The sequence below is a fragment of the Chenopodium quinoa genome, unplaced genomic scaffold (genome assembly GCF_001683475.1).
Source record: "Chenopodium quinoa cultivar QQ74 unplaced genomic scaffold, ASM168347v1, whole genome shotgun sequence".
Classification (NCBI taxonomy): domain Eukaryota; kingdom Viridiplantae; phylum Streptophyta; class Magnoliopsida; order Caryophyllales; family Amaranthaceae; genus Chenopodium; species Chenopodium quinoa.
In genome coordinates, this window is record NW_018742418.1 from 271,600 (window position 1) to 335,672 (window position 64,073).

The 64,073-nt window shown below is 37.1% G+C and overlaps 4 protein-coding genes, 4 long non-coding RNA genes, 1 other non-coding gene and 1 pseudogene across 11 annotated transcripts; 4 read left to right on the forward strand and 6 right to left on the reverse strand.

Annotated features, from left to right (window-relative positions):
- The first annotated feature begins 3,161 nt into the window (after positions 1 to 3,161).
- On the forward strand, positions 3,162 to 8,222 carry LOC110708143. 2 transcript variants are annotated; one of them, XR_002508647.1, is made up of 3 exons: positions 3,162 to 4,591; positions 4,695 to 4,804; positions 5,198 to 8,222. It is a non-coding gene; the product is annotated as an uncharacterized LOC110708143 (long non-coding RNA). The 2 variants fall into 2 exon arrangements; XR_002508646.1 differs by having other exon boundaries at positions 3,175 to 4,591; positions 4,695 to 8,222.
- Positions 8,223 to 25,516: 17,294 nt separating this feature from the next.
- LOC110707531 lies at positions 25,517 to 26,590 on the reverse strand. The gene has a single exon (XM_021885555.1). It carries the CDS (start codon positions 26,588 to 26,590, stop codon positions 25,517 to 25,519), a length of 1,074 nt encoding a protein of 357 aa, XP_021741247.1.
- A 4,400-nt stretch (positions 26,591 to 30,990) lies between these two features.
- On the reverse strand, positions 30,991 to 31,072 carry TRNAS-AGA. Its single transcript has one exon. It is a non-coding gene; the product is annotated as a tRNA-Ser (tRNA).
- Positions 31,073 to 33,299: 2,227 nt separating this feature from the next.
- On the reverse strand, positions 33,300 to 34,221 carry LOC110706992 (blue copper protein-like). The gene is made up of 2 exons (XM_021885010.1): positions 33,996 to 34,221; positions 33,300 to 33,644 (listed from the first exon to the last, which is right to left on the reverse strand). Exons 1-2 carry the CDS (start codon positions 34,156 to 34,158, stop codon positions 33,445 to 33,447), a joined length of 363 nt encoding a protein of 120 aa, XP_021740702.1. The 5' UTR covers positions 34,159 to 34,221; the 3' UTR covers positions 33,300 to 33,444.
- Positions 34,222 to 38,306: 4,085 nt separating this feature from the next.
- LOC110707002 lies at positions 38,307 to 39,887 on the forward strand. The gene is made up of 3 exons (XR_002508417.1): positions 38,307 to 38,613; positions 38,770 to 38,866; positions 39,709 to 39,887. It is a non-coding gene; the product is annotated as an uncharacterized LOC110707002 (long non-coding RNA).
- Positions 39,888 to 40,353: 466 nt separating this feature from the next.
- Positions 40,354 to 42,869, reverse strand: LOC110708149. Its single transcript, XR_002508648.1, has 2 exons — positions 41,524 to 42,869; positions 40,354 to 40,714 (listed from the first exon to the last, which is right to left on the reverse strand). It is a non-coding gene; the product is annotated as an uncharacterized LOC110708149 (long non-coding RNA).
- Positions 42,870 to 47,020: 4,151 nt separating this feature from the next.
- LOC110708169 lies at positions 47,021 to 52,828 on the forward strand. The gene is made up of 4 exons (XM_021886263.1): positions 47,021 to 47,914; positions 49,274 to 49,583; positions 50,335 to 50,380; positions 52,695 to 52,828. Exons 1-3 carry the CDS (start codon positions 47,229 to 47,231, stop codon positions 50,365 to 50,367), a joined length of 1,029 nt encoding a protein of 342 aa, XP_021741955.1. The 5' UTR covers positions 47,021 to 47,228; the 3' UTR covers positions 50,368 to 50,380; positions 52,695 to 52,828.
- LOC110708155 (probable serine/threonine-protein kinase PBL28) lies at positions 50,541 to 53,525 on the reverse strand. Its single transcript, XM_021886261.1, has 7 exons — positions 53,401 to 53,525; positions 53,087 to 53,271; positions 52,676 to 52,874; positions 52,421 to 52,578; positions 52,244 to 52,348; positions 51,174 to 51,296; positions 50,541 to 51,081 (listed from the first exon to the last, which is right to left on the reverse strand). The coding sequence occupies exons 1-7, from the start codon at positions 53,468 to 53,470 to the stop codon at positions 50,845 to 50,847; spliced, it is 1,077 nt and encodes a 358-aa protein (XP_021741953.1). The 5' UTR covers positions 53,471 to 53,525; the 3' UTR covers positions 50,541 to 50,844.
- Positions 52,831 to 53,940, forward strand: LOC110708178. Of its 2 annotated transcripts, XR_002508650.1 has the most exons (3): positions 52,831 to 52,921; positions 53,224 to 53,259; positions 53,351 to 53,940. It is a non-coding gene; the product is annotated as an uncharacterized LOC110708178 (long non-coding RNA). The 2 variants fall into 2 exon arrangements; XR_002508649.1 differs by lacking the exon at positions 52,831 to 52,921 and having other exon boundaries at positions 53,182 to 53,259.
- A 557-nt stretch (positions 53,941 to 54,497) lies between these two features.
- LOC110708185 lies at positions 54,498 to 60,122 on the reverse strand (annotated as a pseudogene).
- Positions 60,123 to 64,073: the final 3,951 nt, after the last annotated feature.

The window sequence follows — 64,073 nt, forward strand, 5'->3', positions numbered from 1 at the left end:
CCCCCTTCCCCCCCCCCCCCCCAAAAAAAAAAAAAAAAAAAAAAAAAAAACTATGTGCCTTATGAAATCTTTGGAAAATTAGATATAGATGACTGAAACGCATCGACGTGTATTTAAATCAGTTATCAATCTTATTCCCCTGCATTTATGTGAAGGCATGGCTTTAAGGATGAGGGGTAGTGTTAAATAGATGATTCCTTTATATCTATCTTGCTGGTGGGTAACTTTAATTTTATTTGAAGGGGAAGGTTAAATATTGCATTTGACCTCAGACCTGTTAATGGATATTAGGATCAAAAGACTTATACTGTCATAGCTAATGCATTTGATATCTACCTCATACCTTTGCACGCCAACCCTTGCTTGATCTTCTTTATACGAGTAACTAATAATGCTTGAATTCTTTTGTTGGTGAAAGGGTGCACCAAGCAGGATTGTGTCAACAAATTAAACCCAAAGCTCATGGTACGATGTTATGCTCTCTTACAAGAATATACGTATGCCACTTAATGATACTTTTCATTCTGAATGATAAAAAGACTTGATAAATTACAAGATTCCCATCATTTTTACTATTTCTCCCTGGAACACTAATTGATTCCTATCCTTGATTGCTTGAATAATCCACATCACATATTTAATGTGCTATGTCAACTATTCCAAAGGTTTGTACTTCACTCAAGTATATGTTCTGGCGGATATTTTAGACATTTAAGCATAATATTTGCCCTCCTCCCCCCCCCCCTCCTTACATTTACGAATTACTTGTTGATTTCAGTTCTTTACATTATGTTTTGGATCTTCTTGCTGCACTCATACTAAAGTGTAAAAACAAAAGGCTGATCATTCCCTTCTTGTCCCGGTGCTAGCTAATTTGAGTTGTACTGATTCTTGTAGATTCTTCTATCTGAATTGAAAGCCTTCACCGCTCTTGAAATGAGGAATTGAGGATGACCATGACGAAGATGTGAAAAAACTGAGTGAGATTGTGTTTAAATGGTAATTTTCTTTTTTATACTTTATTTTGACATTTTGTGTGAAACCTTTCTCTTGTTTTTCACCAAATTAACAATTTCATGACATAGAGTGTTGAGACTAAATACTGCCAGAGGTGGTGAAATATAGTTAAAGAGCTGTTGTCATGAAGCTAAAATTTGTGGAATCTAAAACTGAAAAGCTCAAGAAACTTGAATGTGAACGAGGGATTTTTATGAGTAAAACTTCCAAGGCCCAATAAAATCTTGATTCACTAGGGACTTTCATTAAAAACTCTTCACTAAATAGGGCGAAAACCTATTACAACCTACAGACCTTTTCTACTTGGGGGGGGTGTTGGTTTATACTTAGAATGGGTTTGCCATCAAGAATAAATGTCTTAAGTCATACAATCCCATACCCTGTGAGATTCACTCAAACCCTTTTGTGGAAGGTTCACAACACATGGAAGTTTTAGAGCAGACTTAGGGAATGTCCATTTTTGTTTGAATAAAACATTCTTCTTATGTAGCATTCCCAAAGATTCACTCAAACCCTCCGTGTTTAAATAAACAAAACGTTTTACTTTTCCGGCCATGTTTAAATAAATGACACGTTTTCTTTTTTAGTAACCTCTCTCTTCTTCTTCTTCCTCTTCTTCTGCTTGAACGTCTTAATCCCATAAGTGGAGTCGGCTACATAAACTAACATGAGGACTTCCCAGGAGATCATCCATCCTAGTACTACTCTCAATCATTGTGGCTCATATCAAGCGAAGTGACAAAGTTTTACACTGGCTGTCACTGACCTATCATAACCCTCCTTTATCCAGGCTTGGGACTGGCAGCAGGAAACCCAGTAGCGGAGTTTTTAGTAACCTCTCTCTATTTTTTAATAATATTCTCTCTATTTTTTAATACTCCCTCCGTCCCCGAATGTTTGTCACTTTTGCCATTTTGGGTGGCACTGTATGTTTGTCACATTTCAGATTTTCAAATTTACTAACACATAAATTTACAAAGCCTCATATTTTTTGTCTTTATTATATGGGCTTCCTATTTTACCCTTGTATTTGCAACTATACTTGTGCCCTTTTAGGGCGTGTTCTGCAGTAGCTTTTAGTGGTTTGACTTGGTCAAACCACCACTTAACAAAAAATAAGAGTGTTTGGTAATGTAGTGGTTGGGGTAGCTTTTAGTGGTGGAAATAGTTTTTATAAAAAGTTAGAAATATTAGCTTTTGAAGTTAAAGGTAGCCGTTGAAAATTTAATCTATAGTTTTAGGAAAAAAAATATTGATTTTTACATGTAACAGCTAGTCAAACGCTACGTTATCGAACATTCAATACCTAAATGATCTATTTTCCTAGCTAACAGCTTGTTGACTATTAACAGCTACCTACACAGCTAACCGCTATCTTTATAGCTGTATTTTACCGAACACACCCTTAATTGTTGGTCTCCTCTTTGAATTTGTTACTTTGACTCACTCCTTCAAACATTACTTTCTCTCTCTCTCTTTTTTTTTTTTTTTTGAAAAGCACTATCTCTCTCTCTTTTTTTTTTTTCAAAATGATTGGGTTTAACTTTCCAACTAGTGTTCAGCCCGGACATTGCTCCGGGTGTTACTTTGATTATTTTATTATTATCATTATTAAAGAGCTTGAAAGATTTTTTTTTATTGTCAGAGAATTATAATAATACAATGACAATAATAAATAGTTTTGAATAATTTTTGCTTTTATTTTTAATATGTATTTATATATTTATGTGCATAGATAGAACATGATTAGTTTATAGCTTAGATGGTAATAAGTTGGTCCTCATTCTATGAGATCTTGTGTTCAAACCTCATTTTATGCATTTTTGGTTAACCATGACATGAAACAAAATATGCTAGAGGTACACGTGGCATAATGAATGATGATGTGGCGTTAAGCCAGTGCAAGAATGAGATACACGTGGCACATTGACATTTTCGGGAACACTTTTTAATATGCAAAGTATAGATATATATAGATGTACTTCCTAAACTTTTCCTTAATTCCCGTGAATTTTCATCAAAAGTGACAAACATTCGGGAACAGAGGGAGTAACATGCTATTAACTAATGGTCCCAACAAAACCCCTTACTCTCTTCAGTCTCATCAATTTATACAGTTATACGACAGACTTGGCAAACGGGTCATTCGGGTCGAGTCATTTTGGGTCAGCAAATATTCGGGTCGGGTCAATTCGGGCTTCAGGTCAAATTCGAGTCAGCACTTCGGGTTAAGTTTGGGTCAGGTCAATTTCGGGTTGGGTCAGTTTGGGTCCAGTCAATTTTTAGGACCATTTTTCGAGTCAATTTCGGGTTGAGTCAATTCGGGTCATGTTAATTCGAGTCAGGTCAAGTTTGGGTTGGGTCACCAAAATAAATTCACTTAAAAAAATTGTTGGAAAAATAAAGTAAAATCGCTAAGAAAATAAAAAAATTGTGAGTAACTATTACTTAGGAAAGAAAGAAGCCCTAAAACAAGTAATTCACCAGTTCACCCTATTCACTTCAGGAATTGGGTCGGTCGATTCGGCTTTAAATCGGGTCGGGTTACTTCGGAGTTCGGGCCAATTTCGGGCATCAGGTCAACTCCATTTCGAGTCGGGTCAGGTTAGTTCGGGTTCGAGTCATTTTCGGGTCAATGGTTTCGGGTCACGGGTCAGGTCATTTGGGTCGGGTCAAGATTGCCAGGTTTTTATACTCCACTACCTATTATTTTTATAAATTCAACTAACCTTCCTAAAAATACGTAAAGGTCAAAACGTTTTATTTGTTTAAATACGGAGGGAGTATAAAACTAGGGTGCATTCAAATTAATGTAAATATAAGATTTTTAATCGAAAGATTTAATTTCGAAAAAGACTTTTAAGATGAATCAGAATAAATAAAAATAAAAATAAAAATAAAAGTTCATTTTAGAAAAAAGATATTAAAAACAAACAAACAAAAAAAATCCTAAGTTGAAATATACTTTTTCTTCACAAATCAACCTTTTATCTTTTTCAATCCTAATCATCCAAATAGTTAGTCATACTTTTTGACAACCTTAAACACATTTGGTACACTTATTTTATCTTATATGGAAATAAAGTGCATTGAATAGACCCTTAACTATACTAAATCTATTTGAATTTAGGCATTCAATTTTGACACTGCTACTAAGTTCCTTCATGTGCCATGCATCATTAAATTATCCACATAATTGGGCTATGTTATCCTCACCCGAAGGTTATAAGCTAATACGTCGTACAAAAATTCTTGGGTGAATCTGGTCCACAATTTATTGTGGACCTTATGGTCTCACGTGCAAATGTTAGAATCAAATAGCCCACACGAGTTTACCCCGTCCAATTCTAACAAAATCCACCCAGTTTACCTTCATTTACAAAAAAAAAAAAAAAAAAAAAAAAAATACAAAAAAAAAAAACAAAAAAAAACCTAACTACACTCTCTCTCCTCTGCGAAAACATCATCGACAAAATCACGATGCAAAATTCATCAATTGAAAAACGAAATTCTCATGCAATTGATCTCAACAAATCAATTTATGAATCAGAATCACACACAAATAACAATGAAGGTATCAATTATTACTCTTTATTTTGATTTAATTTTGAAAATTTGATTATGTTGATTTTGTTCTATTCATTATATTTTTGGATATGTGCAAATTCCAATTCAAGATCTCGAATATGAAGGAATGAACAACATGAGGATGATAATTGTAAAGGAGATGAACAACACGAGGATAACAATCATCTTCAATTGAGTGATATTTGTACTGTAATTGATGGTAATTTCTTCTCCATTGCATTTTGTTAGTTCAATTTGATTTAGGAAGATAACCTTCAACATATTGTTTTGTGGTTTTGTGACAAGCAGAGAACATTGAGTTCTCAAAGTCACGTAGGATTTGGGGAATCATATAGTTGAAAACTTTTTAAAACTATTCCAGCCTATTAGCTCAATTGGTCGAGCATTGTGTATTTTCATTGGCACAGAAGATGTAGATTCGAATCCTACATAGGCTAACATATAGACATAGAGTGACCCTTTTTAGCAAATAGTTACCATTTCACCGTTTTTTTTTTTCCACATATTGCGACCTCTATATACATATACTTACCTTTTTGTACATATAGTGACCTCTATAGACATAGGCTGACTGCAAGGCTGCTTTGGGCAGCTTGGAGATGTCGCAACATGGCTATTTTCATAGGTAAACAACCATGTGCTGTGCTGGTTGCTGCAGGCTTCACAAAGTATGTTGAAGAGTACTGTAAGTACTCAAAACGTGTTGCTGGTACTGCTATGGCTAGTTTCCTGCTGCTGCATCGTGGTCCATCCCACCTGACCCAAGCAAACGGTGAGCTGGTTGCTGCTGCTATCAAGGGAATCCACCTGACCCAAGCAGAGATTGCAAGATATGCTCTACAGCTAGCAAGGAGACTCGGGTATAGCCATATTTGGATAGAAAGTGATGTGTAAGAGGGTTGTTCGTGCTATTAAGTCCGGAAGCAATGGAGTCACGCCTTTTCACCTAGTTATTGAAGATATAAAGAATGATAGCTTAACTTCGATGATTGCGTTTTTTCTCATGTTAGACGGGTCTGTAACACTATGTCTCATACGATTACTTGTTGAGATACTAGTAGTAACGTTGAAAGAGTCTATATTGGTATATTTTTATTGACACAGAAGATGTAGGTTCAAGTCCTACATAGGCTAATAAGATTTTGACATTTAGTGACCCTTTTTAACAAATAGGTTACTTTTTCACAGATTTTTTTCCCCGCATGTTATTACCTTTATATGACTATAGTGACTTTTTGTTTTTTACATGTAGTAACCCTTATTTGAATATAGTGATCTTTTTTTGTTTTACATGTAGTAATCCCTATTTGAATATAGTGACTTTTTTTTTTTTTTTTTTTTTTTTTTTTTTTTATTTTTTATTAACATGTAGTAACCCCTATTTGAATGTAGTGACCTTTTTTTACATGTAATAACCCCTATTTGAATTTGGTGACCTTTTGTAGTTATACTATTTTCACGCATTGTGACTCCTATTTAAATATAATCAAAGCATATTTATACATATAATGACTTTTATTTAAATATGGTCATAGCTACCCTATTTTTACATATAGTGAATCTTTTTTAAACATAATAACCCATATTTACACATGTAGTGACCCCAATTTATACATAGTCACTATTGTTATGATTACCTTTTTTTATTTTTTATTTTTTATTTTTTTGCATATAGTGATCTTTATTTAAATGAAGTCACCCTCTAAAGATAATCAACTTTTCATAGCCTATGTAGGATTCGAACCTATATCAATGTGCACTTGTACAATGCTCTACCAATAGAGCTAACAGACTTTAAACAAAACTCATACAAGCATAAACATTAAAGTAAAAACTACAACTAATCAAACTAATTAAGTAGAAATTTAACGGAGTAAGCCAACCCAACAAACACTATTGCCACTTATCATGCCCATAAAGCTTTTTTTTAGGGGAAAACATGGAAGCAATATTATTATATCAACTAGAGTCCAAATCCACGAAAGCTAGAACGCCTTGGGGAAAGAGTTTACAAAGGATTGTTCTACACCATTAGCAGGAACTAATCTAGCAGACAAGTGGATAACACATTGCCATTTTGTCTAACATGATTAATAGAAAAATACTCACATTACTGTCATTACAAGTTAGGCCACCAACGACACCAAGTAAACTTTCTGGCAGCTTTACCAAAACAGCTTTCCCTTCCAAAGAACCTTGGTACCAGTTGCAATTATTATGCCAGAACTCCACATTCATGTTGTTGAGCTCATGAGCTGAGAAGTATCGGATAGTGTCATCTTTACCATGATTGAAACAAGGGCATGCTTTGTTTAAGTACAACAGAGGGTCCTACTCATCCCACAATTGAAATCTACTACTATAGTGATGTACAAAAATCCATTTCAACTCGATTACTTCCAAAAATCATTATACAACCCAAATCACCCAAATAACTCATCATCTGACTGCGATCCAACCCAAATCTGACCAAGACATAGTGCCACCTCCAGTGCTAAATTTGCAACTCTACAACAACATATGGACGATTTCAACCAGATATTTTTTATTCACTAGTAAAATGCTCAAGATCACAACAATACTGTTTATCAAATGCTACTGTACATAAATATAATAACACAACCATCCACCAAACGTCAGCAACAATTACTCTTATTCAACCAACTAAAAGGTCTATTATGATATAAAGAGAATAGAACATACTTCGTTTTATACAATAGTGACCTATATAATGCTACATCAACCAAATATGAGATCAACGATCACCAAACTACACTCTCCAAATTTGCAAATACAAATCAGAACCATAAATAAATTAATTAAATACCTAATTGTAGCTAAGAAATAAAAATTTAAGCTGTCTGAAATTGGTTGCCTCCTCCACATGCACGTGAGAGGTAGCTGGTCCACAATAAGTTTAGATAAGATAAGGGTTGATAAGTTTAGATAAGATAAGGAATAATAAGTTCTATGAGATTATATAATACCTTTTATAAAGTCTAATAAGATAAGGTAAGGGTTGATTAACTTAGATAAGGTAAGGGTTGATTAGCTCAGATTAGATAAGGACTAATAATTTCAAATAAGATAAGTGCAACTAAGGTAGAGAAAAATACTATTTTATATGATTCCTAAACAAAATCATTTTTAATCTTCATGTATAGTCTTTTGATGAAGCTTCTACTTTGGACCTTCATACTTCTTTAGTTCTCTTTTATGGTGCTCCTCCATGGAACTGAAAGCTGAGTTCCCATGCTGTTTGCTATATCAAGGCTTCTTCAAGTCTTTTATGATCCAATCCTTCTCTTAGCCGTGCTTTGGGCCTATAGTTAAGGAGTGCTGTACCACATCGAAAAGAAGCGACGAGGGCAAGACAACTTCAGGAAATAAAATGCAAGAGATTAGACTATACAAATCATACCTTTCTCGGCCTTTTGGCTAAGATCAAGTGTAGTATCTGTTCTTATCAGTTTAATATCTGATATGTGGGTCAATGACCCACAACGATATTAAATTTATTTTTTAAGGGGGAAGATCCACCACAGTGGCTTGCTACTGGGATCTTCAAGCGTCGCCCATGCGTTGCACTACTGCACGGGCCTGGCACACCCCACCAATATTTAATTCAAAAGTTACCCATCTGCCTTAATTATAACAAAGGGATATTGAATTCAAAATTCTTCCTCAATGCAGTAGCTTGCTAATGGGATACTTATGCGTTGCGCTACTGTATGAACATCGTGCACCCACCAGTTCAGTCTTCAAAATGTACTTTTTATGTAGGAAAAAAGTGATGGGATGTAATAAGCAATCAAGTCTAGTAGAAGGTAGACAGTTGAGCAAACTAAGTCCAGTAGAAGGATCATGTCCCTTGATTTAAGTTAGGATGATAATCTAAAGCACGTCTAGCTTTTTGGGAATTTTTGGGGCCTTTTTTCAGACAGTTTCCATTTGCCTGTTTCATGCATTGAAAACAATTATAAGCAATGTTTTGGTGTTTTTTGTTCATCATGAAGTACACTTTTTTTTGAGGGATCATGAAGTACACTTGATGCAAGCATGTGCCACATAAAATTTTAATGCTCTGCCTATAAACATGTCATGTGATGTCTATTTCAGTGGTTGAAGTGCTTAAATCATTTGATATTCTTTCTATTTTGATGGTTGAACAAAGAGTTCAATTGCATCTCTTGTTATATCTATCATGGATGATAAAAACTCATTCACAAATTATGAATAACATTAGATCTGGAACTACTGAAGGTGTGAGTTTTTAAGTGATAACCAACGATCTGGCTGGTGTTAGAACATGAACTATGATACCTACTTATGTTATGAGTAATATTGATTTGAGTACATTAGCATAGGTATACTTGAGCAATACATAACCAATGTAAAGAATAGATTGGTTTTTTCTACCTTGCATCTTAACTTCTACTTGAGCTACAGAGTAAACCATCAGTTGTGTGGAACACCTTGAATAGGCTTTCCTGGAAGTTTTAGTGAGTTATTAACTTGATATATTGGATTTGGTAGCTTGAAATCTTTTGAGCTTTGCAAATTATTAGGTAATTTGAGACTCATTTTGATTATGAAGCTCTGAATCATGATTCAGCATTCCAAGTCTAAAGATACAAATGTTCGTATCTTTGTATTTATCTTTTCTGAGTCATCTTATAAATCTGTAATGATGCAGAGAAGATTAGCATGGCCCTTGACCCACATAATTCGAGAAATGGTTCAAAAATTAGTCAGATTTTAGTTTTTTTTTTTTTTTTTTTCCTTCCTAAAAGCTTCCAGTTTCAGGTATCCATGTGAATATGTGATGCAATTTTCATAATAGAATGTAGATAGTGCTTGTTTATTACTATGTGTCCACTGTCTATTATACTCTTATTAATCTAAACTTTTTCCAATTAAGGACAGACATGCAGCCCATTTTTGCGCTCTTGCTCGTCTTTGTCAACTAATTAGATCTAGTTGTATGTACAGTATATAGAAGACTATTTGCCACATTAATTGGTTTCATTCACGCAGTGCTTAATACCCTAATTTATAGCGAGTACAGTCCCCTAATCAATCCTCTTTTGGGGAGTTTCTATTCCCTCTAAACAGCTTAAAATCTTTTTTTTGAAGCTTGCTTTTGTGACAAGTGATTAGGGGATTTTTTCCTACCAATCATCATCTGACAAGTGGACCAATCAGGTCCTGCCATGTGTCCGCCACATGGGCCAATAGGAGCCTGTCACGTGTCTGTCCACCATGGACCTAGTGTGTCACGCCGCGTGGCCTCCGTATGCTAAGTAGGCCACCTAGGCCCAATTTCCAAGGGAAGCCCAGTCAGCCCTAGGTTAACCTAAACCTAGGATTTAACACGTTTCCCAAGGTTATAAATACTCTAATTAATCCTCATTAAAGGGGATTAAGCAATTAATTACTCTCACCTAGAGAAGCCAAAGCATATTGATCACCTTTACTTTTCCGCATTAATTACTCCTAAATCAAGTACTAACTTGACCGTCGGAGGCGGAACTCCCACCACAAGGAGTCTCCGTTGTTTTGCAGGTACAGGCGCAAGGATCCAGTCCCGGAATTGTAACTCTCCCGCAGGACATCAGAAAACCCCGAAACATTTTGGCGCCGCCTGTGGGGAGAGTACTTTCGAGATGGCATCACAGAGGCGTCCAGTGGACGACCCTCAAGTCTACTCAGATCAAGATTCTGAAAATAAGGTCGAGGTTGAAACACACACGGCCTCAGATGGGACCCTAAGGGCCCAATGCACCCATCACACCGAAAGGAAAGAACGGGTAGATTCCCAAGCTGAACCCAGCAATCCAGCCGGCCCACCGGCTGATCAACAACAGGCGACTGAAGGATCCGCTCCTATTACAAGGAACGAACTCATGACTTTCATGAGAGGGTTCAAGGGAGAGATCCAAGAATTGATTAATAAGAAGACGCCTGCTCTCTCCAGGGAGCAGTCGGCAAGAAAACCTTCTCAGTCTGGAAGAAGGAAACCTGTACAGGGTCGAGAGGAGACTCCTCACCCTAATTTTAGGAAGTGGGAGCCGCCTGTGATTGACTTAACAAAGTACCGCTTTCCCTCACCAGGGAAGAGGAAGCCCATTCGTCATGTTCAAGTGGATGGGTCAAAGAAAACTTACTCAGATGCTCGACTGTTGTTAGAGTAGAAGAAGAATGACCGACTGTCAGAGTCGGCCTCTACTTCAGATTTTCAAGATAGTCTGCATAATACCTCCATGAGGTATACTCAATCAAATTATGAGAGTCAGACAGGCGGTACCTCCCGTCGGTCTGGATCTCATAAAGAACAGTCAGTAACGAATGTGCCGTTCGTACCGCAGTAACAATACTTCTTGCAGCCTCCTTTGTTTGGGGGGCAGGCGGCAAGAAACGTCCAACCATTGGACTGACAACTACGGTTGCTCAGACTTGAAGAACAACCGTCCGCCTTCTCCAAGGACATTACTGAGGCCGCCTAGCCGGCCAAAGTGAAGAATGTGTTAGTAGGCGCCTATGATGGCACTACTAACCCAGAAGATCACCTAATGACGTTCACTAACCTAATGTACCTCCAAGGGTTGGATGATCCTACTTGGTGCAAGTGTTTCCCAGCGACTCTTAAGGGAATCGCACAACAATGGTTCGGTAACCTGTCGACTGGTTGTGTTAATAATTTCAGGACACTTGCCTACTTGTTCACCTCCAATTTTGCTATGAACATTCCTGCTAAGAAGACGACTCTTGACTTGGGGACTATTCAGCAGGGTGAGAAGGAGGGCCTACGATCCTACATCAGGCGGTTTAACCTGATGAGGATTCAAATACAAGGGCTGCCTGATGAGGTAGCCTACACTGAGTTTTTCAGAGGTCTTAAGGATGGGTCGACCTTCAAGTTTGACTTGGTCCGAAAGAGGGTTGCGACTCTCCAAAAAGCATTGATTGAAGCTGAAGCCTATATATAGGTGACTGATCTCTGTAATACTGAAAAACAGTCGGACGGAAGGAGGTCTGACAAGAAAGAAAGCCGACCAAAGCAGTCGGCAAATAAAGATGAGAAAAAGAGAAAAGAAGTTTGGGCGGCAGACTCCTCTGCACAGCCGGCCCAAAAAAAGAAGAAATAATTCAAACCATACTCTCCCAAGTATGCGTTCAACAAGGATAGCCAAGCTATCCTCAAAGAAATCAAGAGTCGGATCTCAATCGAGAAGCCGACCCCCATGAAGGGTTCTGCAAGCAATCGGAACCAGGATAAATTCTGTCACTTTCATGAAGATATTGGTCATGAAACCAATGAATGTATTAGCCTCATGCGTTACCTGGACTGCCTAGCTGAAAAAGGCGACCTTGACTCTTATGTCAAGAAGTCCAAGGGGAATGCTCCCCCAAAGAACAAACAGTCGGCCAAGAAGAATCATCGGCCGACCGACAATTCTAATACTGATGATGCAGTCGTCTAAACTATAGTCGGCGACTTCTCAGGAGGCGGCCCCACTATTAGGGGCAACAAAGACAATATCAGACGGTTAGATGTTAATTCCGTTCACCAAGAACGGACCGCCAAGAGTTCATTCCCAGAGATTGTTACCACAGAAGAGGATCTGGGAGGTGTTAAGGGGCCGCATGATGACCCCATTGTCATTTAATGCAAGGTGGCCAACCAAATAGTTGGCCGCATCTTCATAGATACCGGTAGTTCTTCTGATCTCATCAGTAGCAAGTGCTTGGCAAAGCTCAAGTACAAAACTGACTGCATACATCCGGTATCTCACCCTTTAGTAGGGTTTGGAGGAGGTGTCGTACACCTAGTAGGACGAGTGGATCTACCCATCCGTCTGGGTGAGAAAGAGGAGGGCCGTCACATGGTGGTTCGGTTCTTAGTAGTTGAAGAACTATCGGCCTACAATATGATATTGGGACGACCCACCCTGAACAATTCTAAAGCTGTCATTATACCTTCTCTTATGCTGCTCAAATTTGAGAAGGATGATGGAACAATCGGCTCCCTAAGGGGAGATCAGAAGATGACACGAGAGTGTTACCTCTCGGATATCAAACCCACTGTGGTGGCTGCTGGCCCAAGTGGTGAAAGAACTGACCTTGAATTCATCAAGGAGGATGCGCCTGCTCAAAAGGCAGGCGGCAAGAAAAGAAAGGCTACCCATGCGGGGGCCGAGAGAAAAGAAAAAAGATAGCAATCACTGGCAGAGGAGCGGTCGGACGAATTCCGCCCTCAACCGGATGGCGAGCACACGGATGTTGTCCTGGACGACTCACGTCCTGACCGAACAGTCAAGGTTGGGACAACTGCTTTTGAAGTTTTGGGTGAAGATTTTCACCAACTTTTGAAGGAATTCAAAGATATCTTTGCATTCGAAGTTCATGAAATGTCAGGCATCAGTCCTGACCTGGCTGTACATAAATTGGCTGTGGATCCGAAAAAGAAGCCGGTTAGGTAAAAGAAGCGGAACCATGGTGAAGAAAGATGCCAGGCGGCCGCCGCCGAGGTTAAAAAGTTGCTTGATGCAGGGTTTATTCGACAATGTTATTTCCCAGACTGGGTTGCAAATGTTGTGTTAGTAAATAAGCCGAATGGTACCCGGCGAATGTGTGTGGACTACACTGATTTGAACAAGGCATGTCCCAAGGATAGCTATCCATTGCCTAAGATTGACAGCCTGGTCGACCCAACAGCCGACCATGCTTTAATGAGCTTCATGGACGCCTACTCTGGCTTCCATCAGATTCCTTTGTGGAAGAAAGATCAGGAGAAGACGGCCTTCGTCACTGATCAGGGGTTGTATTGTTACACGGTCATGCCGTTTGGTTTGAAAAACGCCCCGGCCACCTTTCAAAGAATGATAAACACGGTCTTCTTTGATCAAATTGGGAGGAATGTTGAGGCATACATAGATGATATGATTGTAAAGTCCAAGCTTCAGACGGACCATTTGGCTGACCTCCGAGAAACATTCACCACACTCAGGCGGCACCATGTCATGCTCAATCCCAAGAAATGTGTGTTTGGAGTTGAGTCTGGGAAGTTCCTCGGATTTCTCATCAATCAGAGAGGTATAGAGGCGAACCCTGAGAAAGTACAGGCGGTCATAGACATGCAGTCGCCTCGAACAGTTCGAGAGGTTCAGAAGTTAACAGGTTGTCTTGCGGCCCTGGGAAGATTTCTCAGCCGGTCAGGCGACAAGTGCCTTTACTTTTTCCAGGCAATAAAGAAGAAGGCAAGGTTTGAATGGGGGCCGGATGCTGAAGCGGCCTTCCAAAAGCTGAAAGTCCATCTACATTCTTTACCAAGGCTGGTCAGTCCTTTGTCCAAAGAAGTGCTCTACATGTATCTTGCAGTATCTGACCATGCTCTAAGCGCCGTCCTCCTTGCTGAAAGAGACGGCTGCCAGCTTCCGGTCTATTTTGTCAGCCATGTACTGAAAAATGCCGAGTTGAGGTACCCCCTAGTGGAAAAATTTGGTCTTGCTCTCTTCATGGTCGTTAGAAAATTGAAGCCTTATTTCTTGACACATTCAGTCATCGTATACACAAATCAGCCAATCAAGCGGCCACTGACAACCATGGAGTCGTCAGGTCGGATGATCAAATGGGCGATAGAGATTCAGAGCCTTGAAATCACATTCGAGCCAAGAAAAGCAGTAAAGGGGCAAGCATTTGCTGATTTTATTGTAGAAATGACTCGGCCCTCTGATTCTCAACTTAACTTCTAGACCAAGTCTGGAAGGTCTATGTGGACGGGAGCTCCACCTCAAATGGCTGTGGAGCAGGCGTCATATGTCTAAGTATAAGTATGCTCTACGTTTCAACTTCCAAGCCTCGAACAATGAGGCAGAATATGAAGCTTTACTGGCCGGTATCCGCATGTGCAAGGCGGCTGGGATAAGAAGAATAGACGCCTGCTCTGATTCACAATTGATAGTGAGTCAGTATAATGGCGAATACGAAGCAACCCATCCTGCCATGATTAAATATTTGCAGGCGGTGCGACAAGCAGTCGGGTCCCTTGAAGAGTTTCATCTGACTCAGGTGCCCAGGTCTGAAAATAACCAGGCGGATGCTCTCTCAAAGTTGGCCTCCTCGGCCTCCTGTGATACTCCAAGAACTGTCTTCTGGGAAGTTATGGAGAAGAGAAGTATTGAAGAAGATCCTATTGGAATTCTAGATCGAAATTCAACATGGATGGACCCAATCAGATCATACTTAACAGACGGCACCTTACCGGATGATCATTACCAGGCGGCTCTGCTGAAGAAGCGGGCGGCCAGCTTCGAAATATGCAGGGGTGAACTCTTTAAGAAGGGTTATCTTCTACCCCTCTTAAAGTGTGTGACTCCAGAAAAAGGACGAGAGGTCTTAGAAGATCTGCACTCTGGATACTGCGCCTCTCATGTAGGCGGCAGGTCGCTTGCTCAACGAGCAAGGCGGCAGGGTTACTTTTGGCCTACCTTAGAAGCAGACGCCATGGAAATGGTGAAAAAATGTGACAAGTGTATTATGAGGGGCATGCCGCCTGCTCCATGAGCAGCCAGCTACTCTCCGTTTTTTCTATCAATTGAGGGGCATGCCAACTGATAAAACAGTCGGCTACTCTCCATTTTACTCAAATGTGCATTCAATTAAGAGGGGCACGCCGCCTGTAGCTATACAGTCGGCTACTCTCCTATACTTAGTTCGCCATGAACTATCTAAGGCCTATGGCCGAATGATCAGACCAGGCGCCCAGCCAACTGATCCAATCTTTAAACTAATACGACCTGTCCCAACATCATAGCAGGCGTCCGGCGGCATCCCTCCGGATGAAATTCGTTGCAGAGAGCAGCTCCCTTTTGGGTGGAACATTGTTCTATAAACTAATTACACGGCACCCAGACGACTGTCCCCAAGGACAACCGCGTAGCCGTTTTTGAGACAAGGATAACTCTAACACTAAACCAAACAAGTGTTATCAGTTAACACCCGCGTCGGATAACCGTCTGTATTACTTGGGATAAGTACAGCCGGTACCTCTTGAGTTAATAACTAACAAACATTGGCGAATCAAGGGGATCAGCCGGCCGATACCTCTACTACTCAAGCATAAAAGATGACGAATGGGTAATTTTAAAGATTGCCCACAAGTCACTCTCTCAGACTTAGTAAGGATTCAAAAGGTATGATGAGTCCGCCTGTCTAAAGGCGAATCAGAGCTCTCGTACCCCGACCCTCCTAAGATGATTTCTTTTCAAACCAAACATTGTTGAAAATCTGGTTCGTAGGTCGACTGCTTTTTGGCAAGAAAAGACTAAAGAACTATTCCTATCTTAACAAACAGGCGAGCTAGTTATAAACGGCCTGTTCTTTTCTAACTTGAAAAAGATGACCAAACATAACGTATTTACTAAAATATGTTGGGGGTCCGACTGGAAAAATGGCAGACTGATCACCTAACCTGGAACCAAGACAACCAGTCGTCCAGGGGCATAGGCAGTCGTTACTTTGTACCTGTCCGTAATCTTTGGCTTACAAATTTTAAAGCTGTCCGAAAAACAATCGGCATGGCATGTAAGCGGATATCAAGGATCCTCGACACTTAGCAAAAATAAAAGCATGAAACAAATTTCAATAAGCAAAGCCGACCAAAGGATAGTCGCCGAATTCATATTAACAGCCGGCAATAAAGACCGGCTAAATATTCAAAACCCCGGCCCCCTGGCCGGGAAAAGTGATACAAGAATAAGTGGCGCGCAGGCCGAAGAAAAGTTAAAGATATAAAAGCTTTAAGATTGAGGCAGGGTTTCAGTATTGGCTGCCGCCTGATCAGCAAGGGATGCCTGGTTCTAGGAGGCATCCTTCTTACTTGTCTCGGCATCAGGGACAGCTTCCTTAGATGCATCCACCTTAATCGGCCGCAGGGCCACCTCCTCCACTTCCTCTTCTGAGCTGGACTCGGCCGCCTCGTCCTCCTCAGCCGCCTGCCTCATGATCTGTTGGTTGTACTTTTCAGTATAAGCGTTGAACTTTTTCTCCCAGGCGGCATAGTGAGCTTTTGGGAAGAGGGCTGTCCAGGTCATCTTCATAATTTGGGCCGAGTCATCCATCATAGCTTGAGTTAAAGCCATCTTTTCAGCCTCAGCCTTCGCATTGAGATCTTTTGAGATGGCCGCCTCCTGCTTCTCCAGGCGCTCCTTGAGTGTGTCAAGAGACGTCTACAGACCTTCAGCCTTGTGGGCAATGTGTTTAATGGGCCGCAGCTCATCGTTGAGGCTCTTGACCTTCGCCTCCAGCTCATTATTCTTCTTTTTGGCCGCCTCCGACTCAGTCCGGATAGTGGAAGTGGCCTGCGCCTGATAATAAAGAATATCAGTTGTCAAAATTTCATTTTGGGCAAGTTGAAACATTGCCTTATCAACGTCAGAGGCGGCCATAGCTTTAGCAGCCTTTACCTCTTTGTTCTTGGAGCTGATCGGCCTCCGGAGGCTGTGTACTCGCAGCATGGTCTGGAAAAAGGGAAAACAGGCGTCTGATTTAAGAATAACAGGCGCCACGAAAAGTCAGCACTTTAAAAATATTCTAAGTCTACCTCAGAAAGGAGATCCAGGATGCCGTCTAGGTCAAGGGTGCCGACTCCCTTGACCGCGTCCCTCTCCTCTAGAAGGACGGCCTTAATCATAGACTTGGCCACTTGGACCAAGTCTGGTTCTTGAGGGCCGCCTACATCAAAACAAAGAAAAACATCAGAAACGTGAAGAAAGCAATGAAGAAATAAGCTAAGTCTAGCAAGAGCAGTTTATATTTCTTGGTGGTCGTCTGAGGACTTGAGATGGGTTCCCCACACTTTGTGGGGTTATTGGCTGCTTGTCAGTCGACTGTTTCCTGGTAGAACCAGGCGTACTCCCACCAGTCGTCTTCCGAACCTTTGAGTCCGGCTGATGGGAGGAGGAGGGTTTGGAAGTGCCCGCCTGCGAAAAAGATGAGTGGTTAATACTGATATAAGCAGCTTTTCAAGACAAGCTATAAGGCTCGAAACTCACTATGGGCGTCTCCTTGGCAGGAGAATCAGAAGAGGTCCGCTTAAGGCCGCAAGCGGCCAGAAAAAACTCATCATAGAGCCATTTGAATTTGGGAACGCAGTGCAAGTGCACCTACTCTCGTTCCCCTGTAATAGAGTTGGCCCTAATCTCTACTTTGAACAGCCCTCGGTCCAGGATCTCTTCCCTATCCTTGAGGGGAACAAGCGGCATGCTGCGACCGCCTGCTAGAAGAGGTGGATCCCTGTTCCACCTATTGTAGCGCTTGTTCAGCAGCTTGTCAGGGCTGACAATGATGAGGAAGGTGTTTCTACAATCCTTCCATTTATTTTCTTTGCCCCTTGTCATCTGATAGCCTTTGTGGCTCGTTATTTGATACCAGCCGGTACCGCTTGCTTTGGGGGTTCGGCTGAGGTAATTCATATAGGTGAACGCCTCAAAATTTGGCTCCACCCCATGCATTTCACATCTGACTACATAGCCTAGGATGTTGAACCAGGAATTCGGGGCCATCTGCCATAGCCCCACCTCGTATCCATCGAGGATTTGTTGAACGGACGGATCCAAAGGAAATCGCAGTCCAGCCTTAATGGCCGCCTCGTAGCAGCCAAAGCAGGCATCCCCGTAGCTAGACCCCGCGGGCCAAACGACCGTATCCTCACCATCCGGCACAAATACTTGAAAATCCGGACCCATCGTATGGTCCGATAGAAAAGTGTCTATTCGGTCTTTTATGGCCTTGTTCCGGCCCTTTGGGACATGACAGTAATAAGGAGTGTTCAACTCCCTATGAGAGGCGGATGGTTCCGACCAACCGTCCCCCTTTTCAACTGCATTAGAAATTCTCGCCTCATGCAAACGAGCATGCCTTTCCTCTGAGTTTATAGAGAGGCGGCTTGAAGAGCTAGAGTCAAACTCACTATCAGACGAGTCCGACTCCTCCCCTCTCCCTGAGGGGGCCGACCCCTCTTCTTCTTCAGGGGCCGTTTGCTGACTCGCCAGGTCAACAAAGAAGTGGGAAGGGGCTACCTTAGCTCCCTCCTCAGAGCTCTCGGCAGAAGGGCCACCTTGGGTCCATGCGGTATCAGGCGGCTGGTCCTCGCTAATCTGAACCCGGAAAGAGGATCCATCAGAGTTTTCAATCCTCGTTGTTCTTTTTGTCCTTCCTATAATGTCCTGCATAGATAAAAAGACAGTTGGATTCCGGGACTTGCGCAAAGTTTGAAGTACCGCAGGGCAGTCGGCACCCCTAGTCCTAGATTCAGTCGTCCCGGTGACCGGCTGATTGCTAACCTAGGCCGTGCGGGATGCTTTTGAGGCCTCATTTTCAAAAAGAAAGAAAATAAAACACAAGAGAGCGGACAGTTACCTGAGTAATGAGTTCTGGAAGGAAGGAAAGAGCAGTCGTCCAATGAAAGCAGTCGTCCTGTCAGAAGTAGTCGGCAGGTCAAAAGTTGTAAAGTGTTAGAGCTCAAGTTCAGGGTTCCGAGAGTTCTTTTGAAAAGTTCTCAAATGTGAACAAAAGACTTGGTCAACATGCCCTTATATAGGGCAAAAGGAGAATGCGAAGGGTCGCTTCCAAATTCAAAAAATGAGCGGGAAAAATTCTCGGCCCGTCATAGGACGACACCTGTAGCAGGCCGTCGCCTGTTACAGGTCGACACCTGTCACAGGTGACATGTGAACAGTCACGTGCCACCTGTGAGGGACAAATGATTAGGGGATTTTTCCCTACCAATCATCATCTGACAAGTGGACCAATCAGGTCCTGCCATGTGTCCGCCACATGGGCCAATAGGAGCCTGTCACGTGTCAGGCGTTGATCTGTCCACCATGGACCTATTGTGTCACGCCGCGTGGCCTCCGTATGCCAAGTAGGCCACCTAGGCCCAATTTCCAAGGGAAGCCAGTCAGCCCTAGGTTAACCTAAACCTAGGATTTGACACGTTTCCCAAGGTTATAAATACTTTAATTAATCCTCATTAAAGGGGATTAAGCAATTAATTACTCTCACCTAGAGAAGCCAAAACACATTGATCACCTTTACTTTTCCGCATTAATTACTCCTAAATCAAGTACTAACTTGACCGTCGGAGGCGGAACTCCCACCACAAGGAGTCTCCGTTGTTTTGCAGGTACAGGCGCAAGGATCCAGTCCCGGAATTGTAACAAGTCTGCCACTTAACTACTTTATTTGTTCTTCAAACTCAGGTTTGATCGTATGAAGTGCTTAAATTGTCATGACATACAAAATTATACTGTATATGGTTTGCACAAGGATCTGTAGCCCTCTGAAATTTTCTAGAGTGATGCCTCAGACTGCTGCAAGGTATCAATAAAACTACTCCCTTCTGTTTGCTCCATATGGGTATGGTTATCTTCTTAATTTTTGGTCGAACGAAATTAATGAAAGAACAATGGGGGTATTAAATATAGTGGTTGTGAGAATAAAGTTGGGGTTCCCTAAACCAACAGTAGTATGGGACAAACAGAGTGTAGAGGTAGTAACATGTTCTATACAACAAAGCTACTTTGATTTGTAATTGAAACTCAAATTGGCATACATAACTTTTAGACAGTTAGCTGAAAATTTGACATAAACTTTCATTTTATTTATTGGAAGTTCCTAATAAGGAACACCCTCCAAAAATAAACGTATGCCACTGAAAGAAGCGAGCACACGGTATTCTTTAGTAAAAGGCGAAAGAATAGTTCGCTTTGTGCTCACTGCGTGGCTGCGTAATTTGAGATATGGTCAGGTTTTGTTATTTATATCCTGTAGTCCTAGATTGGAAATTCTTTCTTGACTAATGTGGGACTTTTTCACCTTTTTGTTGTATCTTGTTTGAAGTATGGAGTAGAATCCCACAAAACAAGAGATGCCTTTGCTTGCTATCTCAAGGCAGATGATTCTACTGTGACAATGTCATTTGTTGCATGTTCATATGTGTCTGAATTTCTTAATTGTACATTTGAAAATTTTCCGCTGAATATATGAATAATTTTACGGCATTAGTTATGATAGACTTCAACCATCCTTGAATGGCTGAGTTGTCCGATGTTTGTGTTGAAATAACTGAAACCAGAACCTAGAGCCTTTTATTTCAAAAAGAAAAGAAATAGTAGTTAACCTCCGACTACAGTACATGTGAGAAATGTATCGTTTACAATATTGCTATAACTTGATGAACCCTGATAAGTGAAAGTGAAGAGATAGAACAGTAAATGTATTGATTTCATGACTTCCATTCACTATATATATAATTCAAAATTGTATTCTTGTTATTTATTGTTTTCATGTTGCTTAATATTGACATCTGTTGGATTATTTAGAGTGTTAATGGTGATACGCTTGCGCACCAAAAGGAGCGACCGTGCTTGGAAGGCGCGGCCGCGCAGTGAGCGCGCTAAAACCGCGGACTTTACTGGAATTTGTCTATTTGGAAGTGTGAAGTTAGTGCGGTCGCGCGTCTGGTGGCGCGCCCGCGCATCATGGATGGCGCGCCCCGCGTGCCACTCTGCCTTCCTTTGTGAATTTCGCAAGTTCAGAAGAGGTGCGCCCGCTCCTAGTAAAGAGCGCCCGCTCCACATTGAGGCGCGCCCGCGCCTCCCTGTTTTTGCGGTTTTTCTGAAGGTTGAGTCTTTGTTAAAAGGCTTAATTTCCAGAAGAGAAAGGACGATATAATATATTCTTCTTCTCTCCCATGTATTTTTCTCAATTCCTCACAAACTTCTTGCAAACTTTTGTGAGAAAACTCTTGCAATCATTCCAATTTTTGTGAATTATTCATCTTTGTTTCGATTCTTTGTGCTAAGAACGAAAAGGGCTGTCAATTGTATCTCAAAGGGAATTTCCGGAATAACCCAAGCACCGTGTGGGGGAAATTAATCCCTTTAGGAAAGTATTCATACGCCTTTGAAAGTGTATCAAGGTCATAGTCTCAAGGGGCATTGCTATTCTCATGTTCATGTGTGCTTTGATCGGCTTCGAGTTAAGGCAAGTGTAATTAAACTTCACATTAGTGTTGTCTCTAGAAATTTTCTGTAATTTCTTAGACTTATTAATACTTGATTGTAACACATTGTGTTGTGTTTGAATTATTGCAATACATTATTGTTTTGTAATTATATAACTTAGGTTTTGTCCCACACAATTTTTAAGCGTTTTCTTGATTGAATTTGCTATAAAACCTAACAGCATCAGCTCAGGTTGTTTCTTGTGTTCCTCCATAATTTAATCGGTTTATGGTGTGGCACTGAATACAAATTTTAGGAATGGAATTGATTAGGGGTTGCGCGAACGCAGACCCCCACTCTCACAAATTATGACGTACACTCTTCCTCTTTGGGAAGATGTTAGGTAAGCATCCCTCACAAAGTGCAATGGAGGCTACCTTCCTAGGCTGTGGGGCTTTTTGATCGCCCATTCACCCTGTCCAGGTAAGTATGTTTCTCAATACTCCATGGTTTATTTATATATCTATGTTGTCCTTCTTAATTTTGGTATTCCAATGATGCGGGACAATAACTAAATATCCTATAATATCGCTGAAATTGGGATTGTGCTAGATATCAGGTGTAAAATTGTTGGAATTGATAGTGCGGAAGTGTAGTGGGTTTGAATAATTTTGGAGGAAATATTGATGTTGAAGATTTTGTGAAATGGAGACTTGTATTATATGAATGAGATTGTTGTGTTTTTATTATTCATCTCAACATGTTACATGTCATGGTATTTATAGATGTCTTACAACTCTCTAGATGTTTCTAGCTTTGGTTAATCTAGATTTTTCTAAGATATTTTCTCCTAGATTTTTTCTTAGGTAGCTTCTACACACTTTAGATATTTTTACATAGATATTTTTACGTAATACTTCCTAGATTTTTCTAGACTACTTTTAGATATTTATTTTACAAAATATTCTAGGTTTTTCTAGATTAATCTTTTTTTTAACACTCCCCCTTAATCTTGAAAAACTTGAACACCGAGTTCTCTTCGAAAATGGAGGAATTTATCTGTTGGAAGTGCCTTGGTAAAGATATCTGCGAGTTGCTCTCCTGTCTTGCAGAATTGTAGCCCGATCTCTTGTTTTTCGACCAACTCTCTGATGAAGTGGTGTCGTATCTCGATATGCTTCGTACGACTATGGAAGACTGGATTCTTTGTCATTGCTATGGCTGACATATTGTCACAGTAGATGGTGGTTGGACCTTCTGTGTCTTGTTGTAGATCTTTTAGAATCCTCCTTAGCCAAACTGCTTCACATGCCGCACTTGTTGCTGATATGTATTCTGCTTCTGCTGATGATAGTGCTACTGTTGCTTGTTTCCTTGATGACCATGAAACAGACTTGGATCCTAACTGGAACACGTACCCACTTGTGCTTCTTCGATCATCGATGCTTCCAGCCCAATCGCTGTCTGTGTAGCCTATGAGTTTGTAGTCGATTTCAGACTTGTACATGATTCCACGGCTTTTCGTTCCTTTGATATACCGGAGAATCCTTTTTGCTGCTGCTAAGTGAGCTTTGCTTGGCTCACTCATAAAACTTGATATGATGCTGACTGCATGAACAATGTCAGGTCTTGTGTTTGTAAGATAAATGAGATATCCGACCAAACTTCGGTAGAATGATGCATCCACTTTTTCCTTGCCATCATTCTTGGAGAGCTTCTCATTTGTAGCCATTGGTGTAGCCATTGGCTTACAATCTCTCATGTTGAATTTCTTAAGCATATTTTCTGCATATTTCTCTTGTGAGAGAAAAATCCTTCCTGGGCTTTGCTTCACTTGCATGCCTAGGAAGTACTTCATTTCTCCGAGGTCTGTCATTTCATATTCTGACATCATTGATTTCTTGAACTCTTCTATCATCCTCGGACTGGTGCCTGTGTAGATAAGATCATCTACATATAGGCATAAGATCAGAAAATCTGACCCTTGAGTCTTGATATAGAGTGATGGCTCACTTGGGCTTTTTGTATACCCATTTTGGAGAAGATAACCATCAATTTTACTATTCCATGCTCGAGGAGCCTGCTTGAGCCCATAGAGGGCCTTTTGAAGGCGATATACCTTATCTTCTTTGCCTTCGATTATATATCCTTGTGGTTGTTCAACATATACCTCTTCTTCTAGCTCCCCGTTGAGAAATGCTGACTTGACATCTAATTGATAGACTGGTAACTTGAATTGTGCAGCAAGGGCGAGAACTGACCTGATTGTCTCCATGCGAACAACTGGTGCATATGTCTCGTTGAAGTCGATGCCAGGCTGTTGTGAGTAGCCTTTTGCTACGAGACGTGCCTTGTGTTTTTGGATGGAGCCATCTTCATTGAACTTGATCTTATAGACCCACTTGAGGCCTATAACTTCCTTGTCTTGTGGCTTCTCCACGAGCTTCCATGTGTTATTCTTCTCTATCATGTTGATTTCCTCGTTCATGGCGTTGATCCATTTTTCTTCTCTGGCAGCTTCTTGAAAGTTTTGTGGTTCGCCTGCAAAGAGTGCCATGATTGCATAATTGCATTGATAGTCTTCTAAGTAGCCTGGGGGACGCCTTTCTCGATGTGATCGTCGTACTTCTGGTGTTGGACTTGATTCTGATGTTGGACTTGAGCTTGGTGGTGATCTTGGATTGCTTGATGGTGATGGACTTGCAGATGATTGTGTTGGTGACTGACTTGGGCCTTCACCTTGATCTGGACTTGTTGTTGGAATGCTTGCTACTGGGACTTCAGAATTATTCTCGTTCCATTGCCATTGTGCTCCTTCATCGAAGATGACATCTCTTGAGATGATCAACTTCTTGGATTCGGGCTGATAAAGACGATATCCTTTAGACTCGTCACTGTATCCAATAAAGATACATTTTTCTCCCTTTCCATCTAGCTTATCCCGATTCTCCTTCGGGATGTGGGCATATGCGATGCACCCGAAAACTTTGAGGTGCTCAACTCTTGGCTTTCGTTTGTGCCAAGCTTCATATGGTGTCATGCTTCGTATTGCTTTTGTGGGAGATCTGTTGAGGATGTAGACAGATGTGTAGACTGCTTCGGCCCAAAAATATTTAGGTAGATTTTTTCCTTGCATCATACTTCGGGCCATTTCAGCAATTGTTCTGTTTCTCCTTTCCGCAACACCATTTTGTTGTGGTGTGTGTCTGGTTGTGAGCTCCTTTTTACTTCCTTGTGCTTTACAAAATTTGTTGAATTCATTACTTGTAAATTCTCCCCCACGATCGGTTCGTAGAACCTTTATTGAATGCCCACTTTGTTTTTCTGTGAGGGCTTTAAATTGCATAAAGTGGGATAATGCTTCTGATTTTTTCTCCAAGAAATATACCCACATCATGCGTGAAAAGTCATCTACAATCAACAGAAAGTATCTTTTTCCACCAAGAGATGGATTCTTGGTAGGGCCCCAAATATTTGCATGGACAAGTTCTAATGGAGCTCTGGCCCTCCAAGATGAGGTTGGAAAAGGTAATCTATGCATTTTGCCATAGATACAACCCTCACAAATTTTCTTTTCATTAGTGATTGGTGGTAGTCCAATCACCATTTCTCTATTTTTTAACAGTTTTAAACTGTCAAAATTTAAATGCCCGAATCTCAAATGCCACAAGGTGGATTCATCCATTATTGAAATTAGGGCAGTATTAGATTCCAGTTTCATTTTGAGTGGAAATATTTTATTAGGAGCCATTTTGGTAGTAGTGATTAATTGCCCTTTTTTCTTATCATATATGTGGCATTGATTATTGTCAAATTTTACCATATAGCCCTTTTGGACTAATTGGCCCACGCTTAATAGATTTTGTGCAAGTCCAGGGACATAAAAGACATCGGGGATGAATTTAGAGGAGCCATTTTTTTGTTTTAACAACAATTGTCCCTTTTCCGACAACTTCTTGCTTACTCCCATCACCAAGTGTTATTTGTGATTTTATATTTTCATCAAGATTGACAAATGAATTTTTATTGCCGGTCATGTGGTTAGAACATCCACTATCTATGTACCATAGATCATTTTTCTCTTCTTGAGCATTTAAACATGTATAAAATATTTTATCATTATTTTCTGTGAAATTCGACTCTTCTTTTTGACGAAAATAACAATCTTTTTCAAAATGAGAGTGTCGTGTACATCTTTTGCATTTGTACCGACAATCTCTTGTATTATGGCCATCTTTCTTGCACAATGTGCAATAAGAATTATTATCTCGGCTCCCTTGATTTTTATATTTTCCTCTCCCTCTACCACGGTTGTTAAAAAATCCTCTTTTTGGTTGAAAATCCTTTCCGTGACCATTTTTATTTCCTCCATTATTAGAAAACTTTAATTTAGCTTGAAAAGCTTGTTCTAATGGCTGCTCATCAAATCTACGCATTCTTTCTTCATGAGCTATTAGAGAGCCCATTAGCTCAGTTATGGTGAGTGATTTTAAATCTTTATTAGATTCTTCTATAGCAGCCACTATGTGATCAAATTTTTTAATAAGAGTTCTTAATATTTTTCGAATTATTTTCACATCATCAATTGTGTCTCCATGAGATCGAATTTGATTAACAATGTTTGAGACTCGGTCAACATATGATTGAATTGTTTCATTTTCTAACATTTGTAAACTATCAAATTGACCCCATAAAGATTGAAGTTTAAAGAGTATTACCTTTTCCGAGCCTCTATATTTTGTCTCCAAGATACTCCATGCTTCTTTTGCCGTTGTAGCGGCCATGATCGTAGGTAGTATTGTTTCATCTACGCTACGATAAATTATGGAAAGGGCATAATGATCCCTTCTTTTGTTTTGTTTGTATTGGGATTTTTTAGTATCATCCCAAGAAGCCTCTTCATCAGCATCTTTGGGTTTCTCATATCCATCTTCAATAATTTCCCATACATCTTGGGTTATAAAGATGGATTTCATTTGCATACTCCATTGATCAAATTTCTCCCCCTTAAATGAAGGTACCCAATTAACTTGGGGATTAAAAAGGTTTGTGTTTGTGTTTGAATTTGGAGTAGGAGAGGCCATTTGAATTAATGTGGGGTTTGTATTGATATGGAGTTTGGATGTTGGATGAAAGTTGGAGGCTTTGGATTAACTTTGCTCTTGATACCAAATGTTGGAATTGATAGTGCGGAAGTGTAGTGGGTTTGAATAATTTTGGAGGAAATATTGATGTTGAAGATTTTGTGAAATGGAGACTTGTATTATATGAATGAGATTGTTGTGTTTTTATTATTCATCTCAACATGTTACATGTCATGGTATTTATAGATGTCTTACAACTCTCTAGATATTTTTAGCTTTGGTTAATCTAGATTTTTCTAAGATATTTTCTCCTAGATTTTTTCTTAGGTAACTTCTACACACTTTAGATATTTTTACATAGATATTTTTACATAATACTTCCTAGATTTTTCTAGACTACTTTTAGATATTTATTTTACAAAATATTCTAGGTTTTTCTAGATTAATCTTTTTTTTAACAAAAATAAGGTCAACATGTAATCAAAAGATTATTAGTCACATTTTTGTTTTTGTTGTCACTGCTAATGCATGGACTCTAATTTGCCAAAGTTAGTGATTTTCATGAATTTTCTTATTTTGAATCGTCGTGAATCACTGGAGCAGTGGAACATCTATTTATGCAAGTAAAGTGAAAGGCAACTGGTGTTGAGTGAACTAAGGAGGGTGTATTTTCTTTGTAATTTAACACTAATAGCGTTGAATGGATAAAGGAAATTAGTGTAGTTTTGGCTTTAATAGTGTTGAATGAATATCCGTTTGATTTTTTGAATTCATTGGAAGTGGGAAAACTGAAGAAAAAGGAAAGGAGAAAGAGGAAAAGGGGCCTTTTTCTTCTTTTGGAGGTGTGTGCTCAGTTAGTAGGGATTCCATTTAGCAACCATGTATAAAATAAGTTAGACAAATTATCTACTTATTGTGGAATATCTAGCAACTAGTGGAAGGTCATTTAGCTTTCTAATCCTAAATGATAATCCTAAATGATCTAGGATTTAGGTAGTAACGTAGTACTATCTTCGTTTCATATTTTTTTGCAACTCTGGGGTATTATTAGTGACATATAAAATATTCCAAAGTTGCAAAAAATATGAAACGGAGGTAGTATGTAGTTTTATAACTTATAAAGTTATAAGTAGGAGTTTATAGGGTCATTGTAAGGATTGTCCGTGGTTCTGTGCGCAACCAATTGTGTAGGAATTCCAATTTTTGTGAGTACCCCACTTGTGTGGCGTATTACTTTTAAGCAGTATTGTGTGGTTTTGAGCCCTTGCATCCATCACACTTGGGTCATAATACAGGGAACCTCAAAAACATGGTACATTAAAACCTTTTTTGCTTTGTTAGGGTTTTGAGATTATGTGTTTTGTTAACCTAGAAAGAACCTACTTTGGATGATATTTTGTTTATCCCTTGAAATGAAAGTCATCGTTATCATATTTGAAGGCATTTATAGAGTTTGTGCAATTAGTTAACAGATTTGAGCTAGCTCTTTGCATCTAATCTAAATGTAGATTTTGTACTTGGGTTTTTTAAGAGAGCACGGATCATTTTATTTATAACCTCATTGTTATTCATTGAGCCCAGCTCTTGCCTTCCATATTGTTGACCTTTCTGAGAATAGAAGTATTGGTGCATGTAAGGGAGAAAAGGTTGTGATTACATATTACACTTTGGGTTGCAGACTTGCATATCTAAGGACTGACGTACAGATTATTAAGTCTTCAATTCTTTGACATTTGTTAACTGGTGCTTATGCTACTGCTGAAGTAAAGGCATCATTTCTTACCACTGGCTGGGGCTAATACATAATGTCCAAGCTTTTTTAAAGAGAAGGAAGTTCTTTGGTTTATGCCTTGTAGGTTGTAGCCTTATGCTTAAGGACTCGTAAGGGCTAATCTGTTTGTAGTCGCGATGAGCTGAATGACTTCAGGGGTTGATATTGTTCTCATCTCTGCCTGTGGATGTAGCATATTGCAGTGGATCACGTAAAAATTGTTTGCCATTGTCACTCCTATCTCTTTATCACATCTGCTATAACAGTAACCCTTAGCTTTGTAATTATAGAATATAGTGGTTTTGAGTATTTTGCTCAAAGTAATGCTTGTCTACTTAAGTAGATCACGAGCAAGTGCTTGACTATAGATCTTTTATTTGGCTGGTGCTTAGTTTCAGTATACCTTTGCTTTTATCATTTTACTTCAAGAAAGTAAAGAACGTATCCTTACTTGGTTGAAGCTTCTGTATTGAAAGGCGCTAGCTTATGTTTATTTTAAATTTCTAGTTTTAGGGTCTTAGTGATTTATGCGTTTGAATGTTGTCTCCCTAAAAGTTGCTACTGCTTTCCTCAGCTGTAACTTGCTGCTTATGTTACTTCCAGGCTTTGGAACTTCTGTTGAAAGTATTTCTGTTTGAAATGATCATCTCACATTTCAAAACTTGACTCTCACATAGAGAAGCAACAATTAAGGCTGGATTTTGCTGGAATGGCCAGAAAAATAGATAGAGGTATGTAAATTTTGGGAAGCATACCTTTTGGTCTTCTAGTTATTTTGTCTATAAGATCAAGTATAGTATCTGTTTTCTGTTTTATTAGTTTAATATCTGAAACTTTTAAACTAAGTTGTTTTGCAGAATCATGAGATGCTTAATGTCCTAAGTTGGATTCCCCTACAACTTTTGCAGTTAAGCTTGAACTTTGAGGAATAAATTGATAATTGTTTCCCATTATGCAAGCATGACATGCAAACAAAACATAGTAATCAAGATTATCTTCTTTTCAAACTTTTGTTTCTCTGCTGGGCTGAAAAAGCCAAGTCAATCCTTTATGTTATTTAATAATGTGGGACAATTCAACTTGTCACCACTATACAGTAATTTAGCGATTCTTTAAGATATTCATCAATATATGTTTATATTGCATATTGGGTTTTAGTATTACAAGACACAGGACAGGTATAAGAATCATAAATTCATAATAGATCAGGCTATGAATAGAGAGGTACTAGTTTGAGTACACATAAATTCTGAATTTTCTTGTCTTGAAATTGATGGCAGGAACTCTGCAACTGTTACTAAAAAAAAAAGGGTATTACCAGACAAGTACCCAGCAAACAAAGATGAAATTCACAAAGTTCATTCGAAGCTCAGGAAAAGCCGAAAAAGGCTAAATTAAGCACAAGGTGATAATATGGTATGGGACTATAGGAGTTGTCTGCCTACCATTACGGCATTTTACCTAGGCCAATTTCAGCTTGTATAGCCATGATAGGCAGGCAGCCCAATAAGGTTTGACATGTTAAGTTATTTTTGCCAGTCAATAACAATGGACACCTTTGTTATGATATTTTCAGTCTGTTTTTTAAATACATTTACAAAATCTAACTTTAATTAACAAAGCAAGACATATCTACTAATTATTTTATGCTTGAAGCAGGTAAATAATTTTGTAAACAATGAGCATTAACGAAGGAGTTATAAACTAAAATTGTTCGACTAGACTTGTTGGAAGCTCGAATTAAAGAACTCCCTCCAAATATAAACGTATGCCACTAAATGCAACGAGCACATGGAATTCTTTAGTAAAAGGCGAAAGAATAGTTCGCTCTGTGCTCACTGCATGGCTGCGTGAATTGTATACAGTTTTCACTTACTGATATATAACGCATTCCTGGCTTGGATCTTGTTTTATTGACCGATGTGGGATACTTAATAATGTGTCTTTGCCTCAACAGTTTTCAGGAATATAGCAATATATGCTAGAGATATAGCTTGATACCAAAGAGCTGTTGGAATTCGTTGAGGGATGAATTGGATTTTTTGCATACGAGTAATTAGAATTATTGGTTTTGTTATTGTTGGTTAACATTGTGATTCTTTCATATATAGTTAAAAACTTAACATGCTCTCTACTGAAGATTGTTACATAATTGTTCAAATCCCTTCAGCTTTATTGCTGTGTTTCAGAATTCAGAATTTGAATGCTGATGATTAGCAGATATTTGCCAAAGACTAACATTTTTTGTGCACAGTAGGAGAAGCTGGCAGTTGGTGCCTTGGGTGGTACATGTCGCAGCCTTTTGGCTCAAATCAAGTATAGCAATTATTTTATATCGAAATTGGGTTATGAATTTATGAGGAATGCTACAAATTATACTACGGACGGAGCAAATATTGATTGAAAGAAGGTAATGCAGTGAGCTTCATTCATGTCTGTTTGTATTCAGAACTTAAAAAAGGTATGTTGTACATAGATTGACGCAAAATAAAAAAATTAAAAAAAAAAAAAAAAAAAAAACCGTGGACGGCAGGATTCGAACCTGCGCGGGCAAAGCCCACATGATTTCTAGTCATGCCCGATAACCACTCCGGCACGTCCACATTGATGTTAAAATGTGGAAAATAAATTACATCAATCTTATTTTAGTATCTTATTAAATATATATTACCTCCGTTTTTTATTATCTGCAACAACCGTACCGATTGCGGAGGCCAAGGTAAAAGTTCCTAAGCATGATTATTGAAATACAAGGTCATGTACTTAAGCACTAATCCAATTAAAAAAAAAACAAAAATTTATCAAACCACTAAAACCTAGAATCACCACCACCACCGAACCCACCGTAAACCACCACCATCGAGCCCACTGTAAACCACCACCCAGCCACCACCACCACCACAAACCCAGTCACCACCACCACCACGAACCCAGACCCACGCCACCCCACGAAACCAAACCCACAAACCAGACGAACCCACCCCAAAACCACCACCTCCAACGGGAAAAATCTAACACCATGAATCCCGCCCCTAAAAAAACCAACCCAAAGATACAAATGAAAAGCCATTACCTTCTCTATCATCAATTAAAGCTTTATTTGGTCAAATTTAACCATTAAAATTCTAGATTTAGAATTTTCATGGTTAAATTTGACCATAAAACCTTCAAATTTGAGCTTTATATTAGTGACAAGACTGAAACAAAAGGAGAAGGAAGAGAGAGAAAGCGGAGACGGCGACGACGACAAGCATGACACTTATAGGGCGACTTCCGGCGAAGGTAATGGTTGAATTTGAGGGGAGATGAACAAAGAGAGGGGGAATATATGGGTAGATGTAGATAGAGTGGAGATCGGTACGGTGGTAGTAGTGATAGTGGTGGTGGACTGGTGGTGGTGTTTGCCATTGAAGGTGATGGTTGAAGGAGATGGTGAGACATAAGTGAGAATGAAAATACAAGGGTTGATTGGGGTTTTGGGGTTATTAATCATAGTTAGATTGTAGGTTAGAACATAATCAGCTTTTTTTAAGGGTAATATGGTAATTTTATCATTACTAAACTTACTATAAAAGGAAGAAAAAAACTTGTTGCAAATAACATGAAACACCCACTTTTAGTAATTGTTGCAAATAATAAAAAACGGAAGAAGTATTATGATTGACAGTAAAGGAACTTTTGGTGTCTAAAGAATATATTTTGTGTTTACTCTGTATAAATTCAAGATCGTATTCCATATTTGTAATACACTAATACTATTTGAATTTTTTTTTTTTTTTTTAGCTACGATATATTAGTAAAAAGAATGCACCTAGAGATGGAATATGGCTGGCAAGTTAAGTACTTTAGAAAAGTTTTTACTCCGTTTTATAATGTTAGTCCTATTTATGTATATTAATGTAAATCTTTGGTCACAAATATCTTTAATTTCACACTAGCAAAAATCATAAAAATTTGATATTAATAAATTACTCATCGAGACGAATAAAAACTAGATATCATATGACTTTTGTTTGTTGTTATATATAAAGAGAAATTTAGAAGATTCTTCCTAATTTTTAATAGTCAAAAAATTCTAAATGAGACTAACATTATGAAACGGAGGGAGTATAAGATTAGAGTATAACACGATCTCATATTACAATAAAATTTGCTTAAAAAAAGACAAAAGTTTATGAACACCCCCAACGAGCGTTAGCAAGCTCCTTAAAATAAAATTCTCCCGTCATTGGTATTTGGTTAGGGTCCTCGTTTTAAAAATGAGTATGACAAGTCTACAACAAATTTCCAAAAACAACAATGTAAACAATAGATGAAAGATAATAATGATTCGAAAATAAAAACAGAACTTCAGGAACTCGGTAATTAAGGGCCAATTGTCATGGAATTTGCTGATTTTGTAAAATGTTGAAAAAGGCAAAGAGCCCATGGTCATTGAGATTACTGAAGTACAAGGATAAAAATTTTAAATTAGCCATTGAGCCAATGGTCATGATATTGCTGATTTTTTTTAACAACATAATTAAAGAGAGAGGTTTATCACACATTTACACATAATTGTATAGTATTTAGAGGTAAGGTCGTAAAACTACTCACATTTGGAACTTTTGATACTTTTACAAAAAAATTATAAACGTGTACTTAAATACATTCAAATCATGGATATTATCTTAATATGAATAATCTCTAGTTTCATCTCTTTGATATCAATATAAAAAAAACTACTACCTCCGTTTCAAATTATTTATAACGATTTGACATAAAGTGTGGGTAGAGAAGGTCCAATCATTGCAAATAATTTAAAACGAAGGTAGTATAATGGATGTGAAATTAGAGACTTTTAATCAGAAACCAATTTCATTTAACAAAAATAGGCAATTTGTTACATAAAATTGCTGGAAAGATATTACATTATGTACCATAATTACATCTCTAACTTGTAGGATTGGATAATCTTTCCTAATTACTATGCCTATCAAGTAACTGTTATGTTTAATTTCATGCCGTCCTTACAATAATTATACACACCACAAGTGAAGTAATGAGATCCTGTACAACGAAGAGGAATGAAGGTTTTTCCTGTATGGTCTTCAAATATGACATTGTCATTGTTACAAGCTTCAAAGTTCTTAGCCGTCACCTCTTGCACTTCTAAGCCTTCTTTATAGTTAAACTCTGCACCACGAAAGACCCAACATCATAAACACAACCATTCTATAGTTTTCAAACCACATGATCCATTATTGTTTGATAGTTGTTTAGGTATACAACTAAATTGCATCCATATATAAAATGTCGAAGATAAATACTAAATATACTATTAAAACATCCTATTGGTCAATTTTTTTTTTATATTTAGATGTTTAATGTCTTTATTTGTCTTGTTTATTACAAAAAAATGTCTTAGGATATTCCCATATTGTGAATTATTATCAAATTTCTACATAAAAAAGAAAAAAAATATCAAAGATGAGATGATACTATTGTACATGTTTCAATTCAAAAAAAAAAAAAAAGATACATTACCAAGAACATCACCCAAATGGAATGTCTTTCCAGCAGACCATGCCTTGTAGTCAGCATTTGGGTTCCAACCTTGTTCATCGCCCACTCTATAAACTCGATGCCCATAAATTGATTGAATCAACACCATAACAAGCAACATTCTATACACTAATGCCTTGCTCATTATGGTGTTGTTTTAATGGTAATGGGTAAAAATATTGTGAGTTTTTATCATTTGCAGCTTGCTCTTGGCAGAAATTATATTTATGCATGCATGCATATGATATAAATAGAAGCATTGTTCAACTTTGTGCAAATTTAGCTGTACTTTGCCAATATTTTGTGGCTATACATGGCTATATGTCTAATTAATTAATGAATCACTTTGGTTTCCAACCTTTTTCCATGCCCTCATTAGCATAAACTTTGCTGGAAAACCATGATTTGTTCAAATAATCTCTCTATATATAATCATTATAATGTAGTTTATTCATTGACACATATTCAACATGTGGTGACTCAACGTATATTAACACCTATTCAGTATGTGGCAACTTAATGTATATTCGTAGAAGCATGTATTGAAAAGAATTTTTAAAATAATTTCTTGTACAAATAATTTACTCTAATAAACAATACAAATAAAGATCCAAAAGTTAATTACATGCAGTGTTACATTAACTAAAAAAACAGAACTTTGTATGTACTTGATAAATAAGTTTTAAATTTTAATATATATGTTTAAAAACTAAAATTTATGAACGATAGTAAATTTAAATGTATAACTACCAATTAATGTAACAATTATACAAAATTGATCATCGGGCGGGCCGGGCTAAGGCAAAAAAAAGCCTAACTTTCGGGCTGGGCCAAGCTTTGGGCCGGAAATTATGTGCCCAAACCTACCCAAAATAGCCGGGCCATGCGGCCTTTTCGAGCCATTTTCGGGTTGGGCTAAAAAAAATCAACTAAAATTGCATAAAAACGCATTCTTAAGCCCGTCGAAAATTTTAAATTTGGGCCGGGCCTGACCCAAATTCGGGCCGAAAAAATCTGGCCAAAACCCGCCCAAATTCGGCGGGGCTGACTTTGATCAGCTTTACAGTTATACAAGACTACATATGCACTCGATAAATAAGTTAGATTTTAATACTACCTAGTATATATGTTAAAAACTAAAATTTATATGAACAACGATAGTAAATTTAAATGTATTATAACTACCAATTAATGTAATAATTATACAAGACTGCACAAATTTCACTTTATAAGTTGACAGCATAACCTCATAACGTTTGTAAAGAGTATATAAGACTATAACCAAATAAATAATGTTGTTGTAGTTATATTAGTCACTAATTATGAACTACTCTGTAATAATTAGTTTAGTTAATTACTAATTAACGAATCACGGTTTGCAAAGGGTTTATATATGCATGGGCTGTAAACAATATAGGTTAAACGGGTTACATGTTGGAACAAGTCAATTTAAACTTTTAAGGGTTGGCGTAGAATGAGTTACATACTGAATGTCAGTTTGATTACAAGTTGAGGTCTCGCAAGTTGATATAATACTTGGTACAAGTCTTAAACGACTCAACATTATTCGCTTTAATTAGTGGGTTGAATAAAAGCAATTGGAGTCAATTTTCGATTCCAAAATGATAGATTTTAAGTAGTTTGGTTCTAGACTTCAGTTAGATTAGGTCAACAGCAAGCAGTTTCACGGTTCAAGTTGAATTTGACAATGCTGCATATGTATAATTAATTAGTCCTTAACCACTTTGATTTCTGATCCAATTCTCCATGCCTTTATTTCCTCGAGGCCACTTTGTTTAATTTCAAGGGCTTGTTTGGTTGACATGAAAAACATAAGAAGTGAGACTTCCTAGAAACTACAAGTTAAGTTTTTTTTTTTTTTTTTTTTTTTTTTTTTTTTTTTTTTTTTTTTTTTTTTCAGGAAACAAGTTAAGTGTATTTTTTTTTTCCTGAAACAAAGCTAAGTGTATTGTTTGGTAAAATAATATTCGATAAAATTAATTTTAGTTCAATGAAACAATATTTGGTAAAATTAATTTTTAGTTCAATAAAATAAGTTCAGTTTAGTAAAAAAAAATTTAGTTCAATAAAAATAAGTTCAATTCAGTAAAAATCAGTAACTTTAATGAAGAAACATAATAGAGAATAAGTAAAATTAGTTTCAGTTTAATAAAATCAGTTGCAGTTCTATAAAAACATATTTAGTTAAAATAATTTAAGTCTAGCAAAAACAATTTCAGTTCAATAAAAATAATTTCAATTTCAATAAGTCTTGTGTAAGCGGATGTACGTTAATTTTATTGTAAGACGGTCAATTTGAGGATAACTTTAACTATTTTTTTTGGTAACTTTAACCACTTAAAGATAACTATTAATTTGTCGTTGGTTTGATTTTTATTTTAATGTGTAATCTTATAGATTCATAATTACATACTATAAAGGCTAATATGTTTAATCTAATACATTATAAGTTTTTTGTATGATAAAATTTATTATTAGAAAAATAATAACTTTTGTAGTATAATGGGTAACTTTAAATACTTTTATGATAACTTTAACCCGTCTTACAATATATTAACGTACACCAGCCTTTTTGAAGAATTTGTGTTTCCATTTAGCAAAAATAAGGTGAAATAAACATGACCTAAATATAGAAATTTTCAAAAAAATTTACTTTCCTTGTGATTAATGGGAATTAGATTCCATAAATTTGCCATTTATGAAAAATTCTAATTCATACAGAGTATGTGAACCAAACGACACCTTTCGGGCAAATGTGAAAATTGGAAAAACTCTCTAGTGAGAGAATCTCTCTACCTCTTTTCATCCTTTTTCTTACCTTAGCTTCCTCTTTAAATCCTAATCATGTCTGATATAATCTTTCCTAGAACTTTTGTATTCCCTCATATTATAGGTATCTATCAATTTCCTCCTCCTATTTTTCAAGAAAGTGACATCGATTGGCAGTGTAGTGTTATAGGGAGATTTTGGGATGCCCGTAAATTCTCTGTGGGTCTTGTTCAACGTTTAGTTTTTAGATTCTAGCATCTTCGAGCACCAGTCCGAGTTTTTCCTTATGAAAATGACTCTGTGTTTTGCTGCGAAAATGAACAAGATGCAGAAGATTTGGACCGGCGTGGCCGGGTGCACTTCAAAGGTAGGCTTATGGTATTACAACTCCTACGTGGTCATGATGTTCTTCAAAATTTAAATCTTAATCTAGCTCCCATGTGGGTTCAAGTGCAAGGTTTTCCCATCCGTTACTCGGTTCCCGAGGTGGCTTTCTCTGTTCTAAATCATGTAGGTGACTTACTTATGGAGGAAGAACATAACGGTCAGTTCCCTATCCCTAAACCTAGAGTCAAAATTTTAGTTGATTTGTCGTTACCATTGATTGTGGGTTGTTTCTTTCCGACCTATGGCAATCATGTTACTTGGGTTCGGTTTAAATATGAGGGGATATTCTGCTTTTGTAAAAAGTGCGGATTTGTCGGACACGGTCGTGGATCTTGTCCAAAGTCATAAGAATTAAGTAAGCTCCTCTTGGAGCGCCGCTTTTGTAAGCTACACGAAAGCGGCGCACGTGTTTTATTTGGTCCTACGGATGTTTCTTTATACTCTAATTCCATTCGTGGAATAGCTCCAACGCCTGATAATTGGACTATTGAATTATGGTTTGGTGAAAATGATGAAGGGGATCCTCTTGAATATCCAGCTGACTCTCATCCTTCAAATTGAGACGAACTAAGTGGCGTCATAGATAATATTTCAACAACCTCGGTTAATTCATCTCTTCCCCTCTTCTTTCGGTATCTCTTCCGGGTTTATTTCCCGGACCACCATAGAGTGGCTGCCGGAACAGTAGGGACGAAGTATGGCAGCGCAACTTAGGTATCAATCGGTGCATCAAGGAGGATCTCGAGATTGATGAGGTTCCACCGAACAATGGGTCTCTAAATCCACGTGTGCATCATGAAAGCTATCATCATCATGCTTGGTCTCATGTGAGTAATTGGCAACACCCGACAGCTGGCGAGATGGATAATTTCAATCCAATTCATGTTTATGCCACATGATCCTTTTATGATGCCTTAATGCCTTATCATATATTTCAGGTTCAAGCTCCATCTCACAGTCAAGTATTGAGTCCGACCCATAATCCTCCTCAAACTGGGCCCCCATGGGATACTTTACTTGGATCAGACCCATATCAAATAGCCTCTACTGCTGGTGGGCCTCTATTTTCTGGGCTTCAAGCTGAACCGCACTATCATGGTATTTTATTTCTAATTGGTATACACTAGACCCTAGTGTAGGTAGGGATACCTACACCCCCCTCTAAATGATGCGTTTATCATGTTACCCACATCCCATAACCCACTAACCTACTGTAACTACCCACCATTCTCTCTAAAACCTTCTTCTTCATTTCTCTAGACTTTCTCTCTCATCAAAACCAGAAAATATGAACCAAAATTGCTTCAAAATACTACGAAATTGCTTCAAAATACTACGAAATTGCTTCAAAATATTGCTAAATTCCTTCAAATGTCTACATTTGCGAAGAAATTCAACAATCGCAACAACATTCACAGAAAGAGTAAGTAATTTTACTAAAAATTTTTGTATGAACCTATTTTTTCTACTACGTATTTCATTTTGAAATTACATGTTCAGAAACATAATCTAACTTGATTAGAACTATTTTATGCAAAAATCATTAAAATCTACTATGTTTTGTGTTTTTTTTTTACAGAACCGAAAAATATATTTCGAATTAGAGAGATAAAGAGAATGAGGATTCAGAGAAGAATCATGTTCGTTGAACATAACAAGGCATAGTCTGAAGAAACGTAAGTATTATTTCAAAAACCTATTTAAACAAGAGTAGAAAAATTTTAAAAAAAAAACAACGAACAAAAGTCTCAAGTTGTAGATCTAGAACTTTTAAAAGATATTAAAAAGTCTTATGGTATAGATGTTAACATTTCTACGATTCCGAGTTAATATACGAACATATATAGAATTATAAATGTTCATTTGTATATTTGAATTTATTTGAGTTTATATTTGACTTTATATGCCTAAATAAATAATGTTCATTTTTATGATATGTTATGCACATTTATGAAATGCATAAATAATCATTCATTTGAGTTGATAAACTGACTTATTTATTCTATCAAATCTTTTGATCATTTATGAAATTCATAATGTTCATTTACATATAAAGTAATGTTCATTTTAAAATATATGTTAATATTGGTTCATTTCAGTTTACATATATATTTATATGCCTAAATAACGAATGTTCATTTCTTTTATACATTATCCTCATGTATAATATTGATAATGTTCATTTGTATGCATTAAAACTAATATCTTACAACCAATCTAGCTATATTGTAGTGATGTCCAAAGTTACACATTTGATATAAATTTGCACATGGAATTGAAGAATACGTAGTTGTTTTGGAGAAGATAAAATGGCTTAACAACGCTGATTATACAAACTGCGGAGTATACATTATGAAGCATATAGAAACATTCACTACTAAACTTAATGAGAGTTAGATTTGTGATTTGAAACCAAATAGTGTAAAAGTGATAAATGTTCAATAATGTAAGATATATTGTTCATTTATAAAGTAGTGTATATAATAATTAACATTTGTTAATTCATTTTGTTCAACAGGTGAACCAAATTAGGAAGCAAGGATGCGGAACTGATGTTATTTGAAGAAAAACACTAAATATAGGTTAAATAGAAGATAAGCAAGGAAGTTTGCAAATGAATAGTACATGTTATATGTTCATTTATGAAAGTGTATATGTTCATTAATGAATGTGTATATGATCATATCTTATACTTCCTCCGTTTCTTTTTACTTGCAACACAGCCTTGTGGCACGTGTTTTGAGGTCGGGTTTATGTAATGTAAACGGATAAATTATTCATTATAATTTTTACAAATGATACTTAACCCTATTCTAATCTTCGTGTAAAAATTATATTGATAAAATAGCTCGTTTACCCTCACTAATCATCTCCTAAAATTGCGTGCCTAAAAGGTGTGTTGCAAGTAAAAGAAAACGGAGGAAGTATATAGTTTTATAGATGATTTTTTTTGGAGGAAAATAGACTTATAGATTTTATTTGTTAAAAAAATTATTGTAATTGATATTTCATTTTAATCTTTATTTGTATGAAAAAATATATATAATTTTTAGGTTTTATGAATTGGTTGTTGGTTCTTTACTTTTGTTCATTTTCAAATTGATAAATAATCATTTACATATGTTGAATTTTAAAAAAACAATATACTAAAAAAGGTACTATATAGAAACAAATTCTTATGTCTTTAACACTTGAAGAACTTTGAACAAGAGCACCTTGATCATTTATTGGAACCGTGGGAGGAATAACTTAAACATTTGTCGATTGAACATTTCTGGAATGGGGTTTAAACATTTCTAGATTGAAGTTTGAACAATCCTGAGTTGAAGTTGGAACAATGCCAAGAACTACGGGTGGAACAAAATATCTAGTTTGAGATTTTGTAGACGCATTAGTACTCTTGGATTAACTTGAGCATCATTTTTAACACCAGCACCACCTTTATTTATAGGAACATTACATTGAGCTTGAGCAGCAGAAACACCAGCAACACTTTTATTTATAGGAATATTTAAATCCTTCGACTGCAAAACAAATTAAATGATCATATTAAAATATATAAATGTTCAATTACAAACACTTAAATAAACAGATAAGAAAAACAAAACTTTAGCAAGATATGAAATATCAGCTTTTTTTCCCACTGCACAAAGTTTTAATATACAATTATAAATGAACATAACAAGTTTCAAAAAAATGATCATATTAAATCCTTTAAACACTAAATCCTTCGCCTTCAAATAAAAGTTAAATGATCATATTAAAATATATAAATGTTCAATTTCAAACACTTAAATAAACAGATAAGATCAAAACCTTAGCAAGATATGAAATATCAGTTTTTTTTCTTATTGCACAAAGTTTTAATATACAATTATAAATGAACATAACATGTTTCAAAAATGAACAATAATTAACAAATACAATGTTCAATAGCAAAATTGCACATGATCAATGTGGAAAATTTTGACACATAATATTATCAAGAAAAAATGGTAAAAACAAATAATCATATATGACATAAAAAAATTAAGAAGTACAAATGATAACACATAATTGATTAATTTTAAATATAAAAATGATCCAAAAAAAAAGCATACAAACAAAATCACGCAATTTTCAAACATAGAGCAATGAAATAAATTGAAGCAGCGAAATATTCATAACAAAGTATGAACAATCCAAAAACGTTCATCATAATCATAATCAAATTTTGAAAATTGAAGCAACGAAAAGAATAATAATACATAAATTAAGTTGAAATAAACAGAGCATTATAACACAACAATGTATTGATGATAAAAATTACAAAATTATGATTGCAATTACTCACATTGTTGATGAACAAACGAATCAATCAATCGAACTCTAGAAGACGGAAACACACTTTCGTAATCACGATCGAAATTAGCAGATGAAGAATCAGCCATTGATGATCAACAACAATTATCAAAATCGTAGGAAAAATAAACGGCAAAATTAGTATAAAATCAAATGAAGAAGATGAATTAACTAGAGAGAATGTAGGTAGAAAAATGGAAATTGATCAATTGAGGAGAGAGAAAATATTGGGTTTAAAATCATTTATATACATAGCTTGAATAATAAGAAACAAGGAATTAAAAAAATAAATAAAAAAAAAAGGGAAGAATTGAAGCATGAATGAGCTCGTGAGTACTCCCCGCAAGCTACAAAACGGCGTAGCATCAGGGGGTGTAGGTAGACCATCCTACACTAGGATGTAGGGTATAATTTTCATTTTATTTCAAGATCTGGGCCAACCCACCATGAATCCAGTTCCTATCTTTTCCCCTCCTCCTCTTAGGCCATCTAGACCGGTCTTTCCTGACCCTTTTGGTGCAGGTCCAAGCAACTGGATCGGGGATCATAACTCTTCTCCTTTTGAATCAACTCACCAACAGTCTGGATCTCCATCTCCTTCATTGGCTTTGTCTTTTCCTCGGGTTTTGCCAAACAATTCGGGGTACCAGCTAGACTCTTCATCTGGGGGCTTCGAATTCTCACACTCTCCTCCATCTGTCCATTCGACTACGGTGGAGCTGAGCAGATTCTGATGAGCCGACTTCTATGGACTGGTCTCCGCAGCCATCTCCGGCTAGAGAGGAAATAATCTCTGTAATTCCGCTATTATCTGACGGCGGTAAGGGTAAAGTCGCACCACCATTGCGACTCAAAATCACCAGAAGCAAAGATAAAATGTGGCAATGGGTGAAAATGGCGTGTCATACCAAGCACACTGCTTCGATTTCAGAACCAGGAACTCCTCCCGTTGAGTCTTCGCCGGGGTGCTTCTCATGCTTCAAACCTCTCAAAAAGCACAAAGGTTTACAAGGACAACCAGTTTCTGAATCCTCTTCACTAGCACACTCTGATCAGGGGTCGGTGGCTCCCCTTCAAGAGCCACCTTTGGGGCCATGAACATCGGTGCTTGAAACTGTAGGGGTCTAGGTTCAGCGGACTCCCCTAAAGTTCTATACTTGTTGTCTCTAGTCCGCTCCTTCGCTATAAATATCATATTTGTTATGGAATCTTTTGCTGATGTAGATACTGCTGTAAAAAAGTTAGCTCCTTTAAGGTTTGATGGCTTTTGTGGTGTAGATTCTCAGGGGCTTAGTGGCGGGTTTGTAGTGTTTTGGTTCTCCCCGCTTAGGGTTGTTCCTCTTTTAATTTCCTCGAATGTAATTTTGTGTGAAGTTTGTACTCCAAATGATGATGAAATAAAGTATATAATGTTTGTGTATGGGTAGCCTCATCTTTCGGGTAGATCTGTTGTCTGGTCGGAAATTTCTCGGCTATTAGAAAATTATTCAAATATACTTCTTATTGGGGGTTTTAATCAGGGGGAATATAGTTATGTAGAGGTGATCATTAGGCGGGCCGGGCCGGAGCTAAAAAAATTTGCCCACTAACTTTGGGCCGAAATTTTTGTGCCCAAACCGGGCCCAAAATGGTCGGGCTGTGCGGGCTTTTTTGGGCCGGGCCTTAAAAATAAACTAAACATGCTTAAAAAATGCCTTCCCAAAACAAAAAAAAATCGGGTCGGGCCGGGCACAACCCGATTTTGGACCGAAAAATTCTGCCCAAAGCCCGCCCAAAATCGAGTCGGGCCATTCTTGATCAGGTCTAAGTTATGATAAAGTAGGGGGTTCTGGGAAAATAGCAGGAATAACAGAATTTTAGGAATGGAAAATTGAAAATGACTTACTGGATATCTCATTTTCAGGACCGTCTTTTACTTAGACTAATGGTTGTACTAATGGGGATCCAAATTTTGAACGTCTAGATAAGGCTTATGCAACTCAACATTGGTTACTTAACCACACGGATGCTTTTCTGCTCTATCAACCCATTCTATTTTCTGATCATGTAGCTATAATTCTACAAGAAAAGACCTCGCCTACTTTCGGCCGTCCTTGTCGGATTGATAACTGGTTGCTTCTTTCGAAGGCAGATGCGCGGATTATCTCTTTAACGTGGTTTGATCTCTGGACATTTCAGGCTCCCCTATGTATATTATTTCTAGAAAACTGGAACAGCCGCGTTCTAAAATGCTTTCTTGGTGCGTCAATCACAAGAAGTTATGGGGTATCAATTGGAAAGAGTTGCATTCTTCTTTGTCTCCTTTGTCCCAGAATTTAGATTCTAAGATTCATCGTCATCTGTTTCTTTCTTTACGGGAAGAGAAGGTCGCTCATTCTCAGGCAACCTTTTTGTACTGGAAGCAACAGGGTAAGGTTAAATGGGACACCCTTGGTGACTCCCATTCTCATCTTCTCTTCTCCTATGTTCAAGCTCGCCGATGGAAAAATACTATACAAGGTCTCAAGGACTCGACTGGAAGCTGGGTTCATGACTAGGAGGGTATTCGCAGAATTATTCGTGATTATTATTCACATTTATTCTGTGTTTTGCAGGATCATGTTTACTTGTCTGATTTCAACTGACCGGGTCTGCCTCAAATTTCGGAACATGATAAAAATAATCTCATGATTCCTATTTCTGCGGAAGAAATACGGCAAGCTATGTTCCAAATTGATGAATCCAAAACCCCTGGTCCAGATGGCTTCAATTTTGCTTTTTTCAAGTGCCATTGGTCAGTAGTAGGGCCTTCATTTATTTCTGCAATGCAGTATTTTTTTCTTCATGAGCATATGCTTAGAGAATGGAATCGCACTTTTATCACTCTCCTCCCTAAGGTGGAACATCCAGAGCAGCCTTCCTAGTTTCGTCCGATCGGGCTTTGCAATGTCCTCTATAAATGCATAGCCAAGTGTATTTCTGTTCGCCTAAGGAAGGTTCTACCTTCCCTGGTCTCAGACTTCCAAAATGCTTTTGTCCCCTAGTCGTCTCATGTCGGATAATAGTCTTATAGCGCATGAGATTCTGTCTTATATTAATAAATCCCGGGGTCGCACTATGTCGGCTGCTTTGAAGCTAGATATGAATAAGGCTTATGACAAGTCAGTTGGCATTTTTTATGGCATGTTCTTCAGGCCTTTGGCTTTCCTCCATATTGGATACATATCATTCAACAATGTGTCTCCACTGTTTCTTTTCAAATTTTAGTGAATGGTAACCTTACAAGGATTTTCAGGCCTATTCGCGGATCTTCATATCTATTGTCCTTTGTATGGAAATTTTCTCAGCTATGATTCGCAAGGCAAAACGAGAAAATCTTTTCCGAGGCATCAAAGTCTCCAGGCGGGCTCCTTCGATCTCTCATATGTTCTATGCCGATGACTTCCTGTTGTTCTTTCAGCATTCTCCTTCGGCCTATGCTGAGATTCTGAAGGTAATTCATGAATTTTGCGCTATTTTAGGCCAGATGATTAATTTACAGAAATCCTTTGTTCGTTTTAGCCCTAACGTCCCCAAGGATTATCGGGATTATTTGGCTCCTGCCATGCAAATGAAAGTTCAGTCTTCCCTGGGTTCTTACTTAGGTCTTCCCGTAGACATAGGCAGAAGTAAGTGCAAGGCCTTCCAATCTTTAATTGACAAGGTGGCCAACCGTTTAAGTGGTTTTGCCTCCCTTCATCTTTCGGCGGCGACTAAATTGGTAATCATCAACTCCGTTCTGGTGGCCTCTTTTAATCATGTTTTATCAGTCTTCAAGATTCCCTCCACAGTCACTGAGAAAATTAATAATCTTTGACTTCGATTTTGGTGGAAATCTACTTCTCGCTCTAAAGGAATTGCGTTAGCACCCTCCTCCCTTCTTTACAGGCCTAAAGGCCTAGGCGGTTTAGGTCTTCAACATCTTGGTCTTTTCATCAGCCCTATTAGCAAAGCAATCATGGCGAGTTATGCGGAATCCTCATCCGTTGGTTTCACGACTATTTCATGCCAGGTATCCTTTGCTTCCGAATCAGCGTTCTCAGGCTCGTCTTGTTCGTCCTTCTTGGGGTGGCAACAATTTGTTAGAAGGTTTCAAGACTCTGTAGCTGGGGCTCAGCTAGAAGATAGGAGACGGTTCATAGGTTCAAATTCTTGAAGATTCTTGGGTGCCGGGAACTCCTGTGCAGCTCAAAGACTCTTTTGCTGGATCAGTTCACCCGACTCTGGTATCTTCTCTTCTTGAACCATGCAGTAATGCATGGGATTCTTCTTTGGTTCACCGTTTGTTTCCTTCTTCTATTGCGGCCAAAATTCTGAGTCTCCAGCGACATCCTCAACTGATGGATGACTTTGTATATTGGAAGTTCACTAGGGATGGAGTTTTCTCGACTAAATCTGCCTATGCTTCCCTCATCCAACATTCGACTCTGTTTACTCAGGATGATTCCTCTGCCCCTTCTTCTTGGTGGAAAAGGCTTTGGGCCTTGCCTGTTCTTCCTAAGTGGAAGCCCTTTGTTTGGAAGTTGCTTCATGATGCACTTCCTGTTGCATCCAAATTACGGAGTAAGGGTATTCCCATAGATCCTACTTGCACCTTTTGTCATCTTACTCCAGAGACGATTGATCATCTTTTCTTGCATTGTTCGTTTACTCGACGTCTTTGGGTTTGTGGTCCTTTGGGTATTCGCCTTCTTACCTAGGATCTTCTTTCCTTCCCGCTTTGGTTTACCAATTTGGTCGCTTCGGTTTCGCAGCATGGGAATTGGTTTGGTTTGGATTCTATTTTATCCTTCACTTGGGCAGTTTGGGCCTTCAGAAATAACATTTGGTTTCGAGGGTCTCATCTTTCCTCCTCAGCTGTCATCCAGATTGCTCAAGAATGGCAAACTCATAGTTTTTCGGTTAGGAGCAATGCTCAAGAATGGCAACCTCGTAGCTCTTTGGCTAGGGGCAATGCTTCTCCTTGGTCTCTAGTGTTTTTCATGTCCCTCCGTGGTCTTGGAAATAATTTACCCCAAGTTGATCTTATTATAGATGGGGCTTGGGATTCCAATGACTGTAGAGCAGGTACAGGTTGGTGCTTTCATTTGCTGGGTATTGCTCGTTGTCTTGGGGGCGGAGCTCGGGAGTGCTTTGCCTTCTCAGCGACTCAAGCGGAAATGCTTGCTTGCCTTTTTGCTTTACGGATGGCGCATCGTCGAGGTTTCACTCATCTTCAAATTTGTACCAACTGTTTGGCGGTTCTTTACAGTCTCAGGGACCACTGCTCTAAGGACATTTCGACAGTGTGGATTCACCAACAACTTGAAGATATCTTGTCTGTCTTCTCTGTTTGCACTCTAACGAAGGTCTCTAGGGATGATGTTTGGCCTGCTCACCAGCTTGCGGTTTCGGCTAGAAAGCGTCATCTTCTTTGTTATTCCTTCTAGTTTGTTTGTTTGTTTCTTTTTGAGTGAATCTTTGTTAAAAAAAAAAAAAAAAAAAAAAAAAAAAAAAAAAAAAAAAAAGACGACACCTTTCCTTTTTCTCGATCCAAACCCGTCAAATTGTCTTTTCCACGAATTTGCCTTATCCATCCAATACAATTTCTCCCTCAAAACGAGATGCAATGCAAGTAATGCAACCACCTCCAATTCTTGCACAACTTTAGAACACTCATTTTTCCAAAGCTTTCCAACAATGGCGGCAACACTCTTTCTCCTTCCTATTGCTGATTCTCATCACCACCCCACTTTCCAATCAAAATTCTCTCCCAAATCAAAGCTCCAACCTCTCTTTCTCTCTCCTTCTAAAAGATCAAATCAATCCAATTTCAACTCCCAATTCACTCGCTTCTCCACTTCTTCCTCCTCCTCTGATCATCCTTCATCTTCACCCCAATCTTCCATTGCCTACAACACGCAAAACCCACTAAAGTTTAGCCATTTTTTAACGGATAATGAGCTCCAAAAACTTCAATTTCTTGAAAATTACTCTTATTCTTGCAAATTGCCATCTGGGTATTTGAGTATTAGGGTTATGAAGGATATGGAGCTTAATGTGACTGTTGAATTGCTTGCTGAATCATTTGCTGAGTCCATGTTTTTGCCTAATATGTACTTAACTGTGTTGGGTTTTTTGATTAAGCAGTATTTGATTGAGAGGAGGGGTTTGATGCCTCATTGTGTTACCCTACTCGGATTCTTTCGAGGCGAAGAAGGGAATGTTGATGTTGATGGTGATGGTGAAGGTAGAGAAGAAGAATTAGCTGGGACAGTGGAAGTGTCCTTTGATAGAAGGGGTGCTAATTCTTCACCTCCTACGCCAACCCCACCTAAGGATTGCCCTTACATATGTAATATGACTGTGAAAGACCGCCTTCGAAGGTGAAATTCTCATTCTTTGATTTATAGCGCTTGTAATTCATATGCAATTTACATTTTGTAGAATTATTGGTAATCTTGATGAAAAAATATTTTGCCTATGGAAGTGAGAGTGCACGCTTATGTGGATTTTGCTGTTTTGGATTTTGAGGACATTATGTTTATAACATTGGTGCGGCCTATTATATGTTGTAAAATTGATAAAATGCTTCGAATTAGGATTGGGATTGAAATGATCTTTGTTGTGCAAATTGCTTTCATATGCTATTAGTCTTGATGTGGCTTAGAGACGTGTCACACTCTGACATTTCGTTATTGGATAGAAATGGTTAGCTTCTTCATACATGTCTGTATCTGTAAATTTAGCAAGTTAAAAGTATCTAAAAAAATTGGGTGTTTGTAGAGAATAAGCTGCATGAAGGTGCTATCATAACCATCGTATAACAGAAAGGCATTAATATAAACCTAAAAAGCAAAGTAAAGGCAACTTCAATTCTTTTTGAAAATTTAAGGACCTTATAATTTGAGGCTCCATTCTTATTAAAATATGACGTTGATTTTCTTTGGAGTTGCTATTATCAGGGTGTATTTTTGCGCTTGGGTAGAAAGTAGGAACCAGGAGGAGCATGATCATTTCTATTGTTTAAGCACCACATTTATGTCCTGTTACTTTTGGTGCTTTCTTTTGAATTTGTATAGTGGGCTTTAGAGGAAGGTGCCTGAATGAGAAATTGATATAGTTACATCTTTTTTTCCCATAAAAGGTAATACAATTTCATTACCGTTAACAAGGCATAAATTACAAGATATTTGCAAAGCACAACAGACACAGCAGGGAACTACTGGTAAAAAGAACTATAAATATTGGCATGAGATATTTTACTTTGAAAAATATATGCTAATACCATTATCATTATGACCATTTGCAATGGCTGAGTTGATGCTGGCTCAAATGTCTACATACGATGCTTATAGATACATTTTTTTAAAAAAAAAATATTCTCAATGGCGAAGAGGTGTTTGTTTCACTTGTAGCATCTCTCTTAGTTGATACAAACATGTGCAAATAATCTTAGCTGTTCATCTAAAGTTCTGCGTATAGATTTTTTACTTCGCATGTAATTTCTCAGATACTTTATCTTAACCTGCTGCCTTAACATGAATGTTAGCCATCTTCTGTTGGATGCTTGAATTTTCAATGTTTGAGAAACTATTACAAATTATCTGCTATCTGAATGCCAATATCATTAAAGTGGAGTTACAACTTGCTAGATGTACACATTTCTATGCTGATATTGAAATGATGTGTATCATTAATGTTTGGCTGAGTTAGTAATAAAATAGTGGTGGTATTTGTTCCAGGAGGGGTATTGGTTGGCATCTTCTGAAGGCAAGTGAGGAACTAATATCAAACATGAGCTCCTCAAGAAATGTCTACTTGCATTGTAGAATGATTGATTCAGCACCGTTTAACATGTATAAGAAGGCTGGATACGCCATTGCTAAGACAGACAGTTTCTTAGTCCTACTCACCCTACAAAGACGGAAACATTTGATGTGTAAGGAGCTTCCTGCTTTGAGCAAGCCCTTGGAGACGGTAGTTGCTGGGGATGGAGAAGAAGACCCCTCTTTAAATGATGGGGCAGAATCAGAACCTTTATTGTTTAATGAGGTAATGATACTCTTCTGAACTTGAGAATGGGATTGTCTGGAATGATCAGATTCTTGTTCTCTCTTCTCTCTCAAACTCTCTCTCACACACTCCAGTACACCACCAGTGCACCAGGGTACCAGATGTGGACTTGTCACTTGTGTGTCTGTTCTGTGCTCAAGTCTACTGATTCATTATGATTTGTGCTCATGACTGAACCTGCTCATTTTTTGGTCAATTTCACATCTATATTATTCATTGTATCTTCGGCTTTTTGATGAAATAATCCTGTACTTAAACACACATGGAAGACTAAGGACATACAATTCGATTCATTTTTATAAAAAATTTCCTAGCTCTATTTTATTCACTGCCATGAGTTTAATAACATGTGGGTGGGAACAAATAAATAGTTATCCCCATGGCTTAAAAAGGCTAAAGAAATACTGATCACTTCTCCTTGATCTCACTTTGAATAGGATAGAGTTTTCTTTGGCATCATGCGATCTCTTGAAAGTCTTGAAACACCATATCTGATACCTTTGCATGCTAGTATTTTTTTCTTTGATTAGTGTGTCGCCTTTTTAATTTTCTCCCTGTGGTGCTGTAGATCTGTGATATGGGTTAATAACCTTGTCATTGTGCATTATGTTACAGAAATAATTGTATAATGTATATACATCATAGCTCTTTATGACTTTATTCCAAAACGAATACTATGATTCTCAAGACGACTAATCAATATCTTGAATCAACTTTTATTGCACTTCAGGTTTTGCAGAGCTCTCTTGATATGGATGGATGAATTTCAGCTTTTGGTGAGTATGAATGTTACTTACAATTTACTAATACAATTACAATCTGTTCATATTGTGTACAAATATGTATATATGAGTATATATATTTTTTACTGCCCTCAGAAATACCCTCGTACAAGAGAGAATAAAGATGTTACTTCTGATTTGGGCTTATTAAGAGTTGATACTTGAACTGTGCAAAGCTGCAAATTATTCTGTTTCACATGAACTCAAAAATACATGATACATGTATCATAAATACTAAAAAGACGTGTACACTTTTATACCCACACCAAGAAACACAAATGAGAGTTCCCCCCTGTTTGCGAGGGACAAAAGCAATGAAACCTACAGTTTTTTCCCATCAAGGAACTATTGTCTTCTAAACTAGACAACCCGAATCTTATAAGCTTGTGGAATTCCCAGATGAAATGAATTATTTGAACGAATATGAGTCATTCCTACGAGAGAAGCTTGTTGGCAATTTAGATCATTCGAAGTGTATGTAGAGCCATACCTAAGCCTTTGGAATTTGTATGGAAAATCAGTTGGAGCTCATTAACACACTCTGACATGGTTGGTCTTTCAGTACTATCGATTCGTACACAACGTGATGCTAAATTTGCAAACATAGCTATAGATTCCATTGTGTAAGAGTTCCGTGGTAGCTCAGGATCTATAATTTTCCGCAGCTTCTTTCGGTCGTTCAGCATGTTTCTGGCCTGAAACATTTTGTTGTATTTTGATGTCATTTGTCAGTAATACATTTCTAGGAGTTGTATATTGTGTATTCATCATAAGATTTGTAACATACCTGTAATACGAGGTTTTGATCTGTTGGTCCCTGGTTTAAATTGACCGCTTTACGTCCTGTCAAAAGCTCAAGAAGCACTACTCCAAATGCATAAACATCACTTTGTAGAGTCAGTCTTCCTGTCTGTCACCAGTATAGCATCTCATTAGGATCATTCTTATCACCTGATGCAATAAGTTTGTTGATAGATGATGAAGCATATGAAAGAGGACCTATCATTCCAATATGCAATTCAATCTCTTTCAAGGACTGACAATACTGCATAAATAACTTGATATTTTTGGACTAGAAATGGCAAGTTCAATATATATATATATATATATATATATATATATATATACATATTTTTTTTTTTTTTTTTTGGCTTGGGTGCTAGCTAAACTAGCCGGAAAATTCTCTAGGGGTTTGAACCTTAGACCTGGTTTCAAAATAAGCTCCCAATATTAGTATTAATTCTGTATGCCTTCTTTTTATTTATTTTTTGATGGAAACTTATGCTTTCTTATAAACCCAACATATCATAGATGGGGGTATTTTAATTGAAGGATTAGGCTGGGGTTATCTTGGCTCTTGGAGGCTTATCAAGTGTCCTTCAACCTCAAGGTTATGGAGCTGCTTTAGGTTCTTGTTCAGCTATAACTAGAATGTAGAGTTAGTCAAGATTTGCTTGAGATTAAAATAGCTATTCTTGCTCCTAGCTGTGTTCACAACATGAGGATGCTGATTCTTGGTCTGTGCTCACGACCACAACATGAGGATGCTGATTCTTGGTCTGTGCTCACGACTTTAGATTCTTGGTCTGTGTCCACGACTTGAGGATGCTGTTTCTTTTAGACGTATCCCAGATTAATGCATCTGGATTGTTATTGTTATGATATGGTAGCTTTTAACATTTTTATATTTAATCATCCCCTCCCCAATAGTATAGCATAAAACAAAGAAAAAGGACTGAGAGATTGAGATAAGAAAGCTGAATGTAGATTATAAGACTGTCAAATCCAGTTCTTATCTTATATGGATGCAGGAGAGAAAAACTAGCTGCTAAAGCTTTCAATGAAAAATAAGCATACCGATGTATACTCAGGGTCGAAGTAGCCAAAAGTTCCTAGTACATTTACTGTTGCATAAGTTTCTTGTCCCTCTGGCATCAACTTTGCAAGTCCAAAATCTGATATCTGTTTAAAAGCCGCTGTATGGTTAACAAATTGCTCAGCAATACAAGCAGCTTTGTGGGTCGGATTTCTTACCTTTGCATCAAAGTTGGTGCTTAAAAGAATGTTGGTGGATTTGAGATCTCTATGGATGATAGGTATACCAACTGCTGAACTTGAATGCAGATAAGCAAGCCCCCTTGCTGCCCCTAGTGCCACTTTGAGCCTTGTTGACCAATCCATCTTGCGTTCACCTATTTACAACAAATTGCAATTATAAGTTATTATTTGCTTATATTCAAATGATTTGAGAATTTTATGAATTATCCCTTCTGAATGAAGTAAACTTACTGTTCAAGTGATCCTGTAGGTTGCCATTCTGCATGTATTCATATACAAGGAACCGGTGCTTTCCATCGGCACAATACCCGATTAAGGTAACCAGATTCGGATGGTCCAGTCTGCTCAAGATGTCAACTTCCACCCGGAATTCACGCTCACCTTCTGCTGCTTTAAGTGGTGGCAGCTGCATTTTCTTGATTGCTACAACCTGAGGGATACACAAAGCAACAGCCTCTAATCAGAGATTTTATGATGGTAATATATTAGTAATATCATTTCTTTCACTCTTAACTTCTGCTCATATGAATAAACCTTGTGAACGATTAAAAGATCAAATTTGGATTGAATCTTATGCTGTTTTAGCTAATTAACCAGTGCTAGAAAAGAAAAAAAGACTCCTTTCCTAAATCCTAACCATACCTCTCCTGATCGAAGAGTGCCCTTGTATACCCATCCAAAACCTCCCTTTCCTATGAAATTCTCTTCGCTGAATGATTTGGTCGCTGCTTCCATCTCCTTGAGGGTGAAAACAGATGATCCTTGGCGTCTTTTTGCAGGTGGCTTCTGTTCCTCAAGTTGCCAAAATTCAACAGGTTTGTAAATCCCTGAAAATGTTTCACATGTTATCATAAATTACAAGATTAGCATTTATCATTTCAATGATTAGAATCCACTTTTTGCCAGTTTCTATTGTAACTTAAAAAAGGACACAATGATGAGCAAGGATGCATTACAAGATTCACCCTGGTCCTGAGATTTGCTCCTTCTCCGTTTGTTCCATGCCGAAACCAAGCCAAAGGGCATTATGGGAACACAAATTAGCCTTGTAGAACAAAGCTACTTCTTCGTGTGCTGGATGACGTTGATAAAACCGAACAAGCTTTGATTTACCATACAAGAGATAGACCGGCAGGCCAGCAAACTAAATTATGCAAGTATGAGTTGAGGAATCCTTAAGAGGAGTACATAGAGAGGAAGTGAAAACTTGATTTGAAGAATACTCCATTACACTAACCTTCCAACAACCTTTGAGATTTTAGAGAGAGAAAGTGAGATAGAGAGTACTTTAAGGAAAAGAAAAAGCACGAGTCTCAAGAGTCAGGAGTAGGGGTTGGTTTGATAGTGAGATAGAAGCTTAAGTCTCTTTTATTTTCTATTTTTTCCTGTAACTGTTTCTCTTGAAAGAGTGAAAAAATGGTCTGAGCTGTTGAGATGGCATTTTCATGGAAAATCTTAATAAAAAAAATCTTAATAAAAAAAGAAAAATTAAATAATTTGTCTAAACATTATTATTTCCTTCCACAATTTCCATAGTTTTAGTGCCTTTATTCCTTTTAACTGCAATCATCAACTTTTGATTTTATAATTCATTTTTCAGTATTTTTTTTTGGGGTGAGATTGCTTAGTTGTGCCACATTAATATATTTTTGAGCCTACCACAATTATATTTTATTGATCCACGTTTATTTAAGTGCTTTCCTGACTAGCAAAAAGTGCAAATATATCTTGTTTTAGAATCAATTAATATCTGTGTCTTTTTTTTTTCTCTCCTTTTTTTGTCTAAGCAAAAGTTATGACATGATTGATCTGGATTTGAATTACACTGTGGGGAGAAATGATGGATTAATCATATTCAATTATTCATAAGGTTTGGATAAATCCAATATCAGGAATAAAAGTTAAGAAATAGGAAAAGGTAGGGAATTTTGGTAAATGATCAAAGACAGAATTGCCATTTACTCTCTCTGTCACACATTGATTTTTGCATTTATCTCGTGGCATAATTATAGATAATGAGACATAATATGAGATAGAAGATCTCTACGGAGATCTAGCGACCAGTTTCAACGCTTGTATTAAGCATGGAAGGGCCACTACTAGAGCTATCTGATGGCATCATGGGCACCTGATAGATTGGAACGGGCATCTTAGGTGGAAGACTTGGCATGATAGTCTCAAAGTTGAGAACTTGAATTGCTTGCTTTATTGATGGCCTGTGATTGTAATCAGGATAGGCACACCACAAACCAAGGAGCATCAAACACTCGATTTGTTTAGTATCACATTCCATGTGATTAAGCTTTTGATCAGTGGCTAAATGTAGCTCACCATTGCCATAAAGATCCCACACCCAGTTTACTAATCCTTTTCCTTGGTGTGTTCCTGCCTCTATGAGATTGGTTGCCCTCCTTCCTGTGGCAATCTCCAATGCCACCACACCGAAACTGTATACATCTGATTCTTTGCTCGCCTTTCCTGTACTCAAGTACTCAGGGGCCATGTACCCAAAAGTCCCTGCTAGAGTTATCGTCTAAGCACTATGTCCATGCTGCATAAGCGTTGCTAAACCAAAGTCCCCAAGCTTGACATTGTAATTAGAATCTAGCATTATATTGCTGGATTTTATGTCGCGATGTAAGACACACTGCTCCCACTCCTCACGTAGATAAAACAATCCAGATGCTAATCCAAGAGCTATGTTGTACCGCGCAGGCCAAGAGAGAGGAGGCTTGTTACCAAGCTACCATTTGGCATGTACTCATAAAAAAGTAGAAATTCACCTTTATCATGACACCAACCTATAAGCTGCACCAGGTTCCTATGTCTTAGCACTAGGCGAAAATTGGTAATCAGCACCGGTTTAAAACTCCCATTTAGCACCGGTTTTGAACCGGTTCTGATTTGAGGGTTGCCAAATCCCAAGACTTTTCGCACTGGTTCTTGCTATGAACCGATGCAAAAAAGTCCCAAAAAAAATAAAAAATAAAACTTTTAGCACCGGTTCTTGCTGTGAACCGGTGCTAAAAAAGGCCCAAAAACAATTAAAAAAACAACTTTTAGCACCGGTTCTGTTTCAAAACCTATGCCAAGTATGCCCCACAATATTAATTTTTTATTTATTTATTTATTTATTTGTGCATTTTTTTTCACTTAAATTGTACCAAATACTTATATATAATCATAATATACATAAAACACATATATTTTCTTCAATAACTTGTAATATTACACTTTAAAAAACAGAAAAAAAAAAACAAACAAACTACACAATCAAAGATAAGAGGTAGTAGTAGCACTAAAGTAGTAGCAACAGCAGAGATAGATTAACAACTACGCCTTCACCAGCAGATGTGACGGAAGAATAGTGCTCCTCTTCTCCATATGAAAGCTTGAGCCTAGTGGAGACAGGGATTTGCTTCAACATATTCCTGGCTTGCCGTGCTTCATTCTGGCAAAAATTGTAACTCAACACATTATTTTTTTTTCCACTATCTGTGCACTCGAACAGAAAGGTTATTTGGGAGGTGAAAATGAACAGTTGTTGGGTGTGGTATGACCTCCATCTTACACCCTACTGCAACTAATGCTTGGGTGATTAAATTTAGATTACCCTGTCCACATCCAAGGCATTAACAACGAGCACTTGCAAAGTAAAGTAATAGATCAAAATATAGCAAATGAAAAAGTAAATACATTATAATTCATAAAAATCATCATATCTAACTACCATCATCATGTAAACTTGAACGCAAGATTGATCACAATATGCACATATGAATATAATAGCATTAAAGCTTCCTGGTTCACCAGAACCACTAAGCTCTACAAGTACCACAAAGATCTACATCAAGTTCATTAAAATAAAGCAAATAATTCATGAATCCATCGGGGGGGTTTTTTCATCCAAAAACTTCTCAAACTGTGAAACCTCAACGGACAAATCGGAGCAAATCACAGTGAGAAGCTGTACGATGAAAGTGAGTCCCTTCATCAAATGGATTATCCTAGTGTAACTATTTACGGCCAAGGGACTCAACGCATTATGATATCTATAGCACACGTCTTTAAAATTCATCAACCACTAGGACTCAACACATCTTTAAAATTCAAAGAATTTAAGAGGAGAAGTCAAATGCTGAAGCTACTAATAACCAACATCATGCATAGAAAAATTTAAGAGGAGAAATACACACGCACAGAGAGTACTTTCAAAATCTATAACTAATCAACTAGGCTCCATAAAAAAAAATAAAATTATTAACACATTATCAACAAACAATCATCTTAGAATAATTCCCCTTTCATCACTAATCATCAACCCCTAACATAGTCAAAACTTCTGCCTAAAAGTCTCAACAATTATTTCACATGATTGAAATCTAATGGAAAATAGTGTTGACTAGAAATTGGGATGAAAATCTCATTTTTTTTTTACACACATCATTGATGCAAACAAACTGTATACCCCCATTATATAGAGCAAATTGTATTCACTTAAGGTATATATACCCTATTAACCATCAAGTAAATCATTCTCAAATCACCATCATTATCATAACCATTAGCATAAAAATCTTATAGCCATCAATTAAATCATTCTCAAATCACCAACATTTTCTCAATCATCAACATAAGCATATTCATCAACATAACAATCTAATAATCATAATCATCATCATAAGCATAAGCATAATCAATATCATAGCTATCTCATAATCATAATCAATATTATAATCATAATCTCAATCAATATCATAGATATATATAATCAACATAACTATCTCATAATCATAATCAATATCATAATCATAATCACACTCCCAAAACTTCCAACAGTGAACTCCACGTCACCAAACGCAACCAAGCATATATAATACCCCCGGCCAGCAACAGATCACAGTTGCTGGCATCCAAATATATTTTCCAATACAACTAACCTAAATAAGATAAAATTTATTATAATTCAATAAAAACTAAAAATGGAGAGAGAAGACTTAGCTATGTGGTTCACAAGAATCATGCACTTGCATATCCAAGGGCACAAATATCAACTGAAGAGGCCTGAATGTCGCATGAATCAGTTGCATTACCAAGACCTTTAGGATCAATGGGACATGGCACAGTATCATATGAATAAGTAGCATAACCAAGGGCATTGGGGTCAACAGGAGACTGACTTGGTTGTTTAGCCACTGATTCAACCTCCTCCCCACCTTGGGTTTCATCACCACTAACCCCACCATCATAACGGCTACCATCCCCCCTATGATCAATAAACCGATCAAACCGATCCCTCCATACATTCAAGCTGTATGAATGCTCACCACAACAAGAAATCACGTGACAGTCACCATCACGTACTACACTCGTAAGGTGAAGACGAGCTCCCTCATCACCAGAATCAGCAAACCCTAGAAAACCCAGAAACTTCAAACAAAGAAAAACCCAGAAATTTTGAACCTAGAAAACCCTAGAAATTTCCCAGAAAACCCTAGAAGTTTGAAACAAAGCTCATTCCTTAGAATCTAACATTTCAAATTGAGGAGTATATTGATTAATGGCTTCAAAAAATCAAAACACTCAAAGGGAAACTAGATACTGCCAGAAAATAAGAAACAAAAAAAATAAGCACGAAATTCAGAAAATAAGCAATAAAAATTTTGGCCAGGGAAGGGAAACTACCAAACTTGCAAATCTGATATGCCAAATAATTTGATCGAAAATTAACACAAATTGATAGAAAAAATCAGATAAAAAACCGAAATTCCCAACAAATACTAGTAGATCGAAAATCTAACAAAAAATCAAAATTCCCAACCCAAAAACCCAAAGAAATCCAGAAACCCAAAAAAACCCAAAGAAACCCAGAAAAACCCAAAACCCAGAAACCCAAAAAAAACCCAGATACTCAGAAACCCGCAATTTCGAACATATTACATCAATTAAACCCAAAAAAATCAAGGCAATTTACCACTTGGTTCTAATGATGGTGGCTGATGCTTGCATGGTTCGAATAATTGACGGCGGCGGCGATGATTGTTGTGCTTGGTTTCGAAACTTCGACTAAGGCCGGTGGTTGTTGAGAAGAGGAAGAAGAAGATGAGAGAACAACGAGAGATGAGGAAGAAGAATGAGAGATCAGAGAAGAACGAGAGATGAGGGAGAAGGAGTGAAGAATGAGAGATGAGAATAGAGAGGCGGCTGAGAGAGAAGGAGAGACTGAGAGGGTTTAACTCGTATAAGGGTTTGGGGCACCGGTTAACCGGTGCTTCTTTTTTTTTTTTTTTTTTTTTTTTTCTTTCTTTCTTTCTTTCTTTTTGGCTTTCATTTTCTAAAACAAAAGGGATCGGTTAACCAGTGCCAACAAATTTTTGCCCACCGGTTTTTAAGAAACGGTGCGAATTCCTCGGTGCCCATTTGCTTTTTTCTACTAGTGTAGCCTGCTAATAATCTTAACCTCGGTACTATACTCTTTTTTTCCCTGTCTACTGCCCCTAGAGAATTTTTTCACCGCGATTGGCATATCCAGATCCATAAGATAGCCCTTGTAAACACCTCCAAATCCTCCTTCACCCAACTTTTGTTCACTGGAGAAATTTTGTGTGGCTGATTCAAGCTCAATATATGAAAACCTTCTCGGTCCAGCACCTCTCTCAATTTCCTCATTGAATGAAGTATCCTCTGCACGTTCTTGTCTAGGCATCTTCCTCTTTCGACAGAGAAAGAATAACACTATTATCCCTCCCAAAATAAAAAGAAAAACACCTAAAGATACAAGAATCAACCCCAACTTATTAAACTTGACTTTTATTTGTAAATCATCATTATTGTCCTTCCTCAAGGCCTCGTCTTCAGTTATATTCAAACTAGAATAGAACTCCCATGATTCGAGTATATGTCGCTCTGCAAACTGCCCAGTAGCAGCTGAAAATCCGATGCTAACCCATTCAGGGATGACCTGCATCAGATCAATAGGGTAAGAGAGAAAATTTTTAGGCTCATTTGAGTACGACCAATGCACACTCAAATTCTCCGTACTGGCGTTGTAAATGATCGAAACATCTGCAGGAACACCACTATGTTGAGTAGCATTCCAACGCTTAGTTACAGATGATTCAATGGAGTTAATGTTGATACCAACATGCTCATATGATGGATCCCATTCAGGATTTGATAACGAATCAAACTCGACTACGATCATCTTGTTGCTCGAGGAATGAGATGTTGTAGTGTTAAACAGCCCCAGAAACCCCCCAGCCGAACTGGGTGGAATTTGAAAACCAGCAGGAGCAATGAAAAATGTTAATCCATGACCATATTTACCTAAGGGTTTATCTAAAGTGTCAATAACAAAGGTAAAATTGGTTGAAAAATCTGATTTTTTTAAAGTTTTTTTTATCCCAAAGACGAACTTTATCACCATAGGTAATTTGGCCAACGCGGGTATGTAATCAACCATGTTAAACTCAACTTTTCCTACTGAGTATACAGCATCCCCTTGGTAATGTATTCTTGTTGAATTTGGGTCGAATCGAGAAAATTTGAAGGATATTGAGTTAGCAATGGGAATAAGAGAAAGAGGAAGGCAAAGTAGGGCAAACATTACAAGAGTAAAATATGTAGCAATTTTGTTAAGAGTTCATGAACAAGCTATGAGTTAAAATTGAGAAGATGAAATTAATTAGTGAGCTGAGGCAATGTTATAAAATGCATTGAAATAGTACTTGACGTACGAATCATTCTAGGATAATGCGCCTTCTTTACGTTTGACTAGTATTGGAGTATATCATAGTCCTATGAAAGTGTCCTACTTCTTCCGTTTTGTTTTAACTATAACTTTGTACATTATTCATATACTTATATTAGTATACTTAGTACTACGTTATTTTGACTTTCTTTTATGATTTATATGTATGAAAAAAAGCAAACTTCCTCTGTTTCGTAATAATCGCAACACTAGATGTTGTACAAAATTTTAGGAAAATTATAGGGTGGTAATCAAAAAGAGAATTTATACGGTAATACAAAGTATACTCGTAATTAGTAGGGATATATTTAATTGTTAGTAGGAGAGAAAATTATAAAAAAGCAGTATAAATGGGGTTGGTAAGAGAGAGAAGTAATAAAATAATAGTGGATCCTTAACAAGTAAGGAACTATTGCAATTAATACAAAACAGACGTAAAAAAAAGTGTTGTGAATATTACGAAATGGAGAGAGTAATTATATTCTCATGTGAGGACTTATTATATGTGCGAAGAATTCCTCCAAATTTCCAAATATAAACTTATTATGATTTTTTCTTTGATAATTGAATACATTAATGTTCAAAGTCATATTTTGCAAATGCACCCAACTTTAAACTAAAAACTAAACCTTTTTTTTTTTTTTGGGTGCTACTGTCATAAAGATTTGGGGGTATATATGAATATATGAAAGCGTCAATGCAACAAAAAATAATATATTGCCTTTTCATTCATGTATGCCTTCAACAATGTTGAACGTGAAGTACACTTAACAATTATATTAGCTAATGTATTGTATACTTGGTAGTGTTTTATGTTTATTCAACTTCTCGCATTCACTAATCTAGGTGGTTTGACAACAAATGGCAAGTGACTTGGTAAAACTATATTATCCTCTTTAAGTCAATATGGTCTTGTATTTATGTTTTCTCCTTAAGATCCAATATGGTCTTGTTGTCCCTTCTCTCCTCAAGTCATATGACCCGATAAGACGATGTTAGAAGGATTCGAACCCAAATTTATTGTTTGGCTCAAATATTTACAAAAATTGATCTTTCAAGCATGACCCAATGATATTGCTGAAGCACTGGCAGTCCGCTATGCCCTTCGATTGGCTTTGAGGCTTAGCTACATGCGTGTTTGGGTGGAAAGCGATGCTGGTAATGTTGTTCAACAGGTCGAGAAAGGAAGTAATGGATGCACTCCTGTTCACCTAATTTACGAAGATATTAGAAAGGATAGCTTAAACTTTGTTTTCTTTGGTATTTCTCGTGTAAAAAGGGTTTGTAATAAGGTGGCTTATCTCGTTGCAAGATAGAATACTAGTAACAATTCGGAGTATGTTTGTATTGGTTCCTTTCCCCAAAGCTAAAAAAAAAAAAGGGTTCACTTAGTTTGGAGGTTGTTGGGTTTCTTCAAATCCCATTAAAAAAGTTTTTTTTCCAAAAAAAGAAAAATTAAATCTTTACTTATACCAAAGCATATTAGAAAACATTCCTAAAAAAGTTATATGTCACGTGTATCTTTCTTGCAATATTATCGTGCCATGTCACCACTCAGTGGCCCTTGCCAACGTAACACGTGTACTCCTCTTGCACTAGTATTGTGTCACATCACCATACCACTCAATACCCCATGTCAATGTTACTAAAAATACGTAGAAAGAGGTTTTAACTTCTAAATTCAGTGAATGAAAACCACACTTCTTTTGGCCATCCTAACTAACAACACATTACACTCTATCCATGTACATAAATATATTTAAATGTAGAATAAAAAAGCATCTAAACTTAAGAGAAATAAATCATAGAACTCTTTGAATTGTCTTCGCTATTCAACATTATAATTCAAATGTATTATACAATAATGTGCTGAAAACTACAATACTTTATTAATTCATTGTTGTCACCTATATGTTAATTAATTTCATCACAAAACCTTTTATAAAAAGGAAAATTATTCAAATTAACATCTCGGGACAACACCTAGGCCACATATTAGTCGTAATGTCTAAAAACTGCCTTACTGTGGAGCTTGGTGAAAATTCTATAATAGTCTCTTGAAAAATGACAACCAAAAGATTTGATATATGGAGCTTTATGATTGATTATCTTTTCCACGTAAACATTGTTTTTGGCTTTTTTTTATGTTCAAAATAAAATCATTATTATTATTTTAAAATTCTATTTTAAATTTTGAAAATAATATTTATTTCAGCATGTTTTGTTTGCGGCTGACCTTATAAAAGAACAAAGTAACCCCTATATTACTGATTGAGTAACCTTTGTAATACTGATCGAGTAACGGCCTATAACACTGACGAAGTAGCCCCTGTAACATGCATTGACCGAGTAACTCCTATAGTACTAATGAAGTAACTTCTGATACATCATTTTTAACACTCGTTTTATTTTTATTTTTTTGAAACAACACTCACTTTCTATTTAGTAATAGTAATATTAGAAAATGTAGTAATTTTAAATTTTCTTTTTATTCGATCTTGGTAAAATTAATGGGTTCACTTAAGTACCATACTTTATTCCGCCAAACAAAAAAACAGAACCATACTTTCAACTAAAATTTTACATGAAAATTTCAATTAATTCCAAAAGATCTAGAAAGCATCTATTATATATATATATATATTAAAAGGCGTTTCTTTTAAGGGAACGGTGCCATATGACACTCTTCAAAATATTTGCACAATGCCACGTCACTATCCAAAGGAATATGCGCCATGTAAGCTTGCTACTTCATTTAACAAAACAAATTATGCTTTGAAAGCGAGAATAGAACCCGTAACCTCCAAAATACAAAGGTCATACATTTACCATCTCAACCAACTTTGATTAATGTCTTAAATTTCACATAATTAACATTATATATTCCTTTAATATATTAAGTAAATTAGAGGTCATATTTTTTATTTATTTTTCACAAGATTAAAAATTAAATACATATGAGGTACAAAAATAAAATAAATAACAATAACACCCGAGAGAATGCCCGAACCACACACTAACTATACAAATAGTCGAACATAATTATCAAATTAAAGAAGTACAAACTAGCAACCCGGGGTATCACCTGGACCACAAACTAGTTACCTATTAAAAACATACAATAATGTAGCTACATGTCTACATGAACAACATTAGCAATTGTAAAATACCTCTTAACACGTGTGCAGGCCCACAACTAGTTTACACAAATATACTGATGAGCATGATAGATCACATGCTCAAATCTCGCCACCTCCATTTATAATTTCACTAATCTATCTATATATATATATATATATATATATATATATATATATATATATATATATATATATATATATATATATCTATATATCTATCTATCTATCTATCTATCTATCTATCTATCTATCTATCTATCTATATATATATATATATATATATATATATATATATATATGCCTTATCATATCACTAATAAATAAAGCCGGTCTCACAGTCAAGCCACAAGACAGAGACACTTGGCATTCCAGTTTTTCGCCAAGTGTCAAGTCATGTAGGCGACAAATAGGTATTATTGTGACACATGATGTTAAATAAGCGAATTTTGGATAAATTTTATAAGATAATAAAAATGTTGTACAGAGTTTTATTAACAATATAATTCTAATATTCCATTTTTAAAAAATTAATCATAATTTTTAATAAATATCCTATAACTCAGTTCTATTTCCATCATAAAAGTCATTTAAAAGAGTTCTTTAAAATAAGTTCCGTTTATAATATTTTTTTTTTTTAAAATAACAGAAAATTAGTTAAAATAAGTTTTAATCGGTTTTAATTCAATAAAAATAATTTAAGTTCAATAAAGCTAATTTCAAGTCAACAATAGCATAAATA

What these genes read in the sequence shown, in the direction of transcription:
- LOC110707531 (XM_021885555.1), bottom strand. Translation starts at nt 26,590, where the DNA reads ATGAAATCCATCTTTATAACCCAAGATGTATGGGAAATTATTGAAGAT.
- LOC110706992 (XM_021885010.1), bottom strand. Translation starts at nt 34,158, where the DNA reads ATGAGCAAGGCATTAGTGTATAGAATGTTGCTTGTTATGGTGTTGATT. An exon ending in CCATTTGGGTGATGTTCTTG is followed by an intron (nt 33,645 to 33,995) that starts GTAATGTATCTT and finishes TTCGTGGTGCAG; the next exon opens with AGTTTAACTATAAAGAAGGC.
- LOC110708169 (XM_021886263.1), top strand. Translation starts at nt 47,229, where the DNA reads ATGGCGGCAACACTCTTTCTCCTTCCTATTGCTGATTCTCATCACCAC. An exon ending in GTGAAAGACCGCCTTCGAAG is followed by an intron (nt 47,915 to 49,273) that starts GTGAAATTCTCA and finishes TATTTGTTCCAG; the next exon opens with GAGGGGTATTGGTTGGCATC. An exon ending in AACCTTTATTGTTTAATGAG is followed by an intron (nt 49,584 to 50,334) that starts GTAATGATACTC and finishes ATTGCACTTCAG; the next exon opens with GTTTTGCAGAGCTCTCTTGA.
- LOC110708155 (XM_021886261.1), bottom strand. Translation starts at nt 53,470, where the DNA reads ATGCCCTTTGGCTTGGTTTCGGCATGGAACAAACGGAGAAGGAGCAAA. An exon ending in TCGACCCTGAGTATACATCG is followed by an intron (nt 51,297 to 52,243) that starts GTATGCTTATTT and finishes TACTGGTGACAG; the next exon opens with ACAGGAAGACTGACTCTACA. An exon ending in ATCAAAACCTCGTATTACAG is followed by an intron (nt 51,082 to 51,173) that starts GTATGTTACAAA and finishes AAAATGTTTCAG; the next exon opens with GCCAGAAACATGCTGAACGA.